At 31.8% G+C, this 72,089-nt stretch overlaps 6 protein-coding genes across 7 annotated transcripts; 2 read left to right on the top strand and 4 right to left on the bottom strand.

Moving 5' to 3' along the window:
- Positions 1 to 20,975: 20,975 nt before the first annotated feature.
- LOC106711404 lies at positions 20,976 to 24,338 on the top strand. Its single transcript, XM_045679483.1, has 10 exons — positions 20,976 to 21,199; positions 21,612 to 21,831; positions 22,160 to 22,243; positions 22,709 to 23,012; positions 23,282 to 23,353; positions 23,423 to 23,497; positions 23,746 to 23,769; positions 23,925 to 24,009; positions 24,189 to 24,238; positions 24,333 to 24,338. Exons 1-10 carry the CDS (start codon positions 21,055 to 21,057, stop codon positions 24,336 to 24,338), a joined length of 1,065 nt encoding a protein of 354 aa, XP_045535439.1. The 5' UTR covers positions 20,976 to 21,054.
- An 8,838-nt stretch (positions 24,339 to 33,176) lies between these two features.
- LOC106711403 (tetraspanin-5) lies at positions 33,177 to 37,637 on the bottom strand. 2 transcript variants are annotated; one of them, XM_045679359.1, is made up of 9 exons: positions 37,276 to 37,637; positions 36,587 to 36,707; positions 36,120 to 36,193; positions 35,658 to 35,732; positions 35,451 to 35,549; positions 34,875 to 35,057; positions 34,187 to 34,300; positions 33,702 to 33,818; positions 33,177 to 33,461 (listed from the first exon to the last, which is right to left on the bottom strand). In XM_045679359.1, the coding sequence occupies exons 1-9, from the start codon at positions 37,363 to 37,365 to the stop codon at positions 33,393 to 33,395; spliced, it is 942 nt and encodes a 313-aa protein (XP_045535315.1). In that variant the 5' UTR covers positions 37,366 to 37,637; the 3' UTR covers positions 33,177 to 33,392. The 2 variants fall into 2 exon arrangements, with proteins under 2 accessions (XP_045535315.1, XP_045535314.1); XM_045679358.1 differs by lacking the exon at positions 34,187 to 34,300 and having other exon boundaries at positions 37,276 to 37,635.
- A 454-nt stretch (positions 37,638 to 38,091) lies between these two features.
- LOC106711503 (trypsin-1) lies at positions 38,092 to 44,644 on the bottom strand. Its single transcript, XM_014503822.2, has 11 exons — positions 44,486 to 44,644; positions 44,041 to 44,246; positions 43,455 to 43,657; positions 42,641 to 42,707; positions 42,258 to 42,302; positions 40,722 to 40,893; positions 40,104 to 40,312; positions 39,609 to 39,802; positions 39,191 to 39,248; positions 38,931 to 38,975; positions 38,092 to 38,189 (listed from the first exon to the last, which is right to left on the bottom strand). Exons 1-11 carry the CDS (start codon positions 44,566 to 44,568, stop codon positions 38,113 to 38,115), a joined length of 1,359 nt encoding a protein of 452 aa, XP_014359308.2. The 5' UTR covers positions 44,569 to 44,644; the 3' UTR covers positions 38,092 to 38,112.
- Positions 44,645 to 46,639: 1,995 nt separating this feature from the next.
- LOC106711500 (acyl-CoA Delta-9 desaturase) lies at positions 46,640 to 50,138 on the top strand. Its single transcript, XM_045679245.1, has 6 exons — positions 46,640 to 47,146; positions 47,221 to 47,351; positions 47,708 to 47,913; positions 48,320 to 48,505; positions 49,198 to 49,393; positions 49,886 to 50,138. The coding sequence occupies exons 1-6, from the start codon at positions 46,915 to 46,917 to the stop codon at positions 50,117 to 50,119; spliced, it is 1,185 nt and encodes a 394-aa protein (XP_045535201.1). The 5' UTR covers positions 46,640 to 46,914; the 3' UTR covers positions 50,120 to 50,138.
- Positions 50,139 to 50,548: 410 nt separating this feature from the next.
- On the bottom strand, positions 50,549 to 60,184 carry LOC106711402 (polyserase-2). Its single transcript, XM_045679482.1, has 14 exons — positions 60,056 to 60,184; positions 58,341 to 58,425; positions 57,874 to 58,036; positions 57,509 to 57,714; positions 55,724 to 55,929; positions 55,202 to 55,259; positions 54,988 to 55,098; positions 53,986 to 54,002; positions 53,420 to 53,486; positions 52,948 to 53,110; positions 52,462 to 52,667; positions 51,359 to 51,564; positions 51,114 to 51,171; positions 50,549 to 50,919 (listed from the first exon to the last, which is right to left on the bottom strand). Exons 1-14 carry the CDS (start codon positions 60,182 to 60,184, stop codon positions 50,798 to 50,800), a joined length of 1,797 nt encoding a protein of 598 aa, XP_045535438.1. The 3' UTR covers positions 50,549 to 50,797.
- Positions 60,185 to 61,220: 1,036 nt separating this feature from the next.
- Positions 61,221 to 69,672, bottom strand: LOC106711502 (trypsin-7). Its single transcript, XM_014503821.2, has 7 exons — positions 69,463 to 69,672; positions 69,208 to 69,322; positions 65,587 to 65,749; positions 62,749 to 62,954; positions 61,918 to 62,123; positions 61,545 to 61,605; positions 61,221 to 61,342 (listed from the first exon to the last, which is right to left on the bottom strand). The coding sequence occupies exons 1-7, from the start codon at positions 69,517 to 69,519 to the stop codon at positions 61,221 to 61,223; spliced, it is 930 nt and encodes a 309-aa protein (XP_014359307.2). The 5' UTR covers positions 69,520 to 69,672.
- Positions 69,673 to 72,089: the final 2,417 nt, after the last annotated feature.

Here is a 72,089-nt window from a genome sequence, read left to right as displayed (position 1 = left end):
AGGCCATAGTCAACCACGCAGACCCAGTGGCCCTACGATGTTTTCCTTCACCGTAATAGCGTCGGATAAATGTACATATGAAAATTACACAAGTTGGAAAAGATGTTGTAAAGATGAGTTAGGAAAGAATCGACGAAAGTTGAAGTGCTTCGCAATTTGTAATGCCCAAAAAATCATGATAGTGTGTTATTATAATATTTCTAACGTGTGTACATAATATATGAAAAGATTACTGCTATAAGCTAACCACTATGTATCAATTTTCTATAATGTGCTACTCATTCGTATATATTAGTATAAAAGCTTTGCTGTAGGAACGCGCTTTTTAAAATAAATAATTTACAATGTACTTGCAATGGACGGCCATTATCGTGAAGTAATATTTACCGCAGCTGAAGTTGCTCGAATATTTGTCGAAAGCGTCTCTTTTGTTAACTTTTATACGTACAAAGAGCTTCGTATAACTTTCAGAAGGACTTCTTTGTGATACTACTCGTAGTGTTTGCACTTAAAATATTCTACAGATGCCATAAATTTTGAATTTTCGTACTGCTTTTAGGGTTCCCGAAATTTGTCGCAGATTTAATATTGAACTATGATTAATATTTTTTGACTTACGAATGTATAGCGCAATATGTACAAAGTAACTTATAAATGTTATTTTTGTTTATAAACCCGCTGAAAACAAACTTGAAATGTAACGAATGAAATTAACTTTATCTCGAAAAAAATCGTCATCATGTCAAATGTTATGAAAAGGATGGATGAACATACTCGCTTCGTGACATCATGTCTACTACGTCTTTATACCAGTTGTCGGCAAATCTTTTGTCCGTGAATCTTTTCCGATATCACAAAGACCGTCCAGCAAACAGCGGTCTCATCTATTATATTTAAAAGCTAAGCTGTTATTGCTAAAGTACTTCCTAGCAATTTCTTTTCACAGCAGTCTCATACAACTTTTATTATTTTATTTGTTCTATTCAGCACGGAGTTGTCCTGTATTACTTGGTTAGTTTATTTTTTTAATAATGTCTCTGTAAGTACTAGAGTACAATATTTAATTAAACATATTAAATACTTTTTGGGAAGAATACAGAAGGTTAGGATTTCAACAGTTTATTAAATAGAAATAAGCGATTCTGCTCAAACAACGCCTGATATTTTTGAACAGCAAAGTTATAAAGCAGTAAATTTGATTTTATCTTAGATATTTTTTATTGACAAAGCAAATCTCATCTTTTTTCAAATAAATCTAGGGGTCTAGTATGAATTTTAAGTACAAAAAAGATCTTTGAAACTTTATAAACTTACTTATTAAATATTCTATGTAACTTTTGGCTAATTTGATAATTCTAACCAACATTAATCAGCACAAAAAGCTTGCCGATTATGATTATAGAATAAACAATTCATATAATTAATATCTACGTTTAGGAACTTATTCATTTATTTTGTACGAGTCGAGCCAAATTGCTTTTGGGTTCACTAAACAAAAGCTATACCGTATTGTGTTTGAATTAAATTATTTAACACCAGAATTTGAATACATTATTGTTTTAAGCCGGAATTTTCACTAAGCCAAAGTCTTCGTTCATTAAAATAATAGTAATTAAGGTCGAATATAAACAAATATTTTTGAGTTATTGTTAAAGATTTTAATTAAAATGACATTTAAATAGATATTTTAATGGCATTAACAATATATTTGAAATTACAATAACTTTTTTGTCATAATAAGACTCTATTAGTCTATAGATTTAGATCAAACATTTGCAATTATATCTACAATATCCAATCTAAAAACAATTAATAAAATTTTAGTGTAAATAAGTAATCTAGAAAAAAAACACATTTCGCGAACATTGTGTATTTGTGTTGTTTCTAACGAAAAACTAATTTTTGTCTGTCTGTCCTCAAGGCCGCCTTTGTTAATAGTAATCTCCGAAATGCCTAGCTCTATTTTGGCGGGACTTTGTAGGGAAGGGAGCTAATGCTGCCGGGCAAATTATAGGCCAACTTTTTCAGTCTAAATCTCTAGTATAAAATAAAATCTCCTTTCTAATTTTATATTTTCAATAATTTAGAATTGTCTAATATACTTTACGAGAAGCTTTTTACGAATGTTTTAAAAGGCTCTCAAATGACCGAGCGTTTTTAAGAAGTAAAATAATTTGTAGAGATTTTGTACAAAAACGTTTATGAACCTTTGTTTCGTAACAAGCAAACTAATTATAAAGAAATCTGTAATAGGATTCTTTTAAAAGGTCAGACAAATCTATCTTTTATTGGAAAAAATTAATCTTTCATTATAAAATAATTACGCGCTTGAGTTTTTATAAACGTAAAATGTTCAATTCCCATTTTCTTTGTAAAAAATTAGCAAGCTACATTAAAGTATTAAATGTTAGGAAGACTTAAATGTTTTTAATATATATAAAAATTAATATGTAATAACCCAATAACAATGTAATATTTCATTCAAACTTTTAAGAAATATCAAAATATAATCCAAAAAGCAGTTGCCTCCGACTTCATCCGCACGGAAAAAAATCTAGTAATAAATAAAGCCTATGTCATCTGGAGATAGTGTAGCTTCGCAATAGTGAAAGAAATTTATAAATCGGTTCAGTAATTTCGAAACATATTTAATGTAAACAAAGGAACAATCAAATTGTGCGTGCCGAAGGCCTAAATTTAGTCCACGTTCCCGCCCCTTTCTTATAGGGATAGGATGAGAAGGAGAAGTTTTGATAGAGGAGGGGACGAATAGCAAGAGGATATCCTATTTCTATGCGTCCCATCCTTTGTTGATTAAAGGTAGGCAACGCATCTGCAATTGCAGATATTTATGGCGGTCGCTTCGCTTTTTAGGCATATTTAGATGTCCGCTTGCTAGTTTGCTACCTTTTGATAAAAAAATCTTTTCTCTTTATAATATTAGTTTAGATAACATAATATAATAAGAATCATTATTATACTCTAGTTCTCTAATTAGCAGAAAAGCTTTTATTAGATCATTCCAACAAAACAAGGGAACATGGAAAGTCCATTATTACTAATGGAATAAACATATATGTATTTACTTTATTGTATCATTAACTATCAACATCCATACTTGTGTCAATTACCCTATACATATACCCTTTTACAATTGCTCATTTATATTGCAATATATACTAAGAAATATTAGGTTTTGATAGTTTAAAAAATATACCTTCTATATATTACATTAAATGTGTTTTCAAAACTATTAAAAGCATTTTAATAACTGCTCAAAGTTGGCAAAATACAAAATGTTTTTAAGTTTTTGGCAAAGCATTTGCACATCCACGTTGCAGATCCATGGGCGGCGTTGATTACTCTATAATTACCGTTGCTCGTTTGCCCCCCTGTTTATATCTTTTCTTTTCTATCATTAAAGATATAAGTGTAGACCCACTTTTATCAGTATGAGTTGGCAGTCTCAATTGACATCATCAGAGTGCTCAGGTCACGTGCGCCTTATCAATTCGCGGCGCGTGAGACCGCTACCAATCTCTACACTCTTATTACAACGTATCTATTACTTGTGATAAAATAACTTAATATTTAACTAACTTAATTTTTCACGTTATAAATCAATAAATTTTTTGCACTCTTAATGCCATTTTTTCTTATGTGTTCTCCATATCTATAAGAATAAAAAATGTGTGAGACTTACCCATTGTTCAAATTTTTTTTCAATCTTTGATTCATAATGTGAAGTACTGATTTTCACTACCATATCTCATCAGGTACATCCGTAGGTGTAAATAAAATTTATTTCTTCAAGTTCATAATTTGAAATTAACTTTCATTTTAAAGCTCTTAGTAAAGTTTTTACTCGGGTTTTTCAAATTCTTTATTTCTTTTTGAAGCTTATTTAAATTTCAAACATAAACACGATCTAATTACTGAACGTACGAATGAGGAAGCTTCCGGCACGTTGCCGCGCGGCTAATTTGTAAACGCATTTACTGTTCTTAATTTAAATTTTAAAGATAACATTCGTTAGTTGAAAACGGATATCCGAATGAATTCAATGAGTCACTAAGGGCATCCACATAACGAAAATATTTAGACACACTTTAATCCTCCAGTTAGAGACGGAAGTTTATTTTTTATTATTTACGGTTTACTCCATCCTTTAATCCGTCGATAAATTTATCTTTAAAAATGAAGATACAGACAGACTGGCTAATAAAATATTTTGGAATCCATCCCAAGAAGGTCTAAAGCAAAGGATGAAAATTTATTAAGCCCGCGGATGAAGTTGCAGGCAACAACTACTGAAATCTATAGGTGAATAAATATTTTAAATTAAACAAAAAAAAAATTGCATGAAAATATAAAAATTCGCGAACAACCCAAACTTTTCGTGTGAGTAAAAATCTTTTCAAAGCAATGTTCCTTCCTCGACGGTAGTTTATATGTAAATTAGTCTGTACTTAAATTTTATTTCGAAATAAGGATGAATGTGAGATAAGGAAATACTGTATTTTTACCCGACTGACAAAAAGGGTATTATTTTTCGCGCATATGTAATTTTGTTTATTGTGTATGTGGGGTTTTTATGTTATGTAAATTCCATTGTGAAGGCCTAGAGCCTAAACGAAATTATTGAAAAAAAAATTCAAATCTCACTCGTCATAACTTTTTTTACATCTCTAAATCAATTTTGAAAGTAATAGAGTATTTTATGTGAAATCAAAGTTTATAAGTTAATATATAAAATTTTAAAATCATTGTTTTAAAAACCACACAATAGATGGCGCTATCCATTAGTCAGTCAGACGTTTTTTAAATGAAGGTTAAGTTGGTCGCTTTATGTTCCTTTAACTTTGATTTCCGCAGTTAAAAGAGCCTAAGCGGTCGGTAATGAAATAGTGAAGGGTTCACCGTTGAGATCCACAGAAGACGTTCGCTATATACGGACCCCCGCAAAAATACAGCACTTACTAACTAGTAGTAGCAAATCTAGTAGCAATCGTATATAAAAATAGTATAATGAAACGGAAATTTTATGATACTGGTCGAAAATAATAAAAACAAGTTTTTTTTTATACTTTGTGAAAACCTTTTTTTATAATAACAACAGAGTATAAAATAATTTTAATCATACATCATACACGAAGGCGGCGAGAGACGGACAAATGGGTTTATGAAAGTGGATTCTGCTTTTCCATTTGGCATGGAGTTTAGGGTAATGCGAAATTCGTTTTATTTGCATATTTCCCGCTGACAGAAATGTCTCAAAGGAATAAAAAGGATTTCCTCAAAACCACAAAGTAATAAAGATGTCAATTCAGTATTACAGAATACCTAATAAGTTCCAGAATTTTTTATTCACTTAAAAATATATTAATACAATAGTTCGTAAACTTTATATCGTAGAGTAGTCTATTAAGAGAGTCACATACCGTTGGTGCCCATTTCGAAAAACGAATACGTTTTATTGATTCTTTGTTGTTTTTCAAAGGAAATAAAAAGATGACAATGTAATGCAGGCAGTGGAAACCAAGGGTAAACAAAATTTACTAATATTAATTTATAATTGAAGTAAGAATCTTTTGCTTATTCATTTTTAACATTACGGCTAATTTATAAGCAGAATAAAGCTATAAAACATAAATAAAATTGATTATTTTTAACTTCCAACATTAAAAGCCAGGTGTCACATGTAGTATTATAAAGTGATTCGATTATCAAACCAGTTCGCAATGAACACATAATGCGGTGTTCGTGATGTTGTTCCCCTTATCTACTAAGCTTAGCTTAGGAACCGTTTAAACTTAACCATTTAAGTTGAGTACAAGACATACTTAAGCTCTATACTTAAGTCATGGTTATACGCTTAAGTTTCAATAATCTATATATATATAAAAGAAAGTCGTGTTAGTTACACTATTTATAACTCAAGAACGGCTGAATCGATTTGACTGAAAATTGGTGGGCAGGTGGCTTAGAACCAGGAAACGGACATAGGATATTTTTTACCCCGTTTTCTATGTTTTATTCCGCGCGGACGGAGTCGCGGGTAAAAGCTAGTTTAAAATAAAATTGATTTCCAGTAATTTTACTTAAGATTATCGATTCTCGCAATTTGCAATGCCTATAATAACGAATAGGTTACTTTTTATGTTCCAAAATAAGTACTAGTAGTTGCAGTAATTTTTTCGAACAATATTACGGGCAATATAACAATAAAAAAACACTGTTTACATTTTAATCTTTACAAAAGGCTTTATGTAAATTGTCTACAAATGTTCTAAAGACTTTTATATAAAACACAGAAAAACTGAATCATATCTAAATACGTTAAACGCACGAATGCCGCCATAACTTTATTTAGTCTGATATGCAGCTTGCATCCGGGAAACAATGTCTCTCGCGGGATATTTACTATTTTATGAAGCACTAAATTAATTTACTTTTGCTTACGTAATATAAATTTGCATACGTTTTGTTTGTTTCTGGTTATAATAAAAGACGTTTTTTACTTCAAAAGAATTTCAAATATTTATAATTGTTATGACAGATGGGTTATGTTTTATTATGTATATGAATACAGTGAAACCTGAACTCGCTTATCCAAACCTCTATAAGCAAGTGTCGTTGTCCTGCTTAACGACCTCCATAAGCGAGAGACTAATAACCAGGCAAATATCATTGTATTGGACTCTCGTTCCATTAGTAGCCACGGTTTTAGAAATCATAAAAATAAAAATGTCGTGACTTGGAAATCAGAAGCAATAAATGAGGTCTTAAAAATTTGGGACTGTAAACAGTAGAAAGGTATATTTTTTGTGAAAATAATTTACTGTAATTGCTTTTTCTCGGATAAATGAAACAACAAAGTAAGAAGTTCGTTTAATTTTTACCCTCGATGTACCGCAAGAATTCGCGGGACCCGGCTTTTTGAGATAAACTTAATGATAGTCTATAAAAACCTTAATGCCTTTTTACTGTCCTGTTTGTAAATTGAAACAATTCTTTTCATTTTCCAAACAAACAAGATCTATAATGTTATTTTTTTTTTATTATAATCAAAAAATAATTAAAGAAAATATTTATTGGTTTATTTCAATTATATTTGTGCCTAATTACTTACAGATTTTTTTTTAACAATTAATGTCAGACTAATTGCGCTCCTCTGATTAAATTAAACCAAGAAAACCTAAATATGTTACATAAAGGTAAAAACGATGACATTAAGTTAATTTTACATCCGAAAAAACACAAAACTGAGATGTATTATTTTTATTTTATTTTGTCAAATAAATTTATATCATTTTTAACACAAATTACAAAAAAGTTAAGTGTAAAATAAATTATATCTAGACACGTAAGAAGCATAGGGCATTCAAATTAATAACATAAATTGAAAAAATTTGCTCAGTACATTTTTCAGTTCAACGTGGATCAAGGGACGCGTTTCTCTTGTCTGCTTTATCATTATTTTCTTTGTCTCTTCTTCGGGGAGTCATAGAATTAATTAAATACATAAACAGTAATGTTATATACACTTTATATATTATATATTGAAGGAAACTTCGCCGATTTAAAATGGTAATGCTCTCACATTTTTAATAGTCTCATTATTTTGAACCATATATTACAATTTTTTCTTGAAGTGTTTTGTTTGTTCGAAATAACAAAACAATTATTTTTTATTCATCCTACATTTTCGATCAAAGGGAATTATTTTTTAGCTCGCTTATTAGCCTTAGCCTGTTGCAAATAGTTAAGTGACATTAAGTGAAACGGTGGATCGTTTTGCTTACAATATAAAATATATAATGTTTATTTGTAAGTTCAAGTTAATTTCCTTTTCGAAATGTTAACGATGTCCTTATCGAGAGCAATGGTAAAGTTGTTAACTGTGAGACGTAGCTAATGCGCCGCACTAATCTAGTTTAGATTACTCCGAATGTTCGCAACTGTATGCTGTGTTTATTACATATTACATTTGTTTGGCAACAATGTTACACGGAAAACCACAAAGCTTTTGTTGTTATCACTAATAATTATTTAACTAAGTTTCCTTGCCGCGGTTAAGTTATTTTCCATTAAAAGGAAGCAAAAGAGTGCGGCCACCTGAATTCGCTGAAATAACGAAGCGTCCGCTGCCCATAGACATCCGCTATTTCAGATGCGTTACTTGCTTTGAATCAACGGAAGAGGGGACGCACAGAAAAGTTCCCCCTTCCTTTGCATCCCCTTGTCCGCCAAATCCCCTTCCTCTTTCCATCCATTCCTTATAAGAAAAAGGTGGAAAGGGAAAGGGCACTAAAATTAATTCTAAACGAGTATGACTCAGGGTATTTCAAGTTATTCTGGTGATGCGAACGTTTTGTAATCTTCTTATTTTTTCCTCAGTTCCAGTAAAGTTTTTGTATGCATTCAGCTTCGGGTGTTTTGACTCAGTATTATTAGGATAAGGAGTTAGTTCAGTGAGTTGGCAGCTAATTCAGTGACCATTCAAAGTGAGATAAAGAAAATATTTGGTGCATTATACCGTAGCGTGAGTTAATCGTAGATTAGTCAGCCAATTTGAGTAAGCTTCAAGGGCCGTATAGATTATCCCGCGCTTACGGCTTGTTTATTAGGGGCCGTTCCACTAATGTTTTCAAGCGTACAGTATTTATTTATCAGATGAAAGTACGCTTTTGTTGTGGCTTTAAAAAAGAATTTTTGGACAGTTACGAAAACCCCCACATTAAAGACATCTTACTAATATTATAAATTCAAATGGATGGATGTTTGTTACAAGGTATGTCCAAAGCGGCTTCATGGATCTGGATGAAATTTAATGTAAATTAAGAAAATTGTCTGGAAGGTTACCTAACTATGATCCAGAAAAAATGTACGGTCCGCGTGTAATATGTTTATTTTGTTTTTACATATGTACCTACTTGATAACTCTACAGCGATCAAAAAATCTTATTGTTTGTATAAAACATAGTCTAGAATAAGGCATAATATACTATTCATCCATAAGAAGTGACCGGTTCCTGCGGGATAAATAAATTTATTTGTTATATGCATACTAGCTTTTACCCGCGACTCCGTCCGCGCGGAATAAAAAATAGAAAACGGGGTAAAAATTATCCTATGTCCTTTTCCTGGTTCTAAGCTACCTGCCCACCAATTTTCAGTCAAATCGATTCAGCCGTTCTTGAGTTATAAATAGTGTAACTAACACGACTTTCTTTTATATATATAGATTTACTCGATAATATATCACCATCTCAAAAACCAGCAACGCATTGCGGTTCCTCTGGTATTGCAGATGTCCATGGGCGTCGATGAACACCTTGGTGTTCCCGCTGCTCGTTTGCCCCCTTATCTTATAAAAAAACCGCAGCGATTTAACACATCTGTTTGAAATTTTGCACATACATAGAACATACTTTCGAATAACACATGTTATACTATTCAAGCTGTTTTTTAATTCTGTGCTGATGAAGTCCAAACCAAAAGTTAAAATTTTGGTAAAGCTATGAACTAATGGATTCAACGCGGGAGCTTTTTAAAACTAGAACAAATTATAAAGAAATATTAAACTACTCTCAAGTGGCGCAAGGCTTTTCCTTTCGCTCCTTGAAAGTAAAATAAAGTTGTAACAAGTTCATAAGTCAATATAACATTTTGGATCTCGAAAGCTTTCAATAATAGAGTCGACGAAATACACTGTTTAGCTAAGTTCCAAGTTTGTAAAACAATTAGGATAGCTTAATTCTGATCCATCATAAGTTTAACAAAATGTGACTAGATCAATAGCAATTCAATCCTAAAATAAACAAATAACTTTTTAATAAAAAGAAACAGTTAAATAAAAATTAAATATAACATGTGAATCGCATCTACATTCTACACTAACATTACTAAGAGATAAGATTTGTATTTCTGTATTTTTGCAACAAATGAACTCAAAAACTATTGCTCTAATTTCAAATATACTTTCACAAATAAATTAGTCTATGTTTCAATTATGAAATATTTAAATGTAATTGTCCACGTTTACGAGGTCAAGAGAGGTTTTTGGAGATAAAACTGAAATAAAAAAAATAGATTGTTTAACAAGTTAGCCTTACATAAGAAAGAAAATGATTTATTAAACTGTCCAACACAACATTAACAAACAATTTTACGTAATTTAAAATGTGGAAATAGTTTTGTGTAGGTGTGCAGTAAATTGTAAAAATTTAGCTACTTTTAAAGTTGAAAATACATCGTCAAATCCCCGGTGGGCAGTCCGAGAGCCGATACGGTACATTCATGTCACGGAAAAGACCTGACTTTGCCCATTACTCTACTTTACCAGATGTCAATGGCGTTTCTAGTACATTTATTTTAACAAAATATATTTTTTTAAGAAATATACTGACTTTACATTTAAAACTAAATTGGTAGCAATTATAAATCATTGGAAACGTATGATAATATTTTAATTAAACATAAAAAATATCTTAATTATCTACTTTCTGGGCGTCCCCTTCTCCGTTGATTAAAGGTAGGCAACGCATCTGCATTTACGGATGTCTATGGGCAACGGTCGCCTCGCTATTTCGGCGAATTCAGGTGGCCGTTTGCTCGTTTGCCACCTTTTGATATAAAAAAAATACGTAGTATATTTTTTATTTACTTTATCTGTCATATAAAAACCAGCCAGGCGGAGACAAAATAAATATATAATCTATAATAATAATCGGATGATAAAGTGAACGTGTTTCGTAAATGGATTTACAGTTTACGAAAATGGTCTAAAGATATTAAGTAATTTAAATACTAATTTCTTCTCAGTAATTCTAGAATGGTCTTGTTTAGTTATTCTTTGAATAAATGACCATGTGTAAAATGACAATTTCTGGAACGATGTCGGGGCCGAATAATAGACTGTAGGGAATTAGATCTAGCATCCTCTTCAGAATTTGTTACAACAAACAAAATTTGTAGTGTACAGTGATACATATCAGCTTATATAAATAAAAATCTACATTTGCACGTTTGTCCCCTAGGCGTTCGTAAGTTAAGACAAACTTTTGTTCTGAAGACACCAGAAAAAAATTGTTTCCTAAATAAAAGGTAACTTAATTATGCACTAAATTAATAATATATTGTAGTGAAATTTGTAAAACGATTTAATTGGACAAGAAACACTTATCTTAATCTCTTTTAACTAGTATCTATCTATACATAATGTAATCAATTTTGGCGAGTGATGCGAGTATTAGGCTAAAATACTAAATGTAGTAAATTGTTAGTGCCTTAATCTTAGCTTAAGTTGATAAATTTAATGACGTTGTGATCGTTGTCTAGCGTTGTTGCAAATTGCTCAGTTAATTAACTCTTAAATGGTCTTAAATCTTTAAGTCTTAGCCGAGTTACCCGCTCTTCCAAGATGATGGTTAAACTGTTAAAGTATTATTGGCTAACCTCCTCTGTATTTTTAATGTTTTCTTGATGAATAAATAAATAATAATGTATTTTAATTAATTGTTTCTTAAATATTTTTTTCGAAATAAGAATTTAAATCCCGACCTCGAAATGTCCATGAATAGGTCAGCCCAACGACTGTAGAGTTATGCTATGCTTCAATCTAAACCGATCTTTCATTTTTTTACACAATTATATAATACTAGGTTAGCTGGCCTTCATATGAATTATCCTCTTGTGATACGAATCACATTTTTATTACCAATCGAACGTATTTATAGCAAGATTAATGGTACGTTTGTAATAAACAATGCAGGTATCAATAAATACATAATAAGGTTGGGCACGATCATCTTACGCTCTTGGGACTATCCACAAATTGTCTGGAAACACTTCTCTCTACATAACTTGATAAACGGAAACTACTAGTTGTTAATATACGCTGTACTAGTCGATTCTTCAACCTTTGCTTTTGTAGACAATTAGAAATTGTTTTAACATTATTTATCGTAGGTGACTTACTAATCGAAGAATTATTATTAATTACATGATATTTTAATTAGTCGAGTAGTTTTCAACTCCTGTTGGTATTTAGAACAAACTAACAAGAAAATCTTCTTGTTTTTTTATTTCATAAAAGTAAGTGAATTAAATAAAAAAGACTGATGTAAAGCAAAATTAAAAACTGATAATTGATTAACGAAAGTTAAAAAAAATGTATAAAAGTTTCTATCAATAACTTTATGCCTGGTTTACATTATGCCAGTACAGTAGGACAGTGGCGCTGGCTTACTGTACTGGCATAATGTAAAACAGGCATTATGCAAAACATGATAAATTTATAAAGCAATCAAATACAAAATTTCAATTTACCAATATCATTAATAATATTTCTCTTTTTTGTAACTGAAACATTTTTGTTATTCGAATTTTATCGGAGAGCTCTCGCAAATACTCCATTAACCTAATTAAAAACGTTCTGCGAAAACAAAGCTTGTTATTTACAAGAAAAATAGTTACAATATAGAAGATGATTTTTCATTTTTTTTTATATTGATCAATTGATCAAGATTGACGTTGTTCAGTACTAATCCCAATGGAATGTCTCAAGTTCCTTTGATATAATTTAAGGCATTTCGGTAAGTTTACTTTGTTACGAACGACGTATCATTTCTCTTTTTTATTTTAGTAGATTTTAAGTAACAATAATCTGTCATCTCAGAAATCTAATTACGTAAACAGTACAGTACAGGAAGGTGTAACATAATTTGTCGCTTCGTAGAATTCTAAAATTCTCCTGAGAATTGTTTATTTTTACGCTTCGTAACCTGCCATTTCAACCATAATAGACTCCTCGCGTTTCTTCGTTGTTTTTCGTTTATTCCTGTCAATTATTATATAAATATCTACAACATATTTTTTAATCATTTTACTTTAACATTTTTTTCAACTTCAATTAGTACAGGATCCCAGAATAGTTTTTCAGATCGATGTATGTATCTATCTAGATTAATATTTTTGCTGTTACAAATAACTTTACTTCTGAATAGAAGGTACTAAGTATTTAAATTACTAGAATTAACGCTCTTCGTCTTATTGTTGGTTTCTGAGACCTACAGATATACAGATACAGATATAAAACATATTGTTACATCTGTTTTGTCTAAGATAATGAATGAGAGGGATAACGATATATTTTATATAGGGATTTTGGTCTCAGAAGCCAATGATTAGTCGTTTAGTCTACAATTTGGCAGACAACTAAACTAAATCACGCTATCTACAAATATATCACCTTACATCAAACATGTCTCAGGTTTCCCCTGAGTATTTGACTGCTCATGCATTCACATACCAATTTACAAGTCTCGAAGTTCAAACTTAGTTGGAACTTCTGTGCTCTAATTTATATAAATAATTACGTTGTCCTAGACTTTATGCTAATTAGTTTCTAGTATCTGATACAGTTGACACTTAATTTGAAATACAAAACTTTAGAATTAACAATATGAATATTATTAACACTACAATTGAATCAAGGGAACTTTTACCTTGTAAAAAAATTTAATGAGCTTGAGATGTGTTAGAATCTATTATTTAATGTACACACGAATTCAATTCGTTTAACATCGGTAAGATAGACTGTAGACCGTGTAAATTATTCGACTAAAGTGTGACCCTTTAGGCACATATATCAAAGCTGCTTAGCAGAATCATCTCCGAAGGAAGTATGCATATACCTACTTTCAAGAGTGGGAAAAGAGACTATTACTTAGAAAGTAGATCACGCATAAGAAGGTTCTTAGGTGTTCGTTCGTTGCTCCTTGAATGAATTAAGAGATTATGTTGACCCGTGTATTATATTAGGTCCTTACATATGAAATTGGCGTTTTTCGTACTGGCCAATTTAATCACGAATTTCTCCTCTTTGGTAAGGAATTCCAAATTCAAATTTGTACAGCTATAGACTCATGTATTTGTGGTTCGATGACCGTCATTCATTTGTTTTTTTTCTTCTGTTTTTTTCTGTTTGCGTCACTCATTTTACAAAATGGAAAACTTAAAATATCGCATTATTTACGAGTACGAGTTCCGCCGTGGCACTAGTGCTGCGGAAACGACTCGAAGGGTGAATGATGTGTATGGCGGTCGTGTTGCAAAAGAAAACACAGTTCGTTTTTGGTTCAACGTTTTCGTTCTGGAAATTTCGATCTGCAAAACAAGCCCCGTGGACGGCCTGAGACTCAAGTTGATAATGAAGAGTTGAAGGCTATTTTGGAAGCGGATCCATCGCAAACCACGTCCGAGTTAGCTGCAGGCTGCGATGTTAGTGATAAAACTGTTTTAATTCACTTGAAGCAAATTGGGAAGATTAAAAAGCTTGAAAGGTGGGTACCTCACGAATTGACTGTGAAGCAAACCGGCAAACGCGCGTCGACTGTTGCGTTACATTACTAAACCGGCACAATAATGAAGGTATTTTAAACCGAATCATTACCTGTGATGAAAAATGGGTTCTTTACGATAATCGGAAGCGCTCAGCGCAATGGTTGGATCCTGGCCAGCCAGCCAAATCCTGCCCCAAGCGAAAATTAACCCCAAAAAAGTTACTTGTAAGCGTTTGGTGGACTAGTGCCGGTATTGTTCATTACAGTTTTCTCAAATCTGGCCAGACTATTACGGCTGATGTCTATTGTCAGCAATTGCAAACCATGATGGAAAAGCTAGCGGCTAAACAATCTAGGCTGGTCAATCGCTCCACGCCACTGCTGCTTCACGACAACGCTAGACCACACACTGCGCAACAGACGGCTACTAAATTAGAAGAGCTTCAATTGGAAAGTCTAAGACATCCTCCGTACTCCCCGGACCTTGCTCCAACAGATTACCATTTTTTTCGAAATTTGGATAACTTCTTGCAAGGGAAAAAATTCAACTCCGATGGGGCAGTCCAAATCGCCTTCAAAGATTTTATTGATTCCCGTCCGACTGTTTTTTTTAGTAAAGGGATCAATGAACTACCTATTAGATGGCAAAAGTGCATAGAAAATAATGGTTTATACTTTGATTAATTAAATATATTATATTAAAAAAATATTCGACTTTTTTTCCTCCCATACAAAACGCCAATTTCATATGTAAGGACCTAATATAATAGGCCTTAGATGAATTAAATCACACTGATGAAAATTAACATTTCTTTATCATATTTTAGTAATGTTATGAAAAGTCGCAGTGTTTATAAAATAATTGTTGCAATTTTACTACTCCCTAGTCTCACATTTTATATTACAAAATAAATTGCGAGGCGTGTCGTCGGACATAAATTGCATGCATTGCGGTGTCCCAGCGAAACTTTTATCTGTATTTTATGTTTCTACTTTTCTTTATTTCGCATAATTAAGTTTTTTAACTTACTGTGCACTAATTTTCCTAATTTTACAACTATAACTATTAAATAAATTAGACTAATATTTTGCACAACACTAACAAATAAATCAATGTTTTTTAACTTTAGGAGAATTGATCCTATATAAAAACTTTTCGATTTAAAAAAGACAAAAAGAACCATAAGTAATTTAGATCAGATGATAACAGGAATGACAGCTGAATTTGTGATAAACCCAAAACAATAGAATTTCACACCGAACCAATCTCTGCACAAAGGACAAAGATTAAAAACATTGTTAACATATTTTGTCAGTCATGTTTATTGTGGTTTCTCTCCTGGGTACTTCTAAAGTACCCATGTGACACACAGGTCCCGTAAGAGATGTAACTCTTTTAGTCGGATTGGCCCAAATAATATATTGAAATTTGTAATGCTATGCTTTGACTTGTTACCGTTGCTTTGTCGAAAATTCCACGACAGTAATAAAATATACATCGTTTGTAATACTAGCACAGTAATATATTATCTGTGGTAATACGAATGAAAAACCGAATGATTAAGAAATTTTAATTTATGCGTTGTGAATGCACAAACAAAGCCACGACGGCGTGCGCCAATAAAATGTCTTTGTTGGCTTTATAGCTACAACGCAATAAACACAGCTTATTCCTGCTCAACAGAAACCAGTTTATTGATGCTGTTTCGGACATTTTATGGCCATCACAGACATAAAGGATCTAGAAAAAAAACTACTTACGACCGTCTAAGAGGCTAGAGGTCTGCGAAATGTTAACTCAAATTACTTCCGCGGTAATTTGGATACAGATGAAAGGTAATGAAATTACCAATTTCAGAGGAGAAGAGAAACATATTGGATAGTTTATAAACTTTATTAATGTTCATCTTATTTAATAACTAGCTTTTACCCGCGACTCCGTCCGCGCGGAATAAAAAATAGAAAACGGGGTAAAAATTATCCTATGTCCTTTTCCTGGTTCTAAGCTACCTGCTCACCAATTTTCAGTCAAATCGATTCAGCCGTTCTTGTGTTGTAAATAGTGTAACTAACACGACTTTCTTTTATATATATAGATATAGATTGGTTAAGTATTTAGTAAAATGAGTAAGCAAGGAAGCATAACATCCGAATTAAGTCTAACCCGAAACCTAACTTTCTATCCTGACTAACAAGAAGGGAAGATCGACTAATTTATTCAAGCTTAATCTCAAATATGAAATCGTGAAAGTAAAAAGTTTGATTTGACTATCATAGAAAGGAAATCGAGTAAGAGAAGTGATATAATTTGAAATCGTTTAATACCTTTCCAATCGCGTTCATTATCCAAAGGCAAGCCGCGAAAGTACTCGCCTTCCCTCGTATTCCTAGCTTCACACGCGCGCAACAGTAAACCAGAGCAGTAGTGCAGTACAGTACCGTTACTGTTCGAGCGTTTACTTACTCCCAAACCAATAGCAGTACTGCTCTGCCTGACGGTTCTACCGTTATCCGAAACCAGCGCTCGTCGCGTCCATTTCATTCGATATTGGTTTTAGAAAGCGTTCGTCCTCCAGCAAAGCGCTTGTTAGAGGTATACGTTTCAGAACTATTAAATCAGTAGCGTTTATTTTCAGTGGTTCTTTGGAGGATTTCCAAATTTAGATTCCAAATTGAATCGCGAATGTCCCAAGAATCGAAATATTAATATTTTGTTAGTTCACTTATAGAGATAGAAATATACACTTTGTGGATATCGCACATGACCAGGTCTGGCGTTAGTGTAAAGCGCGGTTAGGAGACCGCCCAAGGTACTATACTTAAAGGAGCGCCATAGGTCTGCAAATTACACAGTCTCACGTAACTCTGTTAAACCCCGCGCTCAAAAGAATGCTAAAAAAGAGGGCGCCGTAGGAATCTCGCCAATAGTATTAGTAGAGCTAAAATAGTAGTAGTTAGTAAAGCATAGGTCTGCGACGGACACTTAATTGTAAGATTTATTAAGATTGCTAACTAAGAAATATAACGTAGATCTCGTAGCATGATCTTGATGGTTATTCAGATACTGTTGTTAATTAAGTCACCACTCCATATTTAGTAAGCATTAATATTCTTGTAAATGGAATATTTAACTTTAAGAGTATTGTTATAAAGTTGAAAGCAACTTAAGTACCAGTGTATTTTAATTGAAGTTTGTCTAAAAGCATCCACTTATTCTCCCTTAATTTGATTTAGAGAACAAGATATATAAGAGATAAACCAGACTGACAAGCACTTTAATTTTCTTATTTCAAACAATACTAGCGACCCGGCGTCGCACGAATACATATCAGCGAAATTATGTTTGTAGTAATGTTTGTCAGTCTTGAACAATGATCGTCTATATACATAAAAGGAAGTCGTGTTAGTTACACTATTTATAACTCAAGATCGGTCGAACTGATTTAGCTGAAAATTGATGGGGAGGTAGCTTAGAACTAGGAGACGGATATAGGAACTTTTTTATCTTGTGTGCATTTTTTTTTATTCCGCGCGGACGGAGTCGCGGGTAAAAGCTAGTTATAAATAATTAAACCAATCGCTTTTAGTTTATTTCCATATTCTATCTTTTTATTTCTTATTTGCTACTCATATAGGTCTGTATAAATTGAAGTTTGTCGATAACATAACAACGTTTCATAGTGTAAAATATGGGCCAATAAATTTGTAGCTCAGTATAGCACTCTCGACGAAAGACAACGGCAATATGGCGTCGATAGCTGATAAATTACTGAATTTATAAAAGATAAGCACGTCGTATGCCTAGTGTTGTACTATTAAACTTTGAAGCAATTTTTTTGGTATGAGTGAAAAGTTTTACCGAAAAATGCCCTGATTAAAGTTTTGTGAAATTATAATTAAAAAATGATAAAGAAACAAGATATGTTGTTACGCCTTCCCTTAGTGTCAATTTTCATACTTTACGTATACTAAGTGTTTCATTCATTGTCCTTTATACGATTCTTGAGTACTGCATTTAGTGTACTTAAGACTAGTTTTTACTGTTTGTTATTACATCGTTTTAACAAACTAGTCACGTCTTTCTCATTCCAATGGGTTGCTCATTAACAGTGGAGAAGGAGTCATTTCTAGCTTTTTTAGCCTTTCAAGTCACGTGTCATTTCTTTTGTGTTTTTCACCATCTTCAAATTAGTATCCACTAGATCTAAAAACAATATTGTTAGATAAAAATAAAAATAAACCGATTAGCAAAAAATAGTATTTTCTCCTCATCTACATGTATATATATAAAAGAAAGTCGTGTTAGTTACACTATTTATAACTCAAGAACGGCTGAATCGATTTGACTGAAAATTGGTGGGCAGGTAGCTTAGAACCAGGAAACGGACATAGGATAGATAATTTTTACCCCGTTTCCTACTTTCTATTCCGCGCGGACGGAGTCGCGGGTAAAAGCTAGTACTTAATAAAAGTTAAGTTTGCTAATCGTAAAAAACAAATACTTTAAATTTACATGCCAGCTTTAAATAATAACTATCTTTCATCTGGTATATATCAGAGCAATTCTCGGACGTTTCCTATTACCGGAATGTCAGAAGTATACTTCAATATTTTGTGAACGTGTGGATAAGCTGCCGGTAAAATAAAGAGCACACGGAAATGATATTTCGAGGAACGTATGCAACAATAGACTACGTGCACTACGACTGCTGAAAATTTATGAAAGATATTTCTCGAATATTTTTATAAGCACAAATACTGCGTTGATAAATGTCAGTCAAAAATGAAAATGTCCGTATATATTTAAACAATAATAACAAAATAAATTAATTGCTTAAACATATTTTGTTTAAATATGTTTTTTGAAGTAGAGTTGGAATGTGCTGAGTATTAAAAATTCATTTATCATTTAATTTTAAAATTCCATCAAAAAAAAATATCTATGACTTTGCTGCTTCCGTCGCAATGCGAACTTTTCCAAGGCATTAATTTGCGTACGGGCTGTAAATGTAAATTTCTACATTACCATAACAAATAATTTGAAGAAAAAAACATAGAATAATGATTAAAATCAACGAATCAAATATCTATTTGAATATAAAATAAAGTTCAAAATCTTTATTTTGTAAAGGACAGGAGAGCAAACGTGCAACGTATGTACAACCAGTTTCCCGTCAACAATTGTTACCATGAGTTTTCATTGCAAAATACCTGTACCAAATGCCATCACTCTCATACTTTTGGAAAAAATTGAGACAGCAATATTTTCTGCCTGTGTTTATATAGTGCAAACACACGGTTACTACAATTTGTGGATATTATTTCACTTTATGTAACAGACACAAGCGCATATTGTTTTAGAGCGCTCCAATTAAATTAAACACATTGCATTACTCTAATTGCAACTGCATGTTGTCTATTAAGCCGGCTTCACACCTCCAGTTTTGCTATACTCTCAGCAATCCGACTGATAAGACTTTGCATTTAGAACTAAAGGTGTGCTGTCGGTTTTAAAATTATGCCTATACAAATTACGATTTAAACGAACAATCCCACTGTTCAGTTAAATCGTATTGTGTGTAGGTAGGTAGATAGGTCGTAATAATTAAGATTGTGCAGTGATAGCCTAATGTCTGTAGCCGGCTACAGAATGCATGATAAATGATTAAAATACTTGAATGAAAGAATGAGTCTCCCATGTTACATAAACATTTTTGAATAGAGAATAACTAAAAGTAAGCATGCATTATGTTTTGTACTTTCATAAGCCGTTATAATAAAAAATATTTTTCTATATTTATAACTAGCAATTTCACGCGACTTCGTCCGAGTAGAATTTAAAAAAGACAGTAAAAAAATTTAGAACCTATAGGCCCCGGGAATAATGTAGCTTACCAACAGTGAAATAATTTTTAAAATCGATTCAGTTGTTCAGCCAACAAATAATGAAATCACTCCTCTTTATAAAGTTAGTAAAGATTTGTTATTTAATATTGCTGGAAAGAACTAATAAAACAACATTGAGACCCTTATCATTTGTTTAAGACGTTCAGAATATAAATGTCTCGAAATTCAATAAAAAGTTACAAGACCATCTCTTGACCTACTATTTTACTACCTACGGATTACACTGTAAAATAAAAATGTAGTGCTATTCTATTTAATGTATCTTATTCTATTTTTTATTTACGAAAAACTTGTTTACATTCATTACATGCCTAAATCGAATTACAACCCAATTTCAGAGAAGACTCAATTTATACTTTGATTATCTCTGAATTTATAAGTTAAAATCGAAATGTTTGAGACAATAATTATAACACAAAATGTAAATAATCATTTAATTCAAAACAAAATTACATTTCGTGTTCTTTAGCAATCGCATTATCTGTAAAATATTTTATTTCATTTAAATAAAACCGTAAACAATTAATTATTCTATCCTATATACTCGTAGTATATAATCATAAAGGAATAATCGCTAAAAACATTTAGCGAAATCAATTTCATTCACGTAATTAATTTAACGAAAATAACGCGAAACAAAACACTATTCCTACCTAACACTATTTTCACTTGGTTACTATCAGAAAAAAACATTTGATTTTTTTTTAATTCAAACATTTTCATCAAAGTAACGTAAACATCATTCCCATTATCAGAGATGAAAAACATTTTAATTAAAAACTACCGTTGTAAGTAGAAAATGAAAACATTCGTAGAAATGAAATTAATACAGAAAATCGAACATGTTCTGCGTTTGACACCAGTTTATTATTATATAAGTTTTCAAATATTGTGCTATGTTTACGGGAACAAGAATAATGGTATAAATACAGGGAATAGTAATGGTATGATAAAAATTATTTTATCACTCCGAATTAATAAGTGTTTACTACTTTTTGTTTACTAGCAGTAGCCAGTTAATTCGTCCGCGGAATTAAAAAAATCTAGTATAATCTAAGTAACAAATATAGCCTATATCACAAGGGGCAACCCAATAGGGAAAGCATTTTTTAAATCAGTTCAGTAGTTTCGGAGCCTATTCAAAGCAAACAAACAAACAATCAAAACTTTTCTCTTTATAATGTCAGTAGTCAGTAGCGCTATCTGACACTGAATGTCAAAAGTACCTCACGTCTCGAGATATCAAACGAAACTGTACCAAATATAGTAAACTTTTGTGAGCGTACGTTTCATAATGTCCCGTCTATTGCACAGTGTGAGAAGTTAACTCTTAAATAAAACTGACCTGTATTACAGGAACGTACTATGTGCAACACTATCCTCTACAACAACCAGAAGAACCTCCACCACCCGAGGGTCACGAACAGGAGATTCCCTCACCAGAAAATCAGGAAGGAACCGCACAGAATCAGAACGAAGGGACACAGAATGTTGAATCCATTCATATTCCCGACCAAGAAAATAATAAAATTGTAGCAATTCCTGACGATCACTACACATTCGTGGCGTTGATAGAGTAATATTTTATTCTCAATACTCTAGTTTATAATGTGAAGAACAGTTTGTAACACATTTGTTATTATTAATAACAACTAAAGTTGCCAGCTTAATTATTAATACTCGGTTTTAAATATTCGTGAAGATTGAGACATGGATATCTTCTGATCAATATATAGTTAGCGTAAGACCAGGGTGTATGGAATATTCGGAACTTGCTTATCCCACCCGGTTACGGATCTAAGCTTTTGAGTAGTGTAATTTCGTAGCCAATACAAACAAAGATTTTAATTAACGAAGAGGACGCAACAGAAGCCCATTAAACTAAAATCAATGTAACATTTCAGGGTAATGTTTACGGATGAATGGCGGAGGAACTGCACGGGCGCTATAATACATGACTATGTCGTCATTAGCGCAGCACACTGCTTGTAAGTTACATTGAAACATAATAAATATAAACCTCAGTAGCCTTAGGGTAGGACGAATCCTCCTTCCCTTCCTAATTATGTAATGAAATATTAGAAATCTATAGAGAGGAAATGTGGGTAGTTATTGTAGTAGTTGGCGTTAGACCTCTTATCCATTCTTTCCAGATTAACTTGTTATATTCAAAGGCTTGAGGATTAATAGTTATCTACATTATGCCAGACGGAGCTTCTTTATATTTAATAGTTGTCGCTCGCGACTTTGTTCGCGCTGAATTAAAAAAGAAAAAAAACTTAAAAAAGTAGCCTATGTGCCATACTTTGTTCTACATCTGTGCCAAATATCATCAAGATCCGTTGAGCCGTTCAGGCGATACCTTCAAACAAACATCTATCCATCGATTCATCAAAACATTTGCATTTATAATAATGGTAAGATAAGAAGTAAGATTACTGATTTTCTTTTAGCGAATTGAAAAAGGTCGAAAGAAATGAAGCTACCAAGTTGCAACCTGAGCTGACAGGATCATTTGTTATCATAGGATCTAAGAATATGTTCGAATCTGGTTATGAACAGTATTTGCCAATAGAAAGGGTCTTAATACATCCAGATTACAAAGCCATACAGGCGGATTTAGCGCTAGTATACACTTTTGCTGGTATGATGTCGGATAAACCAGGGAATATTATACCATTAGCGGATGGAAACGCTTTTACATCTGTCCATACGAAAATTAGCGTTCTAAATTGGAATCAGTTTATTAGAAACAAAGTAAGTATGAAAATTTAAGCTAGTTGAAGTAGTTGGGATAATTCTACGAACTTTGGCTTGACTACAATGAGTTAAAATTAAATTCCAAATTGTAAACCTGAGCCATCTGGGTCCCAAATAAAAGACACTTTTATACTTAGTGACTTCATCAAGAAAAGGGCAGAATGGTGAAGATAGATAAATAGTAAAATAAAGGGAAGAGCCCTTTTAGGAAGAAATAATTTTAAATATATTTTCAAAATTCTAAGCTATAAAACTTTTATTTTTAGGTTAAAAAGACCACAACAACTACGACTACAGAAAGTCATTCGGATAGCTGCTCCGATTCTACTGAAGATGAGGTAACTTTAGATACTTATTAGAAGCTCTTATAATTTATATGTATTTATTTTATAAACTAACTGTTTCAGAACGGGTACTATTATAAGAAAATGAGGCATTTACGCGTGACTGCAAGAATTTTACTTTCTTCTGATGATGAATCGGTTAGTGAAAGAAATTACAACATTATATGAAGTCTTATTATGAAGTCTTTGTTAAGATCGATTTGGTTAATCATAACGAAAAATAATCTTTTAAATTTTTTGTCTGTCTATTCGCAAGTCCTCTTTTATTCCGTGTAAATCTCGTGAAGGTAACTGATGTTTGCGGAAGTAACTTGGACTATTTAGTATTAATTCCACACTGACGAAGTCGGTAGAATTAAAATAAAATTAGATTTGTTGTTTTCCAGTCCACGAGAAAAGGGGAACACAAGGTACGTTTAGTTAAATAAGCCTTGAATGTTTATGTTTACCTATTAAACAAAAATTATAAAGCCAAGATGACATCTCAATTAAGTTAAATTTTTTACTATGATTATCATTGTCAATATCATTAATGATAATATTTATCATTGAAACATCATTGCAGCACAGTTCATTGAACATGGACGAGTATATTATCTTTGAAGGGGATGCATGCAAAAATATTTTGGCGAAAGTTAAACGCACTATTGGTAAGAGACTGATTTTTTATTATAGCATGAGATGGCAAACTAGCAAACGACCACCCGATTTGCTAAAATAGAAAAGTGCCCAAAGTTGCCCATACATCCGCTATTACAGATTTTTCTACCTTTGATATGTAAACACTTTGTTAATCTGCGAAATTTAAACATATTAATTTATTTTATAGATGAATACAAGACTATATGTTACATTAGGAAAAGGCCCACCAAAGTTCAGGTAAGCGTAATTGAAAATAAGATCATTTTAATAACACGCTTCCAATACGATAGCCAATTAAATTGCAATCTGATTTTTGACTTTTAATTTCCAGTATTAGTAAACAAGTCAATCACATACAAAAATTTCATATTTTTATCAATGACTAGCTGTCGCCTGCAACACCGTCCGCGCGCAGTTAAAAAAAAACTTAATAGCGGTATGAAAAATAGATAGTAGCCAATTCTCAGACCTACTGAATATGAATATAAAATTTCATAACAATCGGTCAAGCCGTTTCGGAGTAGTACAGTAACTAACATTGTGACATGGAAATTTTATATATAAGATAATGCAAATATGTAAAAATGTAAACGAAAGTAAAATTAAATTGTTTGAACGACAAGTTAATTTTAGTCTTAAATTAAACCAAAGAACTCTTCAATAATTACTTCAGTATTTTTACTAACATTTATAACTTTCAAGGGTCACTCGGGAGCAATATCTATTCATCATAACCACCTGGTAGCGATTGCAGCGAGTGAGGTGACTAACTCAACACATCATGTCATTATTGGGAACAAGATTAGCTGTTACTGTTACTGGATTGCTGAAAATCTGCCGTGAGTAAAAACTAAAAATCTATTGCGTGTTTTCACGGTATCTGAAACTGCGGACAATTATCTGTCTATATCTGTTTCGTCTATCTAAATTACGGCTGAATTTTCAGCTGTAAATTGCTTCATAATAAATATTTTCCAAGGATACTAAATACTATCAAGTAGTACGTAAGGTTGCTGGTAGCTATTAAGTACTAGATACTAAAGTAGGTAGTTAAATTTGAACTTGTTTCTATTTGTAGAGATTGCACGTCCCTCCCCCCCTCGGTAGGGACGTAAAGTGAGCTGATGATGATGATCCACGTACCGTATCGATTATTTAATGCTTTTGTTAGAGTGTTATATAACCTTTTAAATATTCATTTTTATTTTAGGGGTGGTGGAAATGAATTGAATTGTTGTACAAATTGCTGCGAGTCGGCAACTGATCTGAAGTTAGATTTTTTTAAATAATGCCGTACAATATATTACATTATATAAACAGTGAGTTAATTTATTCATTTATGTATACATTACCTCGCATTTGGAAAACGATGTCAGCAGTACACAAGCAATAATATTAGAGGGGGAAACTTTACGTTAAAAAACTAGATAACGACAAGAGCACTGTTATACTACGCAAATTCCATTTCTCTGTAATTCTCATAAAGTTCTAGAAATGGGAATAGTAAACCAGTAACAAGATTCGTTTAAAATAAATTGGTAGTAAAGCCAGTTGTTTTTGCTTTGTAAACCTTGGTGGCTCAAGATAATTTAACGGCAAACAGAGAATTTTAAAGCAATTCCTTTATACTTTAAGTCTTATTTGTTTTCTTGAATGGGATGATTCCCATCTCTTGTTACAATGTTATCATTATGTAGTGGAAAATACCTTAAAGGTTAAGGATAATCTATATATTTACATAACAATAAAAAATTGCAATGTCCGTATGTAATTTAGAAAAAAAATAACAAATTTCATACGTAATGTATTTGCGTTACTTTTAAAACCAATTTTTTTCTGTCTGTCTGTCTGTAAGTATGTATGTCCGTAAGACTGAGTTTGTTCTAGGTAACCTTCGGAATAGCTCGACTGATTTTAACGTGATTTTGACGGAAAGGTAGCTAAAGATGCGAGCATATTATAGGCTACTTTTTTTCTGCGCTGACGAAGTCGCGGGCGACCGCTAGTTGTTAAAATAAACACAAATGTTTTATTACTAGCAATAGAATAAATTCTACCTTAATATACTAACTATAAAAAGACGGTGTTTCTAAATTGGCTAACATGTTTATTATTCAGTGAGTTTTCAACTAAAACTTGAGAAACTTGTTTTTGAAGCTAATTAAAAATAATAACAATTTTTAAACAAACTTTTTTTACATAATTCGGCTTATTACGACTCCCTCGGGTTTATACAAGTTCACATTAAACAACTTAAATTTTAATTTAACTTTTCATTTTATTTTACAAAATTTACTTTCATCTGTTTTTATTGTTTATGCTTACTTAGCAACGGCTATTTAAGTTCTGGCTAATCTCCTATTTTTTTCCTTTAAACATTGCCCCATTCTAAGATATTGACTTCGGCTTTTATTTCCAGCGTCCATCCATTTTGCAAGCGATCCTTCCGCCCTAAATAATAGAGCTTAAGTGTTACATTTGACACACATAAGAATGTTAGCATATGTATAAGAGGAATGTATCTTTTAAAAGTTAAAATACACAGCCATTTTAAAACGTACAGCAGTTTTAGCGCTCTGTAGCGAGGAATTTTTAAGCTTGGAGCGTTCTCGGAGCACTTTGTTCCGTTCGCGATGCCATTCCGGCTACTTAGTAGCCACTTGCACCATCTTTAGTAGCATTCAAGTGCATTCGCTGCACATTTAACACCACGATAACATTTTTAATGAGCTCTTATTTTTTACTTTAACATATAATATAGTAAATTTAGAAAAAATCAACTTATTTAGTTCGCAATATCCTTTGTAAAAATAACTTTTTCCGTAACTAAAATGAATTACAACATTATACAAGATTTATTGTATGGTATAAGGTTTTCTTATCCTACTTTTTATCATACTAATATTGTAAATTAGAAAATTTGGATGGATGGATGATTTGAAGTATCTTCAGAACGTAGTAACGATCTTGATAAAATTTGGCAAAGATATAGAACTTATAGTCTTGGAGAACACTTAGTACGTGGGCTACTTATTACGTTTTTTTTAATTCCTGGCGGAACGAGTCACAGGTTAAAGCTGGTTAATTATACAAACAAGCTCATCATAAAAGGTTGGTAAAGCTTTTGCGTTTCACTATTTAATAATCTCTTATTTGTATTTCATTGGAATAATTTTAACTCTCGGATAAAATGTAGGTACGTTTTTAATTGCGTTCTGATGTTCATTGAATGAATTTTTCTACGTTTCACATTTAATACTGGAACACAGTACACTCAGTAATTCGTCCGAATTGAAAAGAGTTCCAGTTTCATGTTTTTTAACTGCAAATGAATACAAATGCGGACTATTCTCTTTCTATTTTTAAAATGCTTGGCGTTTTATTAATTAAAATTTCCCCGGACAAAGAGGCTGGTATAATTAAAAAAGTATTTAAATAGACAACTTTATTTTAATTATTATTCTCAATTCCTTTAAAACACTGGATCATCTCAAAATACAGTACTTAATTTATTGGAATACAATTTTTCTATTTTATTCTGCTATTTTGGATAATAATAAAGTACAATGATTGTATGTCTGTTCTCTACGTTCTCCTAATCCATTGATAAGATTTTTACGGAATTATGCTATGGTAATATCGCTTTACTTTTATTTGATGTTATTTTAGTTTACAGAATTTACTACAAGTTCTTCTGAAATTAAATACAAGTTATATGAATACAAATTTAATTATCAACTTTTTCTGTGAACTGTACGTTTATGTTTATTGAGTTTTGTTCATTGAATTCTCTTCAATTTACATTAAACATCGTAACAATACACAATGTAATCTGTTTAATTGGAACTCGGACAACTTTTAGGAGTATCGGAATATCGTGTTATTTTAAGTTAAATAGAAATAACGTTATTCGTAATTAAGTTCTCAGAAATACATTTTCATTATTGGTTTATCATTTTAAATTAAAAGTAGCCATGGATTTATGGTTTTGAATTGAAATTAAAAGTAATTCATGCGTGCAATAATACAATAAAGCATCTCACTAGCTTAATTTATAATTCCAGAAATCAAATCACCTTACTAATATTATAAATGCGAATGTTTAGATGGATGAATGGATGTTTGATTGAAGGTATCTCTGGAACGGTTCAACAGATCATGATAAAATTTAAACACATAGACTAATTATTACGTTTTTTTATTTCGTGCGGACGGAGTTATTTAATACATCCCATAAATATTGTTCTTTTTTCTAAAGGTTCGAAGCATAAAATCAACTAGGATTTAGAACTAAGTTACTCTTCGACATTCGTAGCCTTTATTAAATCTAAGCAAGTCTCTTTACATCTGTATTGAAATTGCAGGTAAAATGTGCGCAAAAATTATGACCTAAATGATGAGAGTGCACTGCAGACTTTAGTAGAAAAAAAACGTTTAAAAAGTTCTTTCATAAAATGCAACGAACATTTTTAAACTCTATAGTTTACGCGTATTTCCAAAAGATGTTAAAGGATAGAATTTAAAAGCGAAAACTATATACTACTTGGCGACTGGATTAACGTTTGAATGGTTATTCCTTCGGAGGAAATGTGAGAAAACTGAACATATCGCTAGTAATATGAACTAGTTCATGAGTGTAAGTGTACGTATAAATAGATGAAGACATTATGACCAAGTAAAGCTCTGTACATTGAAATCCCTTTCGTATAGTTGCTGTAAACTTTATCAAAGTTTGGATACGGCCGTATTACTTCTCAAGTTTCCACTTCTGCGGTAATCTTGTACTTGGGATTAGTTGTCATCTGTTAAAATGAGATATAACAATAATTATTTTATAACCTGATATATATAGCTGAACTGTAGGAGTCCCATGCCCAGTTAAGATATCTCTACTACACCCTAGGCGAGATTTCTTCGGCGCCCTCGTTTTTTTACCATGCCTTTGGGGGGAATTAGCAGGGTTATGTGAGACTGTGTCATTCGCAGATCTGTGGCGCCTCTTTCTGATCACTGGCGGTTTTCCAAACACGTCCAACCCTAATGCCGATCCTGCCACTGCTCTAAAATATTCGTATCTGAGATCATGGAGTACACACTCCTCATAAATGTAATTTAAGAAAACTTCCATTCAAAATTGACGGTCTATCGTTTATTTATATTATAGATGTTTTGCTGGAATTATGTATCAACAACATACAATAAATACCGTTGCCATTTTAAACCTTATTTCTTTTATTAAACTAATAATTGTATTTGTTACTGTCTATGTCTACCCAAAAAAGTTTCGCAATAATTTAAGTTCAAGATATTTTATTTAGTCCCTTGAATTAGCACACAGCAAATGGAAGCGACCGTAACTGTTTTCTTAACAAAAAGTAACGCACAGTATCTGTCACACTGATTCTATTTTACGTCTTGGACGTGGTCTTGAAAGTAAAACATTTACTACTGTATTCAGTTAAGTCTTAAAAATAAACCTCTTACCGTGGATTTCTGACACCAAAATCTCTGCGTAAAACATATCCTCAGCCCTGTCATTGTCTTTGACAAAACAGAGATAACAATATGTTTTAATCGAAGATTTTGGTCTCACGGTCTCACTCAGAAACCCACGGTTAACATTGCACGCATAGACGCTAATTATTCTATCGGAGACCCTTCGTGTAACATTCTCAGTTAACAGCTCTGGTGTTATTGCGTTAATTGATAATTTAATTAATACAAAAATAATCATAGATAAAGGATATTTTATTAAAAAGTATTAAAACAGTGCTAAGGTTAAGAAATAAAAATGCTTATAGTCTTTCAAATTATATTTCGCATAAAAATATCAATTTTGTTAATAACACAATTTGATCAGAAATAATATTATAAAAATTTACGCCAAGTTTACAAACAATGCATATTTTTATAATTACATATATCTTATTTATATTATTAATAGTATTGTCTTATTTTATATCGCTGATTAATAATTATTAACTAAATATTATTAAATAGTAAAAAAAACATACAGACCATCAGACAATTGCAATCATTTAAATACACAAATGATATAAATTATGCTTTAATTAAAAAATAAATTCCAGTAAAGTAGAAAATAGTATAAAGGTATCCTTATCTTAAGTTAATATTTAAATCTAATAAAACTTGCGCAATCTAGAAAAAAAAGCCAAAAAAGACAAAGCAAAGACATAAGGCAGTGTTTACGTGATTAGACACTTGTGATAATATTAAATTAAGAGATCAAATAAGTCATTTATTTTAAGTTCTCAATAAAATTGGTCAATTAAAAGGAAATGTCTTTTGAAGTTAATTCAATAAAGATAATGAATCGAAAGAGAAAAAAGTAAAAAAAAATTTTTTTATAAATAGCATTTAATAACTTTTATTCTAAAAACCTAAGGGTAGTAGTAGGTAATATAAGCGTATTGAATAAATTTACGCCAGTCCTAAAAACTTTGATGTTTTTTTCTTTTTTTTATCTTTAAGCTGGTATAAAATGTTGTATTTAAAAAATATGAAAACCTATATAAACCAAGATTTTACATTTGGAGAATCACTCAAAAATCTAGATAAATCAAATTTACTTATTAAAAAAATACTCATACAAACCGTAACCTTAATTTAAACCGTAACCAAAATTAAAAAAATAATCTTATAGATTTCTAAGATAACATTGAAAAGACGGATAATAATATTGGATAATACACAAAGAATACAAGAGTTTCATTGAATAAAATACATAAGAAATGCGGCAAGAGTTCTGCAATAATTTGAATAATTTTAAATAAAGTCATTATTAGTATATAAATATAATAACTTATAACTCATCATAAAAGTGTTAATAAATCACTAAAAATACAAATATCATATCAAAAATTAGGAATAAATAAAAATTAATTTATTCTATCTAATTTTATTTATTTCTACTCTAATTTGTTATCTACGAGACATTTATATTAATTATATAATTAATAAAAAAGCCGTTATATCAAGTACTTTTATCTGAGAAATATACTTTTTATATAAAAGCTTATTTAATACTAAGTCGTTATAATTCAGTTTATGAAATCATAAACGAAAGTGTCATTTATCGTTGGTTTCTGAGACCAATTTAAATGTATAAAACATATTATCTCGATGGGAGGGATGACGATGTTTTACACAGAAATACTGGTCTCAGAATCCGACGATTACTAAAGCATTTACCATAATTTTCCAGTACATTTAATTTTTATTGCATAACATGTAAGTATCGAAATATATCCTGAGCAGTAATTATTAACAAAATTACGTAAAATAAATTATACAATATAAATAAATAAATATGGTAATTAAAATCATTTTTTTTACCCAAACGGTGAATCGGCGCTAATTTTTTTTTACTATGATTAATAATACTAAAAAAATTATTATTAGTCGAATTAGAAAAACTTAAAATACTGTGAAGAGTAATATTTTTTTCCTAGATATAATTAGAGCTACATTATAATAAAAAAAGAAAAAAAAGGTAAAAAGTAAAAAAAAAAGAGGAAAATGCAGTGTAAATGAGACGGATTAACGAGTATTTCTTAATAATTAAATGTTAGTATTTTTTAAAACTAACATTTTATAATAATACTAAATTACATTAAAACTAGTATTGTCAGCCATTATTCTCCCGCTGCTTTTGATACGACCCTTACCAAGCAACACAATAGTCCATAGACAATCCCGCCATTTTGTATTTGTGATGAAAACCATAAACTTTTATATGCAATTAATTTACGAATAAAATATATCAAAGCATTACTCAGTACATTTTAGCTTTAAATTATGTACAATATTTATAAGAACTATCACACAGCTGTAGTAAATCCATAATACATCCAATAACTAATTAAGGCTACATCGTCAAATGTGAACACATATTTTAGAATATCAAATTTATGTTTAAATTTTATTTATTAATTAATTATTAAATCATTACTCAAAAATATACGGACTGCAAAATATTTAACATCACTATCTTATTTCAAATATATGACAAAAAATTTAGTAACAATTGGATAAAATGTGTTAATAAGGCCTTTCGTACACAAGACAAACAAATCATGGAAAAAAATATTGTATGGCATAGTGACTATATCAACTATATAGATTTGTAACTTAAAAATTGCAGCAAATTATCTCACGACGATCTTGTCTTCTAGATAGATAGATAAAGTCCAATCGCGGAGGACGAAGAATTTCGTACATTGAACTGTCATTACCTGTCTCTGTCACTCCCATGTAAATACAATAAGTCTCGCTCGCACAGATACAATGGCCGCCGTCGTCAGGGATTGTAAACATTTTACTGGAGACTATAAGGTTTGTTCTTTTGTAATAAATGTGACAGGCGAGACGTCTTCGGAAAGCAGTTACTCCGATACAGAGGAATCGGATTTTGATTTTTTATTTTTTCTGCCGAATTAGTAGATACTTGTTTAGATTTTTATTACTTGTAATATAAAATCTAAATAAATAATTTATATAATAATAACTATATTTCATAAGTTGGTAAATTTTCTTTCTCCTTCAAATAATTCATGTAAACCGCACTAAATACGAAAATGTTTGTGACCACTGTCAGTAGGTAAAGAGGTCATTGTACGAAATTCTTTGTGCTCCGCGACTTGACTTTAGATAGAAATGTCGGCGACGCTGACTGTGTACGAAATTCTATGATATTGTATCGCGTAAGTCGCTTAAGGACTCGACAGGTTTCGGATAATGTTGCCATGTGTACAAAAGCTTTACGTAACACAAAGCAGTCCGTTTGAATTTTGTGCGATATTTTTTTATATTTTTAACACAATACAACATTGATAAATTATTTTATGAAACATCAACATTTGATAGTAAGAAATAATTATTTATAGATTTTTGAATGCCGTAGAAAATGAATAGTTCTAATGAAAACAATTGTTAAAAAAATATTAGTAAGGAACTTGAGTATTACCAGTTAATAGTTTGTTGATTATAGATGGATATATATTAAAGTTTGCAATTAAGGAAGCTTTCAATATAAATATCACCAGTTTTCATAAATATCGTGTTATATATCTAATATACTACAATATATTATGTTTTAGCATCAACTATGCAAGCTTAAATCATTTACAAATATCGATATCAACATTTTGCAGCACTATAAATATTTAACATTTCATAACGTTTAATGTATTCGATTGGTGTTTATAGTTGCGGTCACATCACTCAAGTATCGATATAATCGATATCGACTATCGATGTATTCGATATCGATTATCGATGTATCGATAAATCACAAGGGTCCTGTGTAGAGCAGGCGGTAGGGGTCGCTGTGTGTCGGCGCGCGTCACACGGCGGCAGGAGAGGCCGAATGTCAGTGCCACTTCGACTTCTGCGCGAATATGTCCGCTCGGAGATTCTGAGCGAAGCAAATACCCAAAATCTATGGAATATACAAAATAAAATTAAAAACTAAACGAAAATATCTTTAGTGTAGGTAGAGTCAGCTTCAATTTTTTATAAGTTCACTACAAAGTTGTATATTATAAGCAAATTGTGTGTAAAAACTTTAATAAAAATGATGTTAAAAATAACAAGCTTATGTAACTAAGTAAAGCATACTCTAAACACAGAAAGTTCTACTCCAATAGCGGTGGTGTATCTACTACAGTACATAACTTACTTGTGCAAAAGCGGTACAAACTGCGGATGTGGCTACAATCAACAGGTTGCGGTCAAACCACTCCTCCGCAGCCTCTAAGCAGCCTTTGTCATATATTATTTTAGCAATGTCAAAACTCTAAAACAAAACAAACGTAAAATATAAACTACCACATCACACATCACTTTATTACATTACTTAAATCTTACCAAAGCTTTTCCTCGCTTCGACATGTTTCAATACTTTCTAAACAAAAACAATTCCGTACCAAAACCAATAAACACCAAAGCTTTACCAAACCAACAGATTTACTTCTCATCGAGCCAATACTTCAAGTGTCAATTTAAAATGTTTGGAAAACGAAGCGAATATTCTCTTTTAAGCACTCACTTAATCTGTGGCAAAATGTGAAAGATACTGGCAACACACATAAATGTCATAGTGACATTAAAAAGACACATGCAGCGGTGGCTCCATCTACGATTTGCGCGTACGTATGTTTGAACCTTGATGGCAAGAGGTGTGACAACAGCCGCGGCGACGACTGCGAAGTGCCGCAGCAGCCAGTCCTCGCCCGCCACCAGACAACCGCGCTCGTATATCACGTGCTCGCTTACGTGCTGTCGTATTCCAACATTTATAAAAGCTAAACCCTACCTAAAGATTCCTTGAAGTTACCTAGATCTTAAAAATGAATTAACTGTAAGATAACTAAGGCAGTCATGTAAAGTTACTATTTATGACTATGAATGAATCAAATGCTCAAGTCTATCCGTTCTGTTCTATCCAAAACAGAGATAAGATAGTATGTTTCGAATTGTCCAAGATTGCTGAGCACAATATGGTTTATTACTTCTTTATCTTTATTCCATTAAGAAAAGTATTTTATAGCCTTTCCTAGACTAAATTAAATAAGTAACTTAATAATATCAGCTAAATAAGTGAAGATAAAAAATTGCCTCGCAAAAAAAATGTCTCAAAGAACCTATTCAATTGATTGTAACCTTACTAATAATATAAATGAATGTTTAAATGTATGGATAAATGGTTGTTTCTTAGAAGGTATCTCCAGAACCACTCAACGGATCTCGCTGAAATTTGGCATACATGTAGACCATAGTATGAAAGAACACATAGACTACTAATAAAGATTGTAATAGTTAGTAACTTAAATAGAAAAAATATAGTACTTACATAAGTAGGCTTTCTCACATCATAACCGCACTGTTTATTCTTAATGATGATATCCTGAGGCTTGCTGCGACAACAGCTGAAGGGAACGCCGCAAGCCTCGCGCGAGCCCACCGCGCCGCTCGAGCAGTTGAAATACGCGTTACGGTCCCAGTCCCGTGGACCTTCCACACCACAGCATTGAAGCTGACGAACAAACAACATGACAGATGAGAGACAGCAAAGATCTACTGCCTACTCTACATTGTTTCGAGTATGATTAATCCCTATCTCTCTTACTTTCTATATCATCTCTCCCCCCCCCTCTATCTCTCTCTCTCTCTGTAGTATCATGAGCTGATTATGATGTAGAGAGAGATAGAGAACTATTTCTATTTATATCATCATCAGCTACAATATATATGATTGCTAATGTTTCCTTTTTCTACAACTAGTCTTGATGTATATTTAATGGCAGAGCTAATAAATATTATAGGTGAATGAGTTTTTTCTGTTTAAATCACAGTCATTAAAGAGACTTTTAAAGTTATTCTTATATTTGTTATTTAAGAAATTATTAGTTAAGAAATACAGTCTTACCCATTCTCCTTGTATCCAATCAATTAAATTCTGTTGGTCAGGATCCTCTCTATAATGTGTTATAAATGATTGGAATCCACTTGTCGCTTGTTGCTTGATCTAAAATTAAAAATCACAAAACAATTAATTACAATTATAAACATTTTAAAATTACATTTTAATTGTCATAACTACATATTATTTTTCTTAATTTAGAAGTTAACTTACCCAATCTTTAAACACGAAAAACAATATTCCAGTTGTCATTTCAGCCAATAACAATAAAGCTAAAAATACTGCATACTGAAAAAAAAAGAAACCAAATGAATGCACTATTTTACATTTTGTAGTACATACATTTTGTTATCATTGAATAGTAAAGGAGGAAACTGGATAAAAATAATTTATTCCTTTCTCTATTATACACATGTATAATGTGAAAAGCTTGTCCGACCCAGTGAGACCTGCGCTTGTATAAGACGAGACATGGCACAGTACTTATTGACACGAATCTTGTGACATTTTTGGACATTGATAAGCCCTAAGGAGCTTTTTTAATTTAGTTTCACCCATGCCCACCGGGTTAGAAAAGTTTATCTAAAGTCCACTCATCTAGCTGTAGGTAGTGGTCATTTAACATTGCATGGTTTGTTCAGTAGTTGACTTTTTAAACTAAAAACTTATACTTACACAAGCTAAAAGGCATGTGTTCTCACGTAAGGCACCAACACAACCCGTAAAGCCAATAATAAAGGTTATTGTACCTGTAAATAAATAAATATACTAATTGATTCAATGATTACAATAAAAAGTGCATATTATACAATTATATTTACATAGGGGTAAGTTTTAAACTTAGAGTTTTTTTTTTATCAATAATTTAAAATACCAATACATCAACACAAATTTATAATTATTTATTTTTATTAATTATTTAACTTTTCTTTTAAGACAAATGGCAATTTTGGTTTTCTTTAGTAATTTGTTGCCGTCTAACAAATATTTGATAAATCATAAGAGCAGGATCCTCAACACTTATAAAAGCAACCCTTTTGTATCCATAAAGTTTCTTAGCTTAACTGTTCAATGTAAACTTAAACTTAATTTTGTAGATTGTAATAAATTATTTTTCTTTTTCATTTCAATGTTTCACTTACCAACACATATCAGTATAAATGCTGGGTCCAGCGCTATATTTGTTAATCTTGAGAGATTATTAAATGTATCTTTTTCCATCCATGCCCAAATACCAACCGCTAATACTATGAGACCCACAAACTGAAAAATATAATTAATTTCTGGTCATTATTTCCTATTTAATGGCATGTGTTGAAGTTGGATTTTTAGAGAATTAATATAATTATTTAAAAAAAAAATTCTCTAGAATAGAGTCAAATAGGTCATCCTATAATTACAGGAAATTCTATTGACAGGAAAGCTTAATGGTTCCTCTTATGATTTTGCGACAAATTGTTCATTAATTTATTGAGATATTTCGATCAATATGTTAAATCTGAGTCACAAAGTGTAAGTTTCTCTGTGTATGATGTCGTCTAATTTTTATCAATTTATTCTACTTTCTTTTTAAATCTTTTTTAAAAAAACAAATACCGATTTTTAATATTCAAGTCAAATTATCTTTTACAAATCAGTAATTTAAAATATAATTAACAGAAACAAAGCTAATAAAAACATAGTTCACACGCACGGAAGCCTTGAATTAAAACCTTTGTTCATGAATGCCTCTAATATTATTTTAAAGTTAGAACTTTTAAAACAATAATTCTAAGATGAGTAGTAATGTCATTACCGTTAACTTAATAATTATAATTAATGTTTAACTTACCCAGAATAGCACATTAACACCGAATATAACATATTTCAAACAACAGCTGACTTCGCTGGTATCACGACGATATTTTCTTATTCCAGGCATCTTTATTCATGCTAGATTTAACTATTTTTATCAAAACAAATGAAGATTTCACTAGGAACAACTACATTTGCTACAATTAGGTCGAATTATTGACGAAGATTTACAACTAGTAGGACAAAACCCTAACCACTGGATGGAATCTAGTGTACTGTCACCAGCATACCAGTAACAACCAATCACAATCACCTAAGAATTATACGTAGCATTATTAGACCGCAAAGTAATTCGGTATCGATACGTAGAAATGCTATAGTACCATGTATAAAAAAGGGCTAACTGAGTATCAAAAACTCAATTTTGTGAATTTCAAATTCTTTTATAAAAGCTAATTTTTATTAGGCTCACAAGCAAAATTGACATTTTACATTTACACCAATTTAATTTATTGAATGTGGCAATACTGGATGATGTTTTAAAGTATAAAGTTGCCAGGTCACAGTTTTAAAGTAACACATTTTTGATATAAGAACAAATAAGAAAAGTTGTAGTGGAAGAACAAGTAAGAAAAAAGTAAGAAAAATTTAATTATTTTATTTTTTTGGAATAATTTCACTTTAAAATTGTCAGTAAAAATATTCCTGTACAAAGTAGAGGTGATTATAAAGGGATATGTTCACTTTTTCATTACAAATTTTTTTGCTTTCATCTATTTTATTTCAATTACCATATTGAGATTTACTTAAGGGAAGAAGAACAATGACAAATAATGTATTTTTTTAGTTAGAATACTTTATTTAAAAATTACAATTAATTTTCACACGTTTCCCCACTAGCAGAATGTTGACGAATCCAATCAATGAAGTGGCTAACTTTAGTGTAGACTCCTGTAAAAGTGATAACATTATTTTGATCAAAGTTATATGTACCTCTAGATGGAGCGATTGAACTACAATTGTGAGGCAAGTTAGAAAGACTAAGGTGTCTTTTTTGTGGTCAATTTCCTATAATGTAATTCGTAACATTTTTAGAACACTAATCAATATAATTAATAATTTCATAAAAACAATAAAACGTTTTTGATAAAATGTTTTGGGTTTTGATTCGATTTAGATCATTATGAAAATAAAATAATAAAAAAAACAAACATTTTAACGATTGTTATACTTTTAAATTTATTCATCACATTTTCCCGAATTTGGTATTTTTTCTATTATACTGGCAATATCAATTATATTACGCAATAAATGACATTTCGGACATACGGAAAAAAGGTAAAAAAAACTGTACCAAAACAAATTGACTGACTTCTTACATACTTGTACTTGTATCTCATAACATGGAGTCGATTACGGCCGCCCCTTTTTCCACTTTAGATAGTTTGAGTAAAGTATTTGTAACTTGGAACTGAACTTGTTTATTACTACTTGTCTATTCGAATCAAATTTCCAACATTTGTGCTATACGTAAAGATAAATTAAAAATCCTAATCAACGGACAAGAAAGAATAATACACAAGTATGTTCTCGTGAATCGTTTAAATTTTAATTTATGCATATCATGAGATTTCAGTCGTTCAATTTACCTAAAACTTAAAAAAAATAAATTCTTTTACTTTGTTTACTTACCTGGATATCTCGGATCGGCGCATCCAATTCCCCAAGAAACGACACCTGTGTAGAAATTATATTGCATCATAAAAACCATTTACACCTTTAACTACTATCAATTTTGGTCAACATCATCCAATCCATACTTAATCATGCGTTTAAAGGACCAGTAAACATAATATTAACATTTATATATTTTTTTTATTAAGCGTGAAATATCAGCGATTTAGTTGGATTATGACAACTTATCATATTAAGGGAATAAGATTTTTTTTTACCAGCTTGCACATATCTTCCGTTCGTGTCATACACCAAAAGCGGGCCGCCGCTGTCACCCTATAAAATAAATTAAATTACATTAATTTTCGTCAAAATTTATTTTATTCATATCGATTTTTCATTGATTCATTACATACTTGACTAACTAACCTTTATTACATTGTTGTACAAATAAAAATCTGTTTGAAGTGTCATTCTTTTTAAAATTAAGCTCATCTACTCATATAATACGAAATTCATTTAGTGGTCGTTTGAAATCCTATAAATCTTATTGGGGCTGACCCGTATGTTAATGCGTGATTCATTTCTTAAGTATTTAAGCAATTAAAAATCTAAGCACGTTAAATTGCCCGTTAGGTTAGCACCGGTCGACGTTGATGAATTACATTTTAGTTGCCAACATACTAACTAGCTTACCTGACATCCGTCTTTTCCTTTAGAAAACGCACACATCATCATTGGCTTCAGATGGTCTGCTAATTTAGACGCCATGCAGTCTTCCTCAGACAGTATCTTTAGTGATGCCTTCATGAGAACTCTGGATGAAGATTTATCAACTCCTATTCGTCCCCAACCCACTATAGTACCAACGTAACCACCGAAGCTTTGGCCTACAGAGAATTTGAGAAAAATAAGACCAAGATTCATTAACACTTGAGCTGCTTCTCGTCATTATCTAATTCCACAATACTAATAAAATTCAGTTACCCTCTTTCCTTTTGAATACATTAGTATAGACAGATATAGCTTTTTGGCTTCACACATTGATCGATATTATTCGATCAGAAACAAGTGAACACAAAAGTAATATAATCAATAAATGTTAATATGTGAATGTTTTCGATGAATGCTAACTCACGCATAAGGACTAATTTTGTATAACTTCTTAAATAAATCTGTCGTGTTACATGCCTGGATTGGGTAAGCATATCGGAGCAATAGTCTCTCCAAATGGTACAGGTGCATTCAAAGTAGCTATAGCGATGTCATTTTCGTCTCGTAGAGCTGTCGAAGAGAACTGCTCGTGTATAACGACTGAAGATATATTCCGTTTCTCAACGTTAGACAGATCGTCCATGTTGTCCAAACCGAGAAGAACCATCATATCTCTTATCGAATCCCTGAAATAAATTTTACGCGAGATGTTATTTAAATAGTACTTTATATTCTTGTTTCCGTGTTTCGGCTGATGAGTGTTCTCACTCTTTTCCTTCCTACGCTTTCCGTGGATTTGACAGAGCAGTGGAAGCATCAGGAGGGAAAATATTCACTTTCGGTGCATCCACTCCTCCGTCGATTAAAGGAAGCCAACTAAGTAGGTCTATGGGCAGTGGTAACTTCACTATTTTGGCGATTTCAGGTGACTGTTTGCTCGCTCTACACCTTATAGTAAAAGAAATGTGCTTTTATAGAGATAAGAAAAGGAATTTGATTGCATTTGAGCTGTGCATCTCATTAGCAAGTATTGGTAGTAGTAACATTGTTTGTTCTTCAAAAGACGCTATGTATGTATGTAGCAAGTGTATTTACCATTTAAAACAATGTCCAGCGCTGAGAACATGCTTGGTAGTGATCAGTGCGCCCCCGCAGTGCATACGACCGTTGTTGATGATAGCCACAGTCCAAGGGTATGAATGTGGCTCCGCTCTCCTACCTCCCACTATCCTCATAGAGAAAACTGAATCTGACGGCTTTCCACATTCTGTGTAATTGCGAAAAACAAATTAAAGGTATAATATCTTTAAATTTCGTTCTGATAATCGCTAGCGTTAATTGCTTGTCTTGAAATCGAATTTTATTACATGTACACATCTCCCGAGACCCTAAAAACTCTAAATAATTGTAGTAATCAAACCAAGCTAATTAATTATATATTTCTATCGACAAAATTAAACACTTAATTTTGGGTTATTTAAAAAAAATCTACCGAATACAGAAGTGAAGAATTATCTTATTTTACTTTGGTTTTGTATCACACATTTTATCGATTTCTTATCAGTAACGAAAGCACGTTTATTGTAGGAATGTTCCATTTCGTAAATGTAATATGAAGCTAGTAACAAATCTTTTACTTACCACAATCTAATCCCCATAGCAATTGTATCTGAAATAGAAAATTCTCGCTATTTCACTTATTAATAATCGAGGGGAACACAAAATTATGATTCATCTGACATGTTACAACTAACCTGTGTTAACGTGATGAAAAATATAAGGATATAAAACATTGTTTTTTTTTAACACAAAACAGTCCAAGGCACGGTCACCGCACTACTTTCTGCTTACGACACTTGATGCTTATTTACGGTTTATACAGTTTTGCACTGCGGAAATTATGCACGCGATAATGTCCTTGTAGATTTAACACGGCATTGTATGTTTATTATACGAATATTTCTAATCTGTGTAAACCTAACCTATAATTTTGCTAACCAAGATGGACAGTAACAATTTTGTTTTTTTAAATACTATATAATAAAAATAATATTAAATTTAAAAACATCGCGTAAACTACGTTTCGATTTTCGATGCATATTGGTTTATGTTATGTTTACGAAAACTTTAATATAAAATTAAATATTTCTAGTCGTTCCAACATATCAATAAAATGGAAATTCTGTTAGACTGATACAAAATTCTATACTTTATAGTTTATTTTTTATAACATTGTATTCTATCAAGGGTTGGGTAAATGTTTATAGGTATGTAACTGTTTTATAAAACTTCTATCTCATCTATATTATATCTATTTACAATACGCTCCATCTGCCGTTTGTTGTTTGATCCAAGGAATATATTTTGAGACAATCGTGTAGACACCTGGAATATATAAATAATTAAAAAAACTGATTGTTAAATAAAAAAAAATATCAATAAACCTATGTCATGAAAAGTAGGGTTCAGCCTAGGCTAAAATAGAACCTACATACATACAAACCAGTTTACATTATTGGTACTCGCGAAAAACATTTCCCTCTTGTTAGTAGGTAAGAAACAATTACCTATTATCGTACTAAATTACTAGGAAAAATTAAAGATGTTAAAATTAAAGTGGACAGTACTTACCTGGGTAACCCGGCATAGCACAATCTATACCCCACGATACTATTCCTGAAAATATAATAAATTAATTTTTTCATCAATATATTTAGAAAATAAAATATTAAATTAATCATAACATTTGTTTGTAATGTCATGTCTAATGTATTCGTCCGCATAACAATTTAACCGCTTATAGCCTAATAAAGTCGTGAGGTCGATTTCGGCATTCTCCTGTTATCGTGACCTAAATTAAATCTTAAACATTAAGCTAAGGCTCCATCAACAAATACACATATGATGCAATATGTTTATATGTGTAGTTTAAATGGTATAATTTCTTTACCTCCGTGTAAATCTTTGCTTTTAAATAAACCATTGTTGATTTAAAAAAAATAATGGACATTTACCGACTTGGTACCATTTTGAATTCTGAGTGACTGGATGAGTTGAAAACAAAGGTCCGCCACTATCTCCCTGAAATAATTAAAACCTTTTTTTATAACCTCATTTTAAAAATTTTAGTTTTTACTTCGAAATAAATTATGTTTGTGCAACTATGTTTAACAATAAGTAAATTAGAATTATGCTTATATAATATATTAGCTGTCGCCCGCGACTCCGTCCACCCTGAGTAAAAAAAAATCTTAGTAGCCTATGTGTTCTTCCAGACTATGTTCTACACCTATGCCAAATTTCAGCTAGATCCGTTGAGCCGTTCTGGAGATACCTTCAAACAAACATCCATCCATCCAAACAGTCGCATTTATAATATTAGTAATATTATGTACTTGTATGTTTAAACACCTAATTACGAAGTATAATAGCCGCGAATCAATTTTGTTAGGTTGCTTATCCACGGTGTGTAATAAAATACTAATGGTATTAAATTTATAGTCAATCTGAGCGCATATAAAGTACTTTATAAAAAACAATATCAAATCGCCACTAGCAATATTTTCGTACAACATTTTTAACAATAATTTGATAAAGAAAGGAGAAAAAGTGCGTGTGTAAAATTGTGGCAATTGTCTTAATGAGCATTAATTGTGTCAATCTTTCTTAATTTTTATATTTCTGAGTTGCTATAATTAGTAATTGATACTTGAGTTTACACTAATACCAGTATGAAAACATATTGCTATCTCTGTTTTCTTTTAAAAGGATGAAAGGGGTGGTAATATGTTTCACATATGGAAAACTACGGTAACAATATTCACGTACCTGACACGCGTCCTTCCCAAGATTGTATGCACACATCATTGCCTCAGGGACTAGGTTATCTTTATATATAGTTGATTTTGTGCACTCTTCAGAATCAACTTGTTTTACTTTAGTTTCTTGCAGATATCTTGAAGATGTCAACGCACCTTGTCTTGTTTTACCCCATCCAGCTACAGTTAGCACTATGTCACTGAATTCCATATCTACGTAGAACATAAATGTTAAACAAATAAAATAAGATATTACATTCAAAGAATTCAATTTGATTTATTTAGGATCAAACAACGTGCAGCAAACTGTCAACACACTATACGACCTTTTTTTGATAAAGTAAGTTTAGTAGTGTACTTCGTTTGAAGCTTTTTGTCGGATTAGTCCATCTATTCACTTTGTTATTTTTTTTTTAATTATTAATTGGTTAAAAAAGTTCGTCGATTGCTGACAACACACAGGATACATCATCCACGTTCGTCTGTAATGAGGTTGTGCATCTCGCAGAAACATGGGTTATTATTTTATCCAAATTATCATCATTTTCGACACTTTTATAATAACTTCAATAAAGCAATAGTAATGTAACAAATACCTTCCTTCGGTAAGCAAATTGGTTGCACTTTATCAGAGAATTTCAGTCGTTTATCTAGTGTTAGTACAGCAATATCGTTTATGTCTCTGACCGCGTTTGACTTGAAGTTTGGATGCTTTTCACCCTTAACAACATAGAAAACGGAGAACGAAGAACTGAGGCGGTCGTGCATGCCCACGTTCACTGTTAAATCCCGGAAATTTACCCTGGACAAATTACAACAAATTTCCATAAGTAAGTAAAGTAATCAAAATAAATAATGAAAAAATAATATATTGACACTAACTATTATTAACTTTTACTTAGCATGAATTACAATTTACCAAAACTAAAAGAAACAATAAAAACTATTACACAATTCACAGACAAAGAGATGGTTACGAAATTTTTATGGTGTCAAATGTCAGGCGTTGCAAGGATTAAAATTACTTTGAGTAACACTCACCCAAATGTAATACAATGTCCGGCGGTGAGGATATGAAGGTCAGTAATAATAGCGCCCCCGCAGTGTAGCTTCTGGCCCAACATGAGCGACACCAGCCACGGGTACTGGTGTGGTTGCACCGCAGACCCGCCTACTATGCGACGGTTCTTACCGGCGACACCGCACTCTACGGTAAACATTGTAGTCTAGATATTTTTAGAAGCTAAGTGAAGTCTTTTCGCTTCTACGGGTAGTTCGAAATTTCTAGAAGTTTTAAAGTTATGTAAATTAATATTTGTCTACTACAGTCTATAAATGCATAGAATCTACGGCTTTCCCACGAGAATGTGAATCGATGTTTTTAAAATGATAGACTGACAGTTGTAGTTTATCTGTTGTCCAAAAAAGTTCACTTTTGGAATAGGTTAGCAATAATCCTGGTTATTTTATTTGGCAAGCTAAAAATATTTCAAATTGTGATTTGTATTTATTGCTATGTATTTTTCTTTCGAGGCTTTGAAAAATGAAGAAAGGTTCATTGTTTTAACTTTTTCATTTTATGACTTGATCTCGAGAAAAGACAATTAAAATTGATTACTCAGATGTGAGTACCATCACAATTCATGCTGATGACTGAGGAAGAGAAATAATAAGATTATTAGACAATTAACGTGGATAGATTCAAGAAAACAATAGACTTACGAGTAGAGACATTGAACAAGGTATTAAAAATGAAGGTATTCGAAATTGTAATTAGAGATATACGAGTTTGTATTGCTATTCGACTGGCAATAGGCGAAGAAATATTTCGTCGTCGTCGTGACGTGATTAAAAAACGCGAGAACTTGCATATTTGTAGTACTTAATGCAGATACTTTCGATAATTCTGGTAAAGACAATTTAAAGTCATATGTATAAAGGAACGTAATTTCTTACCGCACGAATAATTGATGTTTTCTCCAGCACACTACAAGAAAAAACAAGGAAAAAATGTAATATACATCTACTAAACATGTCTAATAATTTGAAATGTTAAAGGTTAGGTAAGATGTTAACAATTACATATTTTACGATGATATAAAACAAAAGCAGTGATATTTTCATTTTATTTGGATACATATTTTACAAACAAACATATGTTAGACACATTGTTAGCCAGCACAGAACACCATATCTTGATAATTCGCATGCGTAACGTTAATTAAAACCGAGATTTGATTTGGAAGCTCACTCGAGCATAATTTATGTTAGGAATTGCATTGCGCAGTTTTATAACTGTTTTTAAAGCGGTGGAAAAAGGTTTGTAATATTTCTTTTTAAATGTAAACACTTGGCTTGTGAATGTCGCGTTTCATTGTTTTTCCAATCTAACTGATTACATTGTATTTTTTGTTACGTAAAGAATATAAGATATTAAAATATACTTACCAAACCATCGATAACCTGCTACCGGAATATTGGTGCAAACAGTTGCAAGAGGACCTCTTGTGTGATTGAACGCATTTACACTGCCAATGCTTACAATGTTAATACAGCACTTAGGTCAAAAGTTACGTACTTACGCGTTACTATAAAAACATATCGCAAATAGTCGTATAATTATTAAAATAATGATATCACTGGAGTTAGTTTATTGTCATTTACCTTATTCTCAGATATCGATAGGTTTGTCCTTTAATATTGCGTTTTAATGTCATCCATAATAAAAACTTCTTTTTCATTTTTAAAAGTAATATTAGTTATAAATAATTGAATTTTAGATGTTTGCTGCAGTAAATAAACACGTGATGATATTTTGGTTGCTAAGTTCAGCTGGTCTAGTCTTAGGCTCATCTTACACAAAGCAACCCAAAGCTTCGAAACCCGACGATTTTAGTCATTAAGCGACTTATGCAATACAAAATAATTAAGTTTCGTACACGTTTTAACGTTGTGTGAACGGAGCGCGCGCACCACGATTCTCGTGACGAGGATTTTTCAAATAATTAGTTCAGTAGTTTCGGAGCTATCCGAAACTACCGAACTAATTATTTGAAAAATCCTCCACTGTTGAGAAGCTACACTATGCCCAGGTGACATAGACTATATTTATTACTAGCCTTTTAATTCCGCATGGACAAAGTCGCGGACAATTGCCGGGAAAATCAAATTAAAAGCAATTTTTGTCTCCCTTTTTTCAAGACGAATGAAAGGAATGGTGATATCTTTTAAACAAGTGTTTTGACATTAGAAACACACCGTACGAGATACATATGAAATCAATAGATTAGTACATTACAAATTCAAAACAAATACCTATTAATTTTATTTGAACTTGTAGTTCAAGTACTACGTCCGTTACACAATGTATCTGAATACAATAAGAAAATTATACATTAACACTGAACGCAAACCTTTATAAGCATCTTATTAAATTCATTTGGAGCAGTAAGTTAAGAATTACCAATAAGATGACAGCAGAAGATTTATCAACCGGACACACTAACATAGGGGATGATACCACATTAGAATTAAAAATTAAAAATTGTTATACACCAGCCAGAGTTATTGGAACCGATTACTCGTTTAAACATAAAATAGTGTGGAAAAATGCTATAGCATTTTTGATATTACATCTATTAGGATTATGGGGTTTATTCGTCTTTTTAACAGGAGGTGTTGGCATCAAAACAGCATTATGGAGTAAGATTGCTTAAACCTTTGTTTTATAGAGACAATTTAAGTATAATTTAAAACATGTTTTCTTTCGTTTACAGCTGCTTTCATCTTGTTTGTCTCATCTGAAGGGATCACTATCGGCGCTCACAGACTGTTCTCACATAAATCCTTTACAGCTACTCCACTTTTGCGAGGTATTCTCCTGATTCTACAAACAGTAGCTGGACAGGTAATTTGTTACTTTTGTTTTTTTTTATCTTTTTTGTGGCTTTTATATTAACATTCTAAGTCGCACTCAGTAATAGATCGTTAATCTTAGATAGAATTAAAAAAATACTACGTTGATTAATTTATCCGAAATTGAGTACAAGTATGGATCTATAGCCCTCAACTAAACTATAGACCAATTTTAAATTCTACCTTACCGTGAATTGATACACCTGTATAGGAATTATTATGTTTCTGATTTTTTTCAAAGGGAATGGCATGAAAATGTTGTTTATATTTGGTTATTCGGTTTATCGATTATTGGGTTCGGGAGTTGACTGTTATTTATAAAGCTTATATAATTTTCTTTGTACACAGAACTCGATGTACATTTGGTGCAGAGACCATCGTCTGCACCACCGATATTCCGACACTGACGGAGACCCCCATAACGCGAAGCGAGGCTTTTTCTTTTCTCACGTAGGATGGCTGATGTCGAAGAAACATCCTTATGTCATTGAATTGGGAAAGATGATCGATATGAGCGATTTAGAGGCTGACTGGATGGTGATGTTCCAAAAGAAGTAAGATTAGAGCTTTTTATCTTTCGTCTTCTATCAATTATCTCACTTGAAGAAGACTGCTTAAGAAAGAGTTAATTGTTCTTGTCTCATCACACACAGGTCCTCACCGATTGCCTACATTAGGGGTAACTAAGGCTTAGTAAACCACTCTGGCCCAGTGCGGGTTGGTTGAATTCACACAGATCCTTAACTTTCTTCGCAGATAAGTGCTGGTTACATCACGATGTTTTCCTTCAACGTAAGAACGTCAGATAAATATTCATATGAAATCCGAAAATCTATTCCCTTGGATCTGCGTTTATATCACTTAAATATTATCGACTGTGAAAATGTTTGTAATATCTGATTAAGTCTAGAAGTTTTACTTTTCTCAATATTGTGTTTAATTATTTATATTTAATTTCAGGTATTACTATCCACTATACGTGTTATTCGCTCTATTTATTCCTGTATGGGTGCCGATACAGTATTTTGGAGAGACTTTTAAAAATTCGTTCCTAGTGTGTTATTTCTTTCGATACCTTTTCCAAGTGAATGGGACGTGGCTGGTGAACAGCGCCGCTCATCTTTACGGTACAAGGCCTTACGACAAGTAAGTTTTAATGTTATACTAACTCCTTGTCGACTTTTACAAAAAAACATAGAATGAATAGTAGTACTATGTGTTATTTGAGACTATGTTCTATACCCGTGCCAAATTTCAATAAGATATGTCGCACCGCTGCGGAGTTTTCGAGTAAATACGGGAATCATTTTATTAAATTGATTAATTTTAATAATGAATAAATCTAGGCAGTGGTAGATCCTGCAACACACAGTGACAATAACAGACAGTGAAATATCACGACTCAGAAGACAGACGTAAAGTGGAAGCAATTCCGAGTCTCGTCTGATGACTGTGCATGACGTAGGTCTAATTTCGTCCACGTTCCCTTCCCACACTTTTATTAAAAGGAAATAATGATAAGAGGAACTAGATTTGCCGGAGAAGGGGACGTATAAGAAGGGGCAATATCCTACTTCAATATATATCTATCTATATCTTCTATAATATGTATATCTGCAATTGCAGATATACATCGGCAGCGGTCGCTTCGCTATTTCAGCGAATTCAGGTTTTCACGTGAATGAATTCATGATGGTTTCACGTTAAAATAAAAAAATACATCAAAAATTTTTCACAGGAACCTTATAAGTCTAGTACGTAGTATCTAGTACGTACGTAGTTACCAATAACCGATTTTTTTTTTGTATTTGATACTAATATAAAGCGAAATATTTCAGAAATCTTCAACCCGTGGAATCCTGGTTTGTATCTTTGATATGCTTAGGCGAGGGCTGGCACAACTACCACCACACATTCCCCTGGGACTACAAAGCAGCTGAACTCTCGATGCATTTGAATGTATCGGCAAGCATTATAAGATGGCTGGAAAAAATTGGTCTAGCGTACAACTTGAAGACAGCATCGCCTGAAATGGTAAGCTTATTTGGAATATTGTTTAGTAAACTATTTCAATTTCGTAATTCCATAGAAAAAAGATGTGATATAGAATGCACTATTATTGAGGGAAAATATAGTCCCATACTAATATTTGTTATTTTACTTACTTGTATGTGGCCACTAACCTTAAACTTATTCACAAATAATGTTCATGAAGGTGGATGTTGACTTCATTGTTGTTAATTGATAATAAAGAAAATTATAAGATCGGAAAGATTACTACTACGTAATTGCTAACATTAACGTTTACACGAGTAGCGACATTGTTAAATGTATCTCAGAATAAAAAACTAATTAACATGGTTATTGACATTACATTTTTATTGTTGCTCTTTGTGTGTATTGTTAAGAAGTTGATTTAAAAGAATAGAAATACTAATAATTAAAGAATGAAAAGATATGTTGCTAATCTGTTTGTAAAAATTATAAACAAGTGAACAACAATTTATAGATAGCAATTGTTTTCAGGTCGCAAAAAGGATTATTAGAACAGGTGATGGTACGCATTATGCTCTTGGTAACGATGATGCGAAAGCAAGGGTCACAGCTATTGGACCACTGCATCCTATCAACCCTAGTTATACTACTAAATATGAAGCACCCAGGACCAATCTAAATGACCAAGGATTACCACTATTCCACGAAACGGACGTCATAAACGTTAATACTAAAAATATAAACAGAAATTTTACTAAAGCTTAAATTACATCAAAACGTAGAATTAATCGGCCCGAAGGGTAACCACCCATTGTTTTTAAACTGATTTATTAGGTAGAGAGGGTTTTGATTATATTAATTGAACCAAAATAGGAGAGAAGACCGATCTAGTAACCAATCAAATTTGATTTTAAGAAAGATAATTTAATCACAAAACAAATAGAAAATTTATTAAAATTAGTATAATTTGAAAATAACCATGAACTCATTTCGATAGGCAATTTATAATAGAGATGTTCGTTAATCAACAATATTTGATCAGAAGATATGTCTCATCTGGTTATCAGATGGGTGAAGGTCGAACCCCAAGGACTCTTAGACTAAAATATGTTGTTGTAAATAAGACTTATTTTTTAAAGTATTTTAAATTAATATCTATTAAGAATTTTTTTCAATAAATGTTTATTTCATAAATCAATGTATTTAATTGAATGTAGTTGCTGAGCATTTTTGTACCTTTTTAAATAAATTAAATAAATTAGAAATTTATCAAACTTTTTTTCCTGTGAGTCATTAAGTGACCACAAAATCCTTAGTGTACATTTAGTATAAGAGAACATGCGAAAAAAACAGTCACAAGTGTTATGGACTTCGTTAAGAGATATAACTATTTTCGTCGGGTGATTCGACGCCTTTCGAGTGTTGTAGTTATACAAGTAATATTCAATCAGAACAGAAGCATCCTTGACGAGCATTATGCTTGATCCAGTACAAATACTTCGTGACCCTGGTATACACACCGGGGTAGCCCGCACGACCGCAACCAATGCCCCAAGATACCACGCCTGAAAACAAAGAAATATTGAGCAGTTGGATGGAATTAAAATAGGTAACATGTACTTAAAGGACAATAAAATCATCCTATAGTCTATTTAACAAACTAGGAAAAACTAGTTCCCATATCTCGAGTTTTCTTAAAGCTGACTTAGATATGTGCAATGTCAAATGATAGTTATATAAAAAATGATTCGTGTCTTACCTAGCAGTTCGTATCGTTTATCTCCTCTTTCAGCCGATAGAGGGCCTCCGCTGTCTCCCTGAAGAAAACCAGATTATTGTTACATTATGGTCACCTTTTTACTGAGGTACTGTTTTTTTTTAATCAAAGACACTTTAAACACAAGCATTTTCCGAAAACTACAGAAAAAATCTCATCAAAATCTGATCAGTAAGTAAGGCAAAAATAGAGTAAAAAAACAAACATCGATTTCCCTTTCCAATTACCTGACACGTATCTTTCTGTCCCTTGTCTGGGAAGCCTGCACAGAGCATGCTGTCAGCTATCATTGACGTTTCGTACTTGGTGTTCCTACACTCCTCATTGCTTAGCACTGGTAGTTCTACATCTAGAAGATAGCAGGAGTGGTTCTTCTGTTCACCTATAGAGCCCCAGCCAACCGCTATAGCTTTAACACCCACATAGGTGTTTTCTGAAAAATGGTTTTACATAAAACATGAATAATAATATTAAAAGAATGATTGCTTGATAAGGATTAAATCAAAAACTGTTAGACCCTTTTCATTAACGACATAACATGTATATTTGTCTATCTATCAATTCAAGTGGAACTGCCTTTGAATAATAATAATGAACTTAGTTAATGTGCGTAAATATAATTTCTTACAACATTTTATGTATTATAATTAAATCTACTATTAAAATTAAAATCAACGAAGAATACAAAAATAGTCATAATTAAGCAAATGATTAATTTAATTTATTCATTATTCCATGTATTTTACCATATTTTAGATAAGAGTTTAATGATGACCAGTAGCATACCGTATTTGTTAAACTAAATCCAGTTCCATTTTTAAATTAATACCACTTTAAATCAATTAATCAAAAAGAAATGACACGAATAGTCTAGAATGTACATTGAGAAACATAAAATCGTAGATTCCAATAAATTATTCAATAAAATAACTATTAAATTTAAACCGTTAAACACTCTTCAGGAACATTAGAGTTGTTTATACATTTTAGTATACACATACGTACATTTTAGTAGAATAGTATTATTATCCTTTAAGCAAACATTCTTCTCATATTGTGAGTTAATTAAAAAGTTAGGAACGCAAGAAACGAAGACGAAAATAGGTGAATGAATGATTTAAAAAGACCATAGGTACTTTAAGAATTGTACAAGTTTTTATTCACATAGATAAATATATAACAAAGATTGCCAAAATTTATTTGTGTTTAAATTGTGAACTCTTAACTTTATTTCCTGCCATCGTGACAGAAAGTGGCCCAGGTAGACCCTCTAGAGTCGTCTACCTTTGGAAATCGCAGCTTTATAAAAATTTAATTGACTTTTACTAACCATCATTATGCGGCAGACAAACAGGTTTGATAGTGTCACTGATAGTCACACGATCTGATAGTCGCAGTAGCGCAATGTCATCTTTGAACGTGACATAGGTGAAGTTGTGAGCAATCACTTCTATAACGTAACGTGTCTCCGGCCGATGAGTCTCGTTACACCGGTTGTGCTCCCCCAATGTCACTTTGATCATAAACCACATCAAGCTGCAACCAAATGTTGATAGGACTTAAAAATATTATAATTGAGGTTTGTCTATGTATAAATTAAATCTAATGTAAACTGTATTTAGATTTCTATTCTTTTTGCTATTTATCAAACTTTATCAATTCAGTTTGATACCAATTGGTTTCTGATGTACCAAATGTACCTCCTCTAATCTAACTCCAAAATATGTAAAATGTCTGATAGAGCTCTGTCTTGTAGAATAAATTGTTGTTGATACTTTCGCATAGTTACAAGTAAGTATAAACATCTCAAACTTACCCTTTAACACAATGTGCTGCAGTAAGTACATATCGATCATTAATCACCATACCACCGCAATAGAACTTGTTGAAGTAAGTTAGTCGTGCCACCCACGGGAACTCGTTCACATTCGTCTCCTCGCCACCGAGGATACGGGATGCTTCATTACGTTCACCACAACCTTATAAAGCAAAACATTGATCATCGTCAACATCGTTTTCGCCGTATTCAACGTCATCAACAAAAGGTGAACAGACCTGAACATATACGTTCAGAAAAATCGGATTCGAAAATCGAAAACACATTTGTAAATGGCGGATATCGGGCGGTTAACAACTGCGCACCGACGCTCTATATTCTATATATTATTTGATAGATGATAAGACGAAATTAAATCATAATTAAAGCATAAGCAGTAAACCGACTGATTTAAGCAGTCCGTGTTTATTGGCCGTCACTTTAAATACTATTAAAACATTCAAATACTTACGACAATTGCAGCCATATCTCTCTGCATATGGGTCGTGTTCGCTTGCCCTTGGATCATCGCCTTTTACCTTTTTATTAAAACACCTTATTTTATAAAACCAGTTCGTGATATACCCGATCTGAACCGCTTAATAAATTAGAACCTAAATTTCTCATTATCATTGCCAGATTTCATATAAAAATAAACGTATAGGTACTAAATTTTTGTTTCTTCAACCATAATGAGGTACCGAATTAATTTTGGTATAAAAAATAAATCCGGTATTTCGTAATTTATGATATCAATATCATTTATTAATTTAATAAAAACTAAATTAGACTAATAAAAATAATAATTTGCTATGAAAAATAATCTATGGTCTGGTGCATAATTTTATAAATCAGTCAAAACGCATAAATTCGTATCCAATTAATCTAAAATAATAAAAATCTACCAGTATTTTTATAGCCTAATCTACAATAGAGAAGTAAAAAACAATCTTCTAAAAATAATCAGTAAAACAAAAAACTTAATCATCACATACTTAAATTAAAATAAAAAAATACGTATAACAAAAAAAAACTTACCAAACAATTCGCCAGCACTGCACACAAAACTAAAACAATTGGAATGTTACACATTTTAAATTACCAACATAACAATATTAATTAAATATTGAAATATATTGGAATATCTGACTGGAGAATCTAGGTTTAAGACGTGAATACTACTCGCGGTTCAACGGGAACCTAAGAACAGGAATGAGGACGATGCACCCGCAAGTCTTACCTTTACATCTATGTATAGTACTTCATCTAGGGTTAACACCTGTTCGGATTTGACCCGAACTCTAACATGAGTATATTCGGGACACAGGTTTCACAATTATGTATTCGGGTCAGAGTGTAAATGTAAAACAAGTCACTGTCGTTTTTTCGTCGACTTTCAAGGAATCCAGATTTGACATATGTCACTGGTCGACGTTTTGTTTTTTGTCTGCACTGTTTGGGTCCACGTGTGTTGAAAATTGGCAGCCCTACCTCCATCTCTATTATTGTAAATCCAAACCTATCAAGTCTTACCAGCTTACCTTTATTACCTAAGCGAACGTGTTTTGAAGATTACTTCTTGTATATTTATAAATTTATTCACCTATTAAAATATGAATTTATAATTATCATTACATACAGTAGGAATCATATTTTTGGTCAGAGGATTTATTTTTGCATAAAATTTAAAGTTAATAAAATATTTTTACACAAAATAAAACAACTCAATAGTTAAAACTGCCTTAAATTCTTTGATCTATTTAATTGCATCGTTTACTTTAAAAGCTTAAATTGAAAAAAAAATCATACATAATTGAAGATTAGATATTAAGACTAAGATAAACTTCTTAATTCAATACTTAATAATCAACTGCACAGAAAATAATGTTGCTATCCGATGTTCTCGTGTAATTCCACTGCCTTTACATTTGTTTTGACACATTTTACAATATATATTTGTACATGTCAAAATCCACAGAGTAAACCTTTCAACGAGTGTTAAACAATCATTTATATTAGAACCCAGTAGTTAATATGCGCAATAACATCCGTCTTGTGTATTATCTTTTATCCAATCTAGATATTTATTGACTCTTGTGTACACTCCAGGGAACCCTTTTCTTGCACATCCATAGCCCCACGACACGATACCTGAAATCAAAGAGGTCAAGTACTGTCAAATCAAAAATCAGAAAAAAAAACTCTACGTAAATATTATTGGTCGCGGAGATGCAGATTTAAAAATAATTCTTACCTATTAATTCGTATGCATGCTCTACATTTTCCGCCACTAAAGGTCCACCGCTGTCACCCTAATAAATAAGTAAATATAATTAAACATATTTACAACATGTAACATAGCTACTTAGTTTAAAGTTCAGAATCGTACCAGAATTTAACTTCTTGGTGCGTAGAAAAATCTCAATAAATCATAACTCTAAATAGAAAACCGCTTAACTAGATGGAACCTCGTAATAAAATGTGAAATAGTGTATTTTTTACATTGTTATACAAATTTAAGTCATCAAATTAAGATGAAGGTTTGGTATATTAACTTATTGATATATATTTCCGATAAAACAATAAAAAAATATAAGCGTAACTGAATTATATTTGAAGTGTATCAAATTCAATACACATATGATTTATAATGCTCTAGAATAAATTTTATATCGTTACGTAAAACGGCACGTTTATATACAAACGGTAAAGAGCTAGTAAATATATATTAGAGATATGAATACATAATATAATGTAATATAATTACGATACTTACGGTACAAGCGTCTTTATGTGCGGTGGCAGGAAAACCGGCACACATCATTACATCTCTGATCTTAGATTCATTATAGTTGGTGTTCTGACACTCCTCGTTACTGAGAACTGGTAGTTGAGCCTCCAGCAGTGTACACGACCAGTTGCCCGTCTCTGCTTTAGCCCCCCATCCTGCGACTGTCGCTAATGTGCCGTGGTAATGATCACCTGTTATATATACAATGTTGTTATAACTGATTAATATAATAAACATTACTGAACTCGTATCAAAACTATGGTAGAGCAAGTAACAACTATTACATCCCAAATAGATCTACTGGAGGTAGAGTTCTCGTTACCTCAAAAAATAAGAGTCAATTGAAGGATTCTTACTTCTTTGCTAGCTCTGGTAGAGGAAGTCTGTTGCACCTCCTTCTCCAGACCAAGCCATTTTAGCTTCATAACACATAAACTTTTCGTTTACCTTCCAAACTCTTTTTTTTTCACAAATTCTTCTCTTTGATTTAGAGTAACTATAAAGTATACTGAGGTGATTACTTCACAATAGCTGATTACTTTACTTTTAAAAAGAAAACTATCTCACGATTTAAGTACTATTTTGCTCGTCAGAAGAATGGGAATGTTGCAATTTTGCAAGATAAGAACTAAAAAGCATGAATTGACAAAGAAAATGAACGTCATCGACGTCCATTAACCTTTATCACAGGCAATCAAAAAACCCTTATTCAATTTATGAATAAAGAAAAGATCCGATTTCACAACAAATAAATTCGAAAAGTCGTTTATTTTATTTCTATATGAGGTTAAGTCCTTGATGCAAATAAGTTCAGTAAAATAATTTTATGTCTAAATCAGCAGAATCCATTAAAATATTTACAAAGATAATTTTTATTTAATTTAAACCATAAAATTGAAAGGGAATAGATATAATATGGTACATGTTATTATTTCTCATTACTTTTCTATCGTTTTCGTTGTTATAATAATATTTATTTCATAATCTTCGTATCTCACATAAATTTAAATCATATTCATACAAAAAAAGACGATGGTTTTTCCATTCGTGTCCAATGTTAAAAGGTACTGTCGACTAAATTGTATGGCGACTTTTGTTCTCTATTTTGCTTCGTTAATAAAACTTCTTTAGTCATATCGTAAATAAGGTATTGCGTTTTTCTTATTACGTCTTAATATTCTTTTATCAATATCCAAAAGCGATCGAAGTAAAATATTGCCCATGAAAATGGTATTCGACCGTAATATTTTTTTTGACAATAAAGGAACATTTTTACATCTAAATTAAATATTTTACGATTCCGAAACTCAAAACGGATTTTTACGTGTAAAAATAGATTATATATTCAATTTGATTAATTAATCTATACATTTGATTTCTTTTGCTCGGTAATATAGATTAAAAACTTCTATAACAATGGCTCTTGTTAGAATAGTATGAACACATATAAAGAACAGAGGGCCTAGCATGAATTTCGTAATAACGTAGCACCACTACCGGGCGTAAAGTACACGAACAAATCTCATACAAATTTTAACAAATTTTGTACTTGTCGATAACGTTACGAAGATACGTTTCGCAAATATTCGTGCTAGCCCCTCTAAATATTACGTGGCAAGGAAAGCTAACATTGGTATGGTATGACACCTGACAAGCTAGCATTGAGCCTAGCATAACTGACAGAAGTGACTATAGAGTAACAGCCGTTGCCAAACCAATAGCTATCACTTTCTCTCCCAGCACTAATAAGTGACAAAACCTCAGACTTACTTGGAACAGTAGGTAAGCAGACTGGTCTGATAGCATGTGAGTACTTCACAGGTTCATTGAGCTGCAGCAAGGAGATGTCATTTGTGAGGTCTGTTAGCGTGAAGTTGTGTACAATCATCTTCACGATGTATCGAGTCTCAGGCCGAGACTCGTACAAACAGCGATCATGTTCGCCGAACGTTACACGGAACAAGAACCACATAAAACTGAAAAGAGAAATACTAAGTTAAAATAATTATACGAATGGCCAACAGAAAACAGCTACAGATAGGACAGTACTATAGCAATATAAGACATACGATAGGTAAGGCGTTAAGCAGTCGGCAGCTGCTCTTTGTAATCTATTAAAAATGACTTTCAAATACCCCTTAACGCAATGTGCTGCAGACACGACGTATTTATCATTGATGAGGGAAGCGCCACAACCGAAGGACTTGTAGTAAATGAGACGAGCAATCCAAGGAAACGCATTCACATTGGACCCTGCACCGCCAACCACTCTTGGCTCCTCGTTACGTTCACCACATCCTATTGAAACATAGAACTAGATCATCTTCGTGTAATTATCCCATTCCATGTGGTGTTGGCGCACCAAGTTTCCGTCGTCCAAATCGATTAAAAATTAAACTAGATTTTTGTAAAGTCGTTTAGAATTGGTAAAGTTCACATCAGCTTCAACTACTGCAGGAATGGCTCTCTCGACCGATGAATTATACCAACCGCACAAAAGACATGTGGGAAGTGCAAATATAATGTTTCTTTTGTAACGTTCCGACGGGTAAGTTAAGTTAATATTACCTAAGATAATAAATGACAAATGATAATAACTTACCGCAATCCATGCATGGTGGTAACTGCTGTCTTTTTAACATAGAATGTGGTGCGATGTAGGATCTGTCCGATACTTTTAAATTTGCCTAAAATTAAATAACTTCTTAAATAATATTTTTATAAAAAGCGGTTCAATTATTTACTAACAACAAGGTTATTGTGACCCAGTATCTAAAGTAAAAAATCAATATTTTATTTTTTGGAATATTGAAACCTTTTTAAATAAAATCTGAAAATTATTTATTTTAACAAATAAAACATATTCTACAAGTAGACAAAACGGTGTCTCTATATTACAAAAACATAAACAAATACTATATTAACGTACTTATGGATTTATTGTATGACAAAATATTTAATCCAACAATTTACATATTAGGCAGTGTTTATTTACACAAAACTTTATTTAAATAAACGAAACTTTTGACGTGAATACTACAGCTATTTCATGTTTACCGTTTTACTAACAAAGACCAATGGAATAGAATACCAAATAAGTACTAAACACACACTAACATAAAAATAAACGAAATCCGACTTACCTTACTCAGTGTGTTTCCGACTCCGATAGAAACGCACAGAAAATATATTAAATACCACAGAATTCTTTTCATTTTAATGTTTTAACAGAACAACAGTATTTAATAACTCAAAATAATAGCTACGTTTTATTTATTGATACGTTATTACTGTATTCCTTACTTAGATACACTAACTAATAACATGAAATTCGACGTGCTTATGAGGTTTGGGTACCCTAAAATGTAGCACTTATAAAAAGATACCGAAAAACAGGTTGAGACGAGATGAAATTTATCACATCTATGTATTTTATGATTTCAATTTTCTGATACGTTTGATTAAGCAGACGAATTGTTTATAATTATGTTTGATTTTAAAACGCTACTTATGAGAAAGCACCGTTTTAGGCGTCTATTGGAGGTAGTATGGGCGATGTATTTGGCAATGACCTCAGGGATCAATGACCTATCTGTCATAATCGGTATTTTGATTCTTATAACCTAAGACATAAGGACTATTCGTTATTTTATTATTTCGATAAAGCCCACGCTACTTGTTAATAATTAATGTTTGTCGACAATTATTTAATGAGTTAAAAATGTTTTGGCATTTTATTTCAATCTGCGGAATAATATATCACAATAGTAATAGACATTAATCATATTCCTCACCTAATATTACATTATTAAATGAATTATTAAATATGCAAATTATTAGCTCCGGGACTCCATAGCATAGTGGTTATAGTAATTGTAATATGTTAAATAATGGGTTCGATTTTCATCCGAAACAAAAGACGTTTTGTGTTTTTTTTTAGTTTAAAAATAGTTAAGAAAACTTTATTTTAATATCTTATTGGTGCCTAGTAATGAAAGAATAATATAATTTTTTTTATGTTACAAGGTGGCAAACGGTCACATGAATTCGCCGAAATGGCGAAGCGACCGCTGTCCATAGACATTCGCAATTGCAGAGGCGTTGCCTGCCCTCAATCGACGAAGGAGAAGACGCATAAAAAGAGAATATTTAACTTCCCTATGCATCTCCTCCTCCATCAAATCCACCTCCCCTTCCCATCCTTTCCTTATAAGCAAAGGGTAGGAATGGTAGTAATTTATCTTAGGACTAAAGTTAAAACTTATGTAAAAGTCATACGTTCAATATTTATTTATGTATGTTTCTTATTATTTATACCTTAGCCTTCGATGGATTTGGTATCCAATTTCTTTTCTCTTGATAATATTTTCTTTCTTCGGGATATATGTACCTTTTCTCTTGTTTTGACAATGTTCCCCAAATGTCATAGTTACCGTCACCAAACATCTTACTTTTCCACACTGATATTATAAATGCGAATGTTTGGATGTATGTATGGATGGATGGATGTTTGTTAGAAGGTAAACGGCCAAAACGGCTGCATGAATCTTGATGAAATCTGGTATAGATGTAGAACACAGTCTGGAAGAACACATAGGTTACTTACGATCCCGAAAATGTGTACGGTTCCCATGCGTTATTTGATTGAAATATTTACTCGATAACACCACAACGGGTCACAACATCCTATTGAAATTTGGCACAGATATAGAACATAGTCTCGAGTAACTTAAGAGGTATTTTCACCCTTTTTTAATTCTACGTAGGCGAAATCGGTTAAAAGCTAATTTAAAATATTAATTATTATTTATATAAAAATATGGTATCAATGAGAGACACAATATATTAAAATACTTTATTTGTATATATAATTCTATATCGTAAACATTTATACGAAGTAAACTTAATGTTAAATATGGCAATAATACCTATATTTCATCGAAAGTAAAATAGCAACTTCAGTTATCCATGATTAACTGATAATTTTGGTTCGGAGAGCGTTCCAATCTTTTTGGCCACTGGCCTTGAGCTGCGCGCTGCGCAGTGCCCTCCACCGACGACCTTTACGCCCCGCTATACCTAAAATCGGTTCTGCGCAACGACTCGTGCGATGTTCGGAGCTGTCAATGTTTGACATGTGTCATACATTAGACAGAAATGATTGTTTGGAACATCGAAATAAAAACGATGGGGTCCACTATTAATTAAAAGAAGAAGAAGAAGATTGTTTGGAAATTCCATCGAAATAAATAAAGTATTACGTTCGTTTAATTTTAAATATCACATTATAGAAATTATATTTAATATATATACTCTAAAATTATAAGAAAATAATTATATACTAAATTATTAATATTCAAATTTCTAATAATTACAAATATATTTTATTATTTTTATTTATCTTTTTATACATGGCATTTAATATCTATTTTTAATAATACATAGTTATTATTTAGTATTAATAATACATTACTTATATATTTTAACTTGTACAATAACATGCGTCTTGAGTATTTTCTTTGATCCAGTCAATATAATTTGTGACTCGTGTATAAACGCCCGGATAACCGACTCTTGCGCACCCGTTACCCCAAGACACAACACCTGTGGATACATTAATCATTTATGTTAAACATAACTTAATTTATTCAAATAACATAACATAAATAATCAAAAGAATTAAAGAGATCCGTTTAAAATTACTCATTTTTGATCTCTTTGTAAATTATTTCTGGGTTACAAGACGCGTGTTTCACGGCTAACGTCGCCATGGAAATAGGAATAGGATAATAGCGGAATTCTTTACCTATCAGCTCATAACGTTGATCTTGCTTTCTCTCTGTAACAAGAGGACCGCCACTGTCGCCCTGAAAATCAATAAAAAATGTAAAATATTATGTATCTAACATTTTTAATACTCAGTTATTCAATAAGATGCATTCAGTTTTTTCAACTAAAATCAAACTATTTCAAATTAATTTTGTTTTACAAAGCTGGAGGTAGAGTTAGGCTGTGACGTTTGAAAGGTTGTAAAATTTTAAATCGCCGCAATCCTAACTCGGGCAAATTTATTAAAAAAGCAGAAAAAAACAGAATTAACTTTTTTCTGTACTATAGCAATAATCGACTATTATTATCGATTTTATAAGATTTTTCATTAAAATATCTCAAAATCACACCTGACAAGAGTCCTTTTGTCCAGTCTTCGGATAGCCGGCACACAACATGTTATTTGTTATCATAGATGGCGTGTATTTCGTTTTGCGACATTCCTCGTTGCTAAGAACTGGCACTTCTACCTCTTGCAGTGTACAAGATACTTTCCCTTCTTCGCTAAGAGTTCCCCAACCTGAAGCTACGGCCTTTACACCAACGTATAGTAGAGCTAGAAATAAAATAAATATTAATAAATAACTCGGTATCGGTAACTTCATTAATGTTTAAGTAACATTTACACTGATGATCTTTATTCCGGTTAATTTTTTATTTCCATATTGTCATTATTTTGTATTTTTTCTATAATGAATCAAAAACTTTCGTTAGCTATTATCAAAGTTGTTATTGCCAAGCTAATCACGAACTAGGGTGTTTCTAAAGCTTGTTTAAATCTTACTTTCATTAATTCGATAGAATTGTAAATGCCAGCAAAGTTTCTTCGATGACGCAGAATTTTGTTAGGCAAATAACTCTTCACATACCATCTAATTTAAATTTCAAGTACTTCGTGGAACAAAGACCTATGCAGGTCTACTAAACAGTTATTGTCTAGTATACTAAAAGTAGTAGAGTCTAGTAATGGTGATAATGTTTTCCGTATCATTCAGACTTATGGTAGAGATAAAAAAAAGAAATATATATTCGATCATTATTTATATAACATCATAAATATTATTATTTGATCGAAATATTATTTGTTATAACATCATACTTACTAAAACTTAAGTTACGAAAATCTATGTAAATTGAGTACTACTTTTACATAGGAAACACTCTTTTGGTACGTCACTTACTCTTGTCAGTTGGCAAACAGATGGGCTTGATAGCGTCAGACATTGGCACACGTTCGTTTAGTCTGAGCAGGGCGATGTCGTTGTCGAAGTTGGTGAGACTGAACTTGTTGGAGATGACACGGATCACGAACCTCGTCTCGGGCCGCACGGTCGCGTTACACCGGTTGTGTTCGCCGAATGTCACCTTTATCATGAACCACATAAACCTGAAAATAATGTATTATTTAGCTCAATATATAGAATTCTAGCTCTAGCTATCTCAAGTTACTCCGTCCACGCGGAATTAAAAAAAACTTAATTAGTAACCTAATGTGTTCTTCCAGACTATGTTCTATATTTATGTCAAATTTCAACGAGATCCGACTAACTGTTCTGGAGGTACCTAGTAACAAATATCCATCAATAAACATTCGCATTTGTACTATTAGTAATTGGTAACGAATTTCCTAATTAATTTTATAAAATGTTAAATAGCGCCATCTATTGAAATTATTAGGTAAAAGTTTCGTTCATCGACGAAAGAGTAAAAAATTGTACGAGAAGTACCAATCCCAAACAAATCTATTATATATTGTACAGGTAAACTATATTATTTAGAAAATTAAACGCCTAATTTCTAACGTTTCATATCGCGATGATATATTTAATCTCTAACTCCTATTATTTCGAGATACGTGGAACAAATTGAGAAATATGTACAAGACTAATTGTCCATTAAATTACATAACAATATACTTCCGTTATTGTGTTATTAAGCAAGCCAAGTTTGTATTGAGCGAAAGTGACACAACATTTTCGTCGGTCTGCGGACATGCATACTATTAATGACCCATCATTTACGCTTTCACTTACTGTTTTTTGCGTCTTTAATTTTGTCTCGCCTCTAGTGAAGAGCGTTTTTCCTTATTACAAGCAAATTGTTCGAAATTCTAGGTAATGTTAAAACGTCCATAACGGTAAAATAAACAATCACCAAAAAAACCAGGACAGTCGAAGTTAAAAATCAACTTTTTCATTTTTGGTTTGATTTTTTTGCCGTCGTAGTAACAATGTAATAACATCGATTAAGTAGCTAATTATTTAGTAGGCGTGTTTCAGGAAACAAGAAATCAAAACAGTTTGTGGGTAGAGTCATGCCAACTTCTTTGTCCCTCCTTGTTCTTGTTTGTGTCAAACGGGCCTACTACAATGTGCCGACTCTATAATACTTAAAATGTATATTTGTTAAGGATAATGAACTTTTAAGTTGGGAGCCCGCTGCGGCCGGTTTGAAGGTGAACGCTCCGATACCGATTGGAATTTAAAAGATCGCCCCGAAATTATTTTGGGCATGTTTGCCAATTCTGCGGTTATCGGTCTTGTTTTTTTTATTGATTTACGGTTTCATTTGTTATTTAAATTTACCTGCATTTGCGGTTTTATCAAAACGCATATGTACTGTTATAAGGTTCATCGGAATGATTTGCATTTGTTTTTTTCATCAGCAAATTTTTGTTAATTTTCAATTATTTTCTTGTAACCATTCCAACTAAGTTCGAGCACAAGCTAGGAGTTCACGTCATTATTCGAAAGGAGCGATTTGAGTCCACGACCACAAAATCAGATGTCTATGCCCTTGACCGTGAGACTTGTTAGCTTCAGAATGGCGATTTGCATTTTATTTTAATTGTTTTATTTATTAACGATGTCATATCGTTTGACCTAAAGTTACGTTCATTTGCCATCGACCTAATTTTAAAACAATCAAATGTTTTTTGGAACACCACCTTGATATTCTATTTCGGCCTTGCTACCACATATTAGTGAAATCGTAATATAATGAATATGTATATATCTACAGACATGTAAATAAATATATTATGCTTCACTAGAATACTATATTTAGCTTCCTAGTTAAACAATAATCTTCAAATTTACTATGTTTTGTACCAGCTCTTGTTAAGGCAGAAAAATTGTTCAAAGAAATTCACTTTTTTCACCAACGCACACAAACACACATTCTGACAAATTAACTACACTAAGATTTAATTTTATATTAAAATGGACAAAGGCTTTGAAGAAATCTCATTTTTAAATTACACTCATGATTAGAAAGCAAACACGAAAGCACGTTGTTGACAGATAGCCAATACACCGTTAAGTTTAGTGCAAATACTTGAAAACCTCATACTAAAACGTTCACGCTTCTGTATTGATTCAAGTTACTTGAAAATTTGCCAAAGGTAGAAACTAGAAAATATGTCTGTCCAAATGTTTCGAATATTTTTTTTTTCAAAGTAGCTTTCGTGTTTTCGAAGTGTCTTTCTTCGAATATCTTTGCTTTTCGTGATTAAAAAACATTATATTAGACTGTCTTTAAAATTTATTATACTTTATTATTTACTTTTTTATTATTAAACTTCGGCATATGAAGTCTAATATTGTTGCAAAAGATATTCGTTTTTAATCATTTTAATTTCACATGTTAATAATAATAATTAACCAAAGTTATTAAGTTGTAATAAATGCTAATGGAAGCATATCTCATTTGTTTATCATGGTTTTATTTCTTCATTTAATGGGTTTTTAGTATAAATTTTCCCAATGCATGACTCATTCGGATATAAACACATGCGATACATAAGACAAACAAAGATGACTAATATTTAAGACTATTGAACTTGAACATAAGTTGATTTTCAACAGTTTGCAAAACTCATTTTAAATAAACTCTAAAGACGGTAAAAAAATATCTCAAATTCTAGTTAATTTCGCTGAGAACATCAAGTAGAGATATATATTTTGGGTCGCTTCTTTAATCTAATTATTTGTATAATACATAACGTTGACGATACCTACCCTTTAACACAATGTGCAGCTGTGAGGACATATCGATCGTTGATGAGCATACCCCCGCAATAGAATCGCTTGATGTAGATCAGCTTGGCCATCCAGGGGAACTCGTCATTGCTCGCCTCCGTCCCTCCCACGATACGGGATACTTCGTTTCTCTCGCCGCACTCTGAAATTTTAGGTTAGATGTATTTAGTACATTTGCTGCTTTACAAATTATTAAGCCATAGGAATTCTTAAAATGCTCGTAGTTAGACTTTTGAGAAGCGTCCATATTGTTTCTAAAACGTCTTCACTGATTTTGAAGTGTAAGATGACATTGAATTTGTATTATTTGTCGGTGTATATAGTAGATTTACAACAATCGTTCTTTTTGTATTTTTGGAACTGATCATTAGTTTCAAGCGTTGTACTTTGATATAATAATTTCGACCACTTTCGACATTAAGAGATAAACGAAATGTGACCAGTTGATATGTGGCCAATGTTAAAATATATTTAAATTTATTATAAAGGAAGTCAAAGCGTTCTCTCCAAATTAACATACAGTGTTTTGTTGAATTTTAAATAAGAAATCTTTCTTAAAACAGATAAGATAATGGCTGTTTTAAACGATGTTATTAGCTGACTTGACTTCTTATAACACCTGAGAATTCATTTAAAAAAATTAGTGTGATCAATACAGCAGAAATCCCACCGGGAAGACTAGCGACCTAGATTTGTCTGCATACTGGAAATTATACACCATGGAGCGTAGACCCTCTTTCCATCGCCTCTTCTATCAATTCACTTCACTTTCGTAAACTCTATTCATCTTCATGTTACAGTTAATTGTAAAATTATTAAGTATTATAATATATCAAAACTGTGTTTAAAACTTATAAAACGTTACCAACGAAAAAAGTCTCTTTTTCTAACAAAAGATTTCAACGACTTTTTTCTCTACGAAGGTGATAACTTACAGAGTTTTGCTTACAAATAACTACAACAATATTACGTTTCATATAACAAATTGCAAACTTCCATCATAATGCTATGTAATACGTGGTTCACGAAATTTATAGCCCATTGTACAATCCAATACTAGGACCGAAGACATACGACACTATAAATAAATTACGAAATATAAATGTCATACATTTACCACAAAATATCAACGCACAGATATTTTGTTAGTAACGTCTTATAACAATGAAGAGTAAATTACTTTTATTTAGTGCATTATAAACAATAATTTCAATGAATTCATTACGAGAGCTCCATACCCGCTTCGTAAGGGTATATTATCATTCAACCTTTCCCTCTCAAGATTATTGATCTATAAATACTTCATATCGTAGTAATTTAAAACATTTAAATTAACTATAATTTATTTTTATTTCATGCAATCATCAATGCAGGCAGATTTTTCACTAAAGTGAAACTCAATTTTGTCTTCTAGCTATAGAACCTTTATACAACATTTAATATGATTTACAATCCTGATACAAGTTTAAATTAACAGCTCCAAATCATTATCTAAATTCTAAACGTACACTTAAAATTGTCTAAAATCAAACCCACGTAGTATAAAGCTAATCATTAAGCAATGGTTTTGTGTTAATACATTATTTGCACTTTACTCAGCATTTAAAAGAACATCAACAATTTTAGCTCCGTGCTAAAATATTTACGCCTTTCTAAATAAACAATTAGTACACGAAACACGTTGAAACGCAAACTTAATTTTATTCTTAAAATCATCATAGCAGTAGCTATAATCATTGTGACACTGATCAGACTAAATAATATTTCATCTGTCCTAGAACTTGTTATCTCTGCTTTTTCAAAAAGAATAATTGACAATCAGTTTTTTCTAAATATTATATGGTGACAAACGGACGAGCGGCCATCTTAATTCGACGAAACATTCGAACGATAATATTCGACTGCTGTCCATGGACAACTGCAATTGCTGATGTGTTACCTACTTTTAATCAACTGATGAAAAAAAGTTACATAAACAAGATATTTTCCCTTCCTATGTGTCCCTTCCTCCTCCAAATCCATATCCCTTTCCCATCGTTTCCTTACAAGAAAAGTGTGGGAAGGGTACGTGGACTAAAATTAGGCCCACGGCATGCATCACTCATCACACGAAACACGGAATTGCTTCCACTTCACGCCTATCTTCTGTGTGAGTACGGGTGTTTCAGCTGTTCTTCCGTGATGCATACCATCTTGTTTATGAAACAGTAGTTCTAGGCTACTTTTTTACCTTATGTAAGAATGGACAAATCAAACTTTCGACTACGATAAACAAACAGAGCCATCAATTGCAATAATCAGACGCCTGTGAAACTATTACCAATTAAGATTCAGTATAACCGTTTAAATTATTCACGCACAAAACGAGAACAAACGGTACACCTGTTAAATAGTGAGTGAGTGAATAGTTAAAAACATATTAGGTTTTTTGTTTAAAGTTGAAACTTTTTCTTAGATAAATATTTATATATTTGTCTTTGCCCTTTTTATTTGCTTTTATTTTTACCAGTCTACATATGCAATAATAGTTTAGAACTCGTATTCCACCCTATTAGAGACATCTGATATATTTAAGATTAGCTGTCGCCCGCGACTCCGTCCGCGCGAAATTAAATAAAACGTAATAAGTAGCCTATGTGTTCTTCCAGACTATGTTCTACGTCTGTGCCAAATTTTATCCAAATCCGTTGAGCCGTTCCGGAGATACCTTCAAACAAACATCCATCCATCCATCTAAACATTCGCATTTACTATATTAATAAGATTTTGCAGACTTTCTCACACAGAAACACGTGGATAGCAAAATTAAAAAAAAACAAGAGCGCATTTTTTTAGGTTTCAGTTTACTCGTTGATCATTAAATCAAAACTAAACAAACTGGTCAAAAATATTTTTGATGTTATTATAACGTTGGGTTTCCTCTGTGCTAAATATGTATGAGAACAGGCGTTTTCATACAGGTGTTTCGGTGGTGGAAACTCACATTAAGTAATAAACCCAACGTTTATTATCTTATCGTTATCCTATCTCAGATGTATTTGAGTGTATGGCGTCTATCAGAGTAAATAAAAATAAGAAAAATAGATGGTATTATTATTTGATGATTTTTTTTACAAAATGTACCGTGACGCCGTTGTAAGCAGGTTTTAAGACAGGTCACACTACATCAAGAGCGGTACCCGTGCGTACCAGCGATTTTTTTTCAACTAATATCCAGTTTTTTATTTTATTCCTTTTTGATAATAAAAAAAGTTATAACATCACAAAGTTCTTGCAAAGGTGACCTAAGGTTTTTAATGCCAAAGGCTAAGATTATTTAGGAAAAAAAAATCTTCAAATAATGTCATACAATTTTGGACTTTAGTTGCTTGCTCATAAAATATGAATACAATCGAGTGTTGCTTTGTAAACAAACAACATTTGAAAGGCAAACGTTTTGTTAAATTAAAAACAATTACACGTATCAGTGTGTAACTTCATATAACTATATATTTATTACCTTCTATTAATATGAAGTCAAAAATCTTTGAGAATTTACTTTCGACTAAGCTGAATATCTTATATACGGAATAGTTATAACATTATTAGGAGCATACTTACTGCAAGTACACGATTTTTTGAGCTGATTCTTTTCCATAAGGGGAGGCCTGTTACCCCACACTCCCCCAAAGAAGTTTTTAGCTAAAACCCCTCGCCCATCTCGATCTGCTTCCTCCTTAATAAAAAAAAACAATTTCATTTTGTTAGCATTTCTATCAATATTTACGAAATGAATAAAATAAAGGAGTCTCTTAATGTCATTAGTCGGTAGCAAAAGAGAAAATTTCAATAGATAAAAAATAATCTGTCACAAACCTCGGAATTGGTGAAAGTTAAAAGCAAAGCCACTAATAAAAGAGAGCACTTCCACATCCTGGATTGATGTATACTGGCTTCAAATAAAAAGCATAGAGTTTCGATATGAAAAAAAAATAAAAAATAAACAAAATCAAATATCGAATTCAGATGTTCGCGCTCGGCTAGCGCATCGTCAGCTGTACACTTGAACTTGCCGCGCGCGCTTGACACCGGTCACACACTGAGATGCGCCAGACCCGCTGCCATTTTCCCGCCAAACCACGAACGTGATTCGCTTACGACCTCGCCACATTACCATTGCCAAAGATTTACTCACGACCAAGACCGTATGTGGCGTGTGCAGAGTTAACATGTCAATAGCTATTTAGGGACCCTAGAGAAATGACTTTAATAATTTCTTGTGATAGTTTACGTCAGTCAATCTGTAAAATATTACTTCCATGTATTTAACAAATCGTAAGAATAATGCCCTAGTAAAAACAAAATCATAAGTAATGGTCAACATCACTTCTATTTGTAATTTAATTCAATAAAAAAAATAATGCAAAGAATGTAGGCAGTTCATAAAGAAAAATAGGTGATTAAAAGCAAACATACCTCCTTTTTATGTTTTTCCTTTTTATTTAGAAAGCAATCTAAATAAACGTTAACTTAGCAAAAATAATTCATTCAAGAGACAAAAGATCCTTTAAACGTCACGCAACTCGTTAGAAGCGAAAGTAATGCTTTCCATAGAGGTTGTAATGAGCTGACATTCTCGCCTTTTAAATAATACTGCTACCTACTTTGTACCAACTAAATACTTTGACAAATACCTTGAAAATGGTACAAGCTACATACACCATCACTATTTCGCGCAGTAATATGCAAATAACAAATAGCAAATCATAATTTTGCATTATTTGCATCATCCATGTGAACTGAACGAGTAAATATTAAAAAGAAACTGCAGATAAAAGACATAGCAAACAGATGTGAACATAATCGTAACTATTTTTATTGAAAAGGCGTTATAAATTTAAAGGTTTTTTTTACCATTTATTGATGTGTTTACTAAACGTATGCTTTCGAAAATAACCCTTAGCCAATGCAAAGAATCATAATCTTAATATATATAAATCTCGTGTCACAATGTTTGTCCTCAATGGACTCCTAAACCACTTAACCGATTATAATAAAATTCGCACACCATGTGCAGTTCGATCCAACTTGAGAGATAGGATAGTTTAAATCTCAAATTTAGTCTTTTTTTTAACTGCGCGCGGACGGAGTCGCGGGCGACAGCTAGTAACTATATATTTTCCTATTTCACAATTTCCTATTGTTTCTTCAATTTCTTTTTATTTCTGTCTTACAGGGCAATATTATCTATTACATTATATAGGTACATCATAGGACTTTCAGGTAGAAAAAACAACATTTAATTTGTAAAACAATGTAATAACATCAAAACATGTAGTAAACTTTAAATTGTGACAATATACAAATAATTTAAACTAATAATATGTTTGTAAAAACTAAATTTAAACAAATTTTAATACGAAACTTATAAACGTGAGATAATCACAGTTACAGCCTAAAGAGCGACAATTTAACATTTAACATATATTATAAAATATATTCTATTACTTAAAATACTATTTGAATAACTTAAACCTAAATAAATCGTCAAAAATAACAAATATTTATTTCTTGCTAATTTTTCAAACCTGTAAAAATAATAATAATTTAATGAACCAACCATTTATGAATAAAAAAAATATGAAACTTGTGTATTTATTTTTAGACTATTTCGATTACTTGTATGATGACAGCAAATTCAAAGATAACGTCGATTATACATTATAAAATATAATATTTAAAGGTAACTTAAATAATGAGAAGTTAATGGACTCAACTAAAATTAAAACAATATACTCTATGAAAAAGAAAATGTTAGTATCTACAATAACTTAGTTTTGTTAATATATTTACACTAATTGAACACTTAAGTAGTTCCTCAGTTACTTACATACTATTGGTAATCTGCACCACCGGCCTGAACCTTAACTATCAAAAACTTATAAATACTTACGGCAAAATATGATACTTAATTATAACATAAACTAAAAATATATATTTGATATACTTAATAATAAAGAGGAATTTGATTGTATGTTTGCATTGAATCGGCTCCAAAACTACTAAACCGATTTGAAAAATTCTTTCACTGTTGGGAAGCAACACTAGTTGCATAGATTATATTTATTACTAGATTTTTTTTAATTCTGAGCGGGCGAAGTCACGAGCAACTGCTAGTTGGATAATAATATGAGTCTTTTTTATGTGTTTACTATAACTTTGAAGATGTATTCTGTTTTTATTATTTAATAAATATTTTTGCTTTCAGGTTTTTCTGAATTCAATAAGCAATTAGTTGCCATGGACTTCAACTGCGGAAGCACCCATGTAAAAAGATGTTGACATCTCTTTCAAACTTTAAAAAGAAAGAATAGTTCATTGGATTATTCTCATAATTAATAATTACTTAACAAAATAATTTTACATACGGAAAAATAAAAATATGAATCAAAAAAATTTTCAAACAATTTTAGTAGGTAGCCAAATATAAAAATTAAATACAA

This window comes from Papilio machaon, chromosome 9, assembly GCF_912999745.1.
Source record: "Papilio machaon chromosome 9, ilPapMach1.1, whole genome shotgun sequence".
NCBI classification, from domain to species: Eukaryota; Metazoa; Arthropoda; class Insecta; order Lepidoptera; family Papilionidae; genus Papilio; species Papilio machaon.
This window is presented reverse-complemented; position numbering and strand designations above follow the sequence as displayed.

What these genes read in the sequence shown, in the direction of transcription:
- LOC106711404 (XM_045679483.1), top strand. Translation starts at nt 21,055, where the DNA reads ATGAAAACATTCGTAGAAATGAAATTAATACAGAAAATCGAACATGTT. An exon ending in CCGATTCTACTGAAGATGAG is followed by an intron (nt 23,354 to 23,422) that starts GTAACTTTAGAT and finishes TAACTGTTTCAG; the next exon opens with AACGGGTACTATTATAAGAA. An exon ending in GAAAGTTAAACGCACTATTG is followed by an intron (nt 24,010 to 24,188) that starts GTAAGAGACTGA and finishes TTTATTTTATAG; the next exon opens with ATGAATACAAGACTATATGT.
- LOC106711403 (XM_045679359.1), bottom strand. Translation starts at nt 37,365, where the DNA reads ATGCCTGGAATAAGAAAATATCGTCGTGATACCAGCGAAGTCAGCTGT. An exon ending in ACACATGCCTTTTAGCTTGT is followed by an intron (nt 35,733 to 36,119) that starts GTAAGTATAAGT and finishes TTTTTTTTTCAG; the next exon opens with TATGCAGTATTTTTAGCTTT. An exon ending in ATTGGATACAAGGAGAATGG is followed by an intron (nt 35,058 to 35,450) that starts GTAAGACTGTAT and finishes TTTGTTCGTCAG; the next exon opens with CTTCAATGCTGTGGTGTGGA.
- LOC106711503 (XM_014503822.2), bottom strand. Translation starts at nt 44,568, where the DNA reads ATGTTGGGCCAGAAGCTACACTGCGGGGGCGCTATTATTACTGACCTT. An exon ending in AATTTGCTTACCGAAGGAAG is followed by an intron (nt 43,658 to 44,040) that starts GTATTTGTTACA and finishes TGTTCTACGTAG; the next exon opens with ATATGGAATTCAGTGACATA. An exon ending in GATATGCTTACCCAATCCAG is followed by an intron (nt 39,803 to 40,103) that starts GCATGTAACACG and finishes AATTCTCTGTAG; the next exon opens with GCCAAAGCTTCGGTGGTTAC.
- LOC106711500 (XM_045679245.1), top strand. Translation starts at nt 46,915, where the DNA reads ATGACAGCAGAAGATTTATCAACCGGACACACTAACATAGGGGATGAT. An exon ending in CATCAAAACAGCATTATGGA is followed by an intron (nt 47,147 to 47,220) that starts GTAAGATTGCTT and finishes TTTCGTTTACAG; the next exon opens with CTGCTTTCATCTTGTTTGTC. An exon ending in AGACAGCATCGCCTGAAATG is followed by an intron (nt 49,394 to 49,885) that starts GTAAGCTTATTT and finishes AATTGTTTTCAG; the next exon opens with GTCGCAAAAAGGATTATTAG.
- LOC106711402 (XM_045679482.1), bottom strand. Translation starts at nt 60,184, where the DNA reads ATGTTTGGTGACGGTAACTATGACATTTGGGGAACATTGTCAAAACAA. An exon ending in ACCACCATGCATGGATTGCG is followed by an intron (nt 58,037 to 58,340) that starts GTAAGTTATTAT and finishes ATGTTTCAATAG; the next exon opens with GATGTGGTGAACGTAACGAG. An exon ending in GCATGCATACGAATTAATAG is followed by an intron (nt 55,099 to 55,201) that starts GTAAGAATTATT and finishes CTTTGATTTCAG; the next exon opens with GTATCGTGTCGTGGGGCTAT.
- LOC106711502 (XM_014503821.2), bottom strand. Translation starts at nt 69,519, where the DNA reads ATGTGGAAGTGCTCTCTTTTATTAGTGGCTTTGCTTTTAACTTTCACC. An exon ending in CAAAAAATCGTGTACTTGCA is followed by an intron (nt 65,750 to 69,207) that starts GTAAGTATGCTC and finishes CTAAAATTTCAG; the next exon opens with AGTGCGGCGAGAGAAACGAA. An exon ending in GACAAAAGGACTCTTGTCAG is followed by an intron (nt 61,606 to 61,917) that starts GTGTGATTTTGA and finishes ATTGATTTTCAG; the next exon opens with GGCGACAGTGGCGGTCCTCT.